The following is a 72,089-nucleotide window of genomic DNA, read 5'->3' as shown; positions in this document are numbered from 1 at the left end:
AGGTGTGTGTTACAGTACACCTAGACAAACTCACCTATATGAGTGTTGAAATGTGAGCCGTTTCTTATGAGAATTGGCAATTCTCTAGAGCACTCATGAATCCAGGAAAGCACAAGGCTCTAAATGTGCCAACATGAAATCCACACAATCGAACTTTTGGAAACCGATGTATGATTGAAAACTCCGTTAACAATATAAGGAGCTAAGTTCAAGGTAAGTCCACTTAGCACCTTGGTTAATTTAGGTTTTCTTTCTAATAGTGGGGGTTCAAGTCATGCAGACACTCTCACTAATGCATAGGTTTCTATGCAAGCCAAATATATTTTAAAACTAGTTGGGGATTGTTAGGAAAGTTTTAAATTATTAATGGTTACTATCAAAAGTGTTTTGAAAAGTTTAGTCCCATATCTAAGAGAGAAAAGCTTTTCAAGAGGTTTAAATAGAGAGTTTGTAATCTATTCTTTACTTTGGTAAGCCTTGAGTATTTAGGTGGATTGCGGACGTTGCTGCGCATCGTGCAGCAACGGACGCGCCGTTCGCGCACACGCGCGCGCGCGCGTGCGTGCGCAAGGGCGCTTGAGGCGCAATGTGGCGTTTTGATGGCGCACTTTGCACTTCGCACGCTCGCAGCGGTGCGAGGTGCATATGAGGCGCAAATATCCATTTTGATTTTTCGGTTTTGAGACATCTGGCCGTTTGAAAGGTTTTAATAGCATTTATATTGAGTTTAAGGCGCTTTGTGACTGTTGGACGGTTTTGGAGGCCTTTGATTGACAGTCAAAGGTGGATGACCGTTCAGGTACCTTTCATCCTATTTTCAAACTGTCAGATTTATGGCCTTTAATCTCATTTATCGCAAAACGTTTTGGCCTCTCTAAAAGGTTATAAATATCTTCTATCTTCGTCTTTTGGAAATCAGAATTTCTGACTCTCCAGTTTTCTCCTTTCTTTCTTCTCGGTTTGGCTTGCAGAGTTCATGTGTGGGAGAGGTCATCTGTTCTTGCGAAGCAGTGACTCTCTTGAGGTTCAAGCCTAGTTGTATCCTGGGAACTCAGTCGTAACAAAACCTTTTTTTCGCATCTTCGGAATTTCCGGAGTGGGGCGATTGAAGTTCTAAAGATAGCGATCTTAAGAACGTGCCTCTAGGCTTGAATTCTCTTTTCTGAAATCCTGTTTTCACTAGGTTGGTACAACAATTTTAGAACTTCAATCATGGCCTCTGGTTCGACATCCAACTCCATCAATCTGCTTAGCCGTGACCTTGAAAAACTTGATCGATTTGATGGGTCAAACTTCAAGCGGTGGCAATCAAAGGTATCTTTCTTGCTGTCCGAACTGCATATCGACTATGTCCTCAAAAAGTCTTGTCCCACTGTCGTTGCTGGAGAAGTTGAGACAGAAGAACAGAAGAAAGAGCGAGAGAAGTGGCATACTGACAACTACAGATGCAAAGGGCATATCCTGAACACTTTAGCCGATTCACTCTTTGACCTGTATTCACCATTGGAGTCGGCTGGAGAGTTGTGGAATGCTCTCGAGATCAAGTACAATGCAGAAGATGCTGGTAACAAAAGGTTTATAGTAGATCAGTATGTTAATTTTTCTATTGTTGATGATAAGCCTATACTTGCTCAAATTCATGAGATGCAAATACTGGCCTATAAGATCAAAGGAGAAGGTATGTATCTTGATGATGACTTTCAAGTTGCTGTCATCATTGGGAAGCTGCCGGATTCCTGGAAAGAATATAGGAATCACCTAAAACATAAAAATGAGAAAATCACTTTAGATGGCCTTCTTAAGGACATCAGAATTGAGGAAGAGACTCGTCTTCGTGACAAAAAGAATTCGAGTCCTAAAGAAGGTTATCCTAAAGTGAATTTTGTTAGTAACAAGGGTGGCAAAATCATGAAAACCCAGAAAATCAAAAAGAATTTTGTGAAAGGGAAAAAGCCAACTGATAAAAAGAAAATTAGTTGCTATGTTTGTGGCAAGTTTGGCCATTTTGCTAGAGAATGCAGAGAACGGAAGAGGACTGGTCCTAAGCCAAATGAGTCAGAGGAGAGGCTTGTTGCTGTAATCTCTGAAACCTTTATGGTGGCTGCAAATAAGGACTGGTACCTGGATACTGGAAGCACTGTTCATGTGGCAAACGACAGGAACTTGTTCAAGTCGTATGAAGTAGTGGGGGAGGGATGCAATCTCTTTATGGGAAACTCTTCCTCAACTAAAGTGCTGGGAAAAGGGAGTGTGGAAATTAAGTTCACCTCCGGGAAAGTCCTAACACTTGAGAATGTCCACTATGCTCCAGAAGTTCGGAAAAATTTAATCTCTGCAGATCTCCTGTCACGAAATGGTTTTAAGATTGTTATTGAGTCTGGGATTGTAACTGTGACCAAAGGGAAAATCTTTGTAGGAAAAGGGTTTGCCACTGGTGGTATGTTCAAGATGAGCATAAATGAAGCTACTACTTCTGTTTATATGGTTGACTCTTATTTTCTTTGGCATTCAAGATTAGGACATATAAATTCTCGTTGCATTCATAATATGAATAACTTTGGTCTTCTTCCGTGTCATGTGAAAATAGTACATAAACATAAGTGTGAGACATGCATTCAAACTAAGCTAACTAGACTCCTGTTTCCTAGTGTAGAAAAGAATTATAAATTGCTCGAATTAGTGCATTCTGATGTGTGTACGATGGATAATGTTTTGAGTCGTGGTGGCAATAGGTACTTTATTACCTTTATAGATGATTACTCAAAATTTTGTTATCTTTATTTGTTGAAACATAAATCTGAAGCATTTTCCAAATTTCTTCTTTATCTAGCTGAAGTACAAAATAGGTTTAAAACAAAGATTGTACATTTAAGAACAGATAGAGGAGGTGAATACTTAGGTGGAGAATTTGATAAATTCTGTGAAGATAATGGTATTATCCATCAAACGTCAGCTCCTAGAACTCCTGAACAGAATGGAGTAGCAGAAAGGAAAAACAGAACACTTGTAGAAATGATGAATGCTATGCTTCTTAATACGGGTTTGCATTCCAACTTATGGGGAGAAGCTATACTTTCTGCCTGTTATATTCTTAATCGAGTTCCTTATTCCAAATCTGATAAATCACCTTATGAATTGTGTTTTGGTAAGAAACCTAATCTTAGTTATTTTCGTGTTTGGGGTTGTTTAGCATATGTTAAAATTCCAGAAAATAAAAGGAAGAAGGTTGGACCTAAAGCATTTAAATGTGCATTTGTTGGGTATGCTGAATATAGTAAAGCATATAGATTTTTGGACATTGTTAATGATGTTATTGTAGAATCTAGAGATGCATCTTTCATAGAACATAAAAATGCATTTGATTCTCTTCTTGATGGCAGCCGGATTATAGTAGATGAACTTCCTGTAAATGACATGATTGAATATTCTAATGAATGTGTTGATGAACCAGAAACTGAAGTTAGACTCAGTAAACGTATTAGAAAACCAACTAATTTTGGTTCTGACTTTTATACATTTCTAATTGAGAATAATCCTGTGTCTTTTCAAGAGGCTATGTCTTCTCAAGATGCTGCCTTTTGGAGAGAAGCTATTAATGATGAAATAGAATCAATTATGTCTAATAATGTTTGGAAATTAGTGGATTTACCTGTTGGTTGCAAAACTATTGGCTGCAAATGGATTTTCAAAAAGAAATTAAAAGCTGATGGTACAATCGATAAATTTAAAGCACGTTTGGTTGCAAAAGGCTTTAAACAAAAAGAAGGTATTGATTATTTTGATACTTTTGCTCCTGTAACCAGAATATCTACTATTAGAATTCTGATTGCCATGGCTGCCATATATAAGCTTCAAATCCATCAAATGGACGTGAAAACGGCCTTTTTGAATGGAGAATTAGATGAAGAGATATATATGGAGCAACCTGAAGGTTTTGTAGTGCTAGGGCAAGAGCGCAAAGTTTGCAAACTTGAGAAATCCTTATATGGATTAAAGCAAGCCCCTAAGCAATGGCATGAAAAATTTGATAGTTCTCTGGTGCATAATGGTTTTAAAATTCATGATGCGGACAAATGTGTCTACAGTAAAGTAGATAGTGGCTCAATTATTATTATTTGTTTATATGTTGATGATATGCTTATTTTGGGTAACAATAGTGAATGCATAAATCAAACAAAAAGATTTTTATCTTCCTTGTTTTGTATGAAAGACTTGGGTGTTGCAGATGTTATTTTAGGAATCAAAATAATAAGAAATAAAAATGGCATCATATTATGTCAATCACACTATATTGAGAAAATTCTTACAAAGTATGGATATCTTTATAGTTCACCAGCATGCACCCCATATGATCCAAATATGAAATTGACTCCTAATGATGGTGCTAGTGTTCAACAATTAAAATATGCCAGTGTTGTAGGTAGCCTTATGTATGCAATGAACTGCACAAGGCCTGACATTGCCTATGCAATGAGTAAAGTGTGTAGATACACTAATAATCCTGGTCATCAACACTGGAATGCAGTGAACAGGATTCTTAGATATCTAAAGCATACTTTAGACTATGGAATTCACTATACCGAGTTTCCTGCTGTTATTGAAGGGTATAGTGATGCAAGTTGGAATACTGACTTTGAAGATTCCAAGTCTACGAGTGGTTGGGTTTTTACCCTTGGAGGAGGAGCAGTTGCATGGGGGTCTAAGAAACAGACCTGTATAACTCATTCTACAATGGAATCTGAGTTTATTGCTTTGGCATCTGCTTGTAGAGAAGCTGAATGGCTTAAGAATATGCTAGTGGATATTCCACTAGGTGAGAAGCCTATACCTGCTATTTCAATGTTTTGTGATAGCCAATCAGCTATATGTAAAGCAGGTAATATGAAATACAATGGGAAGTCTAGACATATTAGTCTAAGACACAGTTTTATAAGACAAATGATTGATGACAATATTATTTCATTGAAATATGTGAAGTCATGTCAAAATTTGGCAGACCCATTTACGAAAGGCCTTTCGAGAGATGTCATCAATAAAACATCGAGGGGAATGGGAATTAAGCCAATTAAGTCATCACCTAAGGATACCCAACCTAGAGCATTGGAGATCCCACATGCATAGGTTCAATGGGAAACGAATTGGTGAATGACAGATATTGAGCATATTTATGTAAGCCCATTACTGATGTGTGCTCATGAGCTGTAACTAATATGAGGGTTGAGCTAATAGCTCTTAATGAGTTTGTAGGCCTTAAGGCTAAGGTGTGTGTTACAGTACACCTAGACAAACTCACCTATATGAGTGTTGAAATGTGAGCCGTTTCTTATGAGAATTGGCAATTCTCTAGAGCACTCATGAATCCAGGAAAGCACAAGGCTCTAAATGTGCCAACATGAAATCCACACAATCGAACTTTTGGAAACCGATGTATGATTGAAAACTCCGTTAACAATATAAGGAGCTAAGTTCAAGGTAAGTCCACTTAGCACCTTGGTTAATTTAGGTTTTCTTTCTAATAGTGGGGGTTCAAGTCATGCAGACACTCTCACTAATGCATAGGTTTCTATGCAAGCCAAATATATTTTAAAACTAGTTGGGGATTGTTAGGAAAGTTTTAAATTATTAATGGTTACTATCAAAAGTGTTTTGAAAAGTTTAGTCCCATATCTAAGAGAGAAAAGCTTTTCAAGAGGTTTAAATAGAGAGTTTGTAATCTATTCTTTACTTTGGTAAGCCTTGAGTATTTAGGTGGATTGCGGACGTTGCTGCGCATCGTGCAGCAACGGACGCGCCGTTCGCGCACACGCGCGCGCGCGCGTGCGTGCGCAAGGGCGCTTGAGGCGCAATGTGGCGTTTTGATGGCGCACTTTGCACTTCGCACGCTCGCAGCGGTGCGAGGTGCATATGAGGCGCAAATATCCATTTTGATTTTTCGGTTTTGAGACATCTGGCCGTTTGAAAGGTTTTAATAGCATTTATATTGAGTTTAAGGCGCTTTGTGACTGTTGGACGGTTTTGGAGGCCTTTGATTGACAGTCAAAGGTGGATGACCGTTCAGGTACCTTTCATCCTATTTTCAAACTGTCAGATTTATGGCCTTTAATCTCATTTATCGCAAAACGTTTTGGCCTCTCTAAAAGGTTATAAATATCTTCTATCTTCGTCTTTTGGAAATCAGAATTTCTGACTCTCCAGTTTTCTCCTTTCTTTCTTCTCGGTTTGGCTTGCAGAGTTCATGTGTGGGAGAGGTCATCTGTTCTTGCGAAGCAGTGACTCTCTTGAGGTTCAAGCCTAGTTGTATCCTGGGAACTCAGTCGTAACAAAACCTTTTTTTCGCATCTTCGGAATTTCCGGAGTGGGGCGATTGAAGTTCTAAAGATAGCGATCTTAAGAACGTGCCTCTAGGCTTGAATTCTCTTTTCTGAAATCCTGTTTTCACTAGGTTGGTACAACAATTTTAGAACTTCAATCATGGCCTCTGGTTCGACATCCAACTCCATCAATCTGCTTAGCCGTGACCTTGAAAAACTTGATCGATTTGATGGGTCAAACTTCAAGCGGTGGCAATCAAAGGTATCTTTCTTGCTGTCCGAACTGCATATCGACTATGTCCTCAAAAAGTCTTGTCCCACTGTCGTTGCTGGAGAAGTTGAGACAGAAGAACAGAAGAAAGAGCGAGAGAAGTGGCATACTGACAACTACAGATACAAAGGGCATATCCTGAACACTTTAGCCGATTCACTCTTTGACCTGTATTCACCATTGGAGTCGGCTGGAGAGTTGTGGAATGCTCTCGAGATCAAGTACAATGCAGAAGATGCTGGTAACAAAAGGTTTATAGTAGATCAGTATGTTAATTTTTCTATTGTTGATGATAAGCCTATACTTGCTCAAATTCATGAGATGCAAATACTGGCCTATAAGATCAAAGGAGAAGGTATGTATCTTGATGATGACTTTCAAGTTGCTGTCATCATTGGGAAGCTGTCGGATTCCTGGAAAGAATATAGGAATCACCTAAAACATAAAAATGAGAAAATCACTTTAGATGGCCTTCTTAAGGACATCAGAATTGAGGAAGAGACTCGTCTTCGTGACAAAAAGAATTCGAGTCCTAAAGAAGGTTATCCTAAAGTGAATTTTGTTAGTAACAAGGGTGGCAAAATCATGAAAACCCAGAAAATCAAAAAGAATTTTGTGAAAGGTAAAAAGCCAACTGATAAAAAGAAAATTAGTTGCTATGTTTGTGGCAAGTTTGGCCATTTTGCTAGAGAATGCAGAGAACGGAAGAGGACTGGTCCTAAGCCAAATGAGTCAGAGGAGAGGCTTGTTGCTGTAATCTCTGAAACCTTTATGGTGGCTGCAAATAAGGACTGGTACCTGGATACTGGAAGCACTGTTCATGTGGCAAACGACAGAAACTTGTTCAAGTCGTATGAAGTAGTGGGGGAGGGATGCAATCTCTTTATGGGAAACTCTTCCTCAACTAAAGTGCTGGGAAAAGGGAGTGTGGAAATTAAGTTCACCTCCGGGAAAGTCCTAACACTTGAGAATGTCCACTATGCTCCAGAAGTTCGGAAAAATTTAATCTCTGCAGATCTCCTGTCACGAAATGGTTTTAAGATTGTTATTGAGTCTGGGATTGTAACTGTGACCAAAGGGAAAATCTTTGTAGGAAAAGGGTTTGCCACTGGTGGTATGTTCAAGATGAGCATAAATGAAGCTACTACTTCTGTTTATATGGTTGACTCTTATTTTCTTTGGCATTCAAGATTAGGACATATAAATTCTCGTTGCATTCATAATATGAATAACTTTGGTCTTCTTCCGTGTCATGTGAAAATAGTACATAAACATAAGTGTGAGACATGCATTCAAACTAAGCTAACTAGACTCCCGTTTCCTAGTGTAGAAAAGAATTATAAATTGCTCGAATTAGTGCATTCTGATGTGTGTACGATGGATAATGTTTTGAGTCGTGGTGGCAATAGGTACTTTATTACCTTTATAGATGATTACTCAAAATTTTGTTATCTTTATTTGTTGAAACATAAATCTGAAGCATTTTCCAAATTTCTTCTTTATCTAGCTGAAGTACAAAATAGGTTTAAAACAAAGATTGTACATTTAAGAACAGATAGAGGAGGTGAATACTTAGGTGGAGAATTTGATAAATTCTGTGAAGATAATGGTATTATCCATCAAACGTCAGCTCCTAGAACTCCTGAACAGAATGGAGTAGCAGAAAGGAAAAACAGAACACTTGTAGAAATGATGAATGCTATGCTTCTTAATACGGGTTTGCATTCCAACTTATGGGGAGAAGCTATACTTTCTGCCTGTTATATTCTTAATCGAGTTCCTTATTCCAAATCTGATAAATCACCTTATGAATTGTGTTTTGGTAAGAAACCTAATCTTAGTTATTTTCGTGTTTGGGGTTGTTTAGCATATGTTAAAATTCCAGAAAATAAAAGGAAGAAGGTTGGACCTAAAGCATTTAAATGTGCATTTGTTGGGTATGCTGAATATAGTAAAGCATATAGATTTTTGGACATTGTTAATGATGTTATTGTAGAATCTAGAGATGCATCTTTCATAGAACATAAAAATGCATTTGATTCTCTTCTTGATGGCAGCCGGATTATAGTAGATGAACTTCCTGTAAATGACATGATTGAATATTCTAATGAATGTGTTGATGAACCAGAAACTGAAGTTAGACTCAGTAAACGTATTAGAAAACCAACTAATTTTGGTTCTGACTTTTATACATTTCTAATTGAGAATAATCCTGTGTCTTTTCAAGAGGCTATGTCTTCTCAAGATGCTGCCTTTTGGAGAGAAGCTATTAATGATGAAATAGAATCAATTATGTCTAATAATGTTTGGAAATTAGTGGATTTACCTGTTGGTTGCAAAACTATTGGCTGCAAATGGATTTTCAAAAAGAAATTAAAAGCTGATGGTACAATCGATAAATTTAAAGCACGTTTGGTTGCAAAAGGCTTTAAACAAAAAGAAGGTATTGATTATTTTGATACTTTTGCTCCTGTAACCAGAATATCTACTATTAGAATTCTGATTGCCATGGCTGCCATATATAAGCTTCAAATCCATCAAATGGACGTGAAAACGGCCTTTTTGAATGGAGAATTAGATGAAGAGATATATATGGAGCAACCTGAAGGTTTTGTAGTGCTAGGGCAAGAGCGCAAAGTTTGCAAACTTGAGAAATCCTTATATGGATTAAAGCAAGCCCCTAAGCAATGGCATGAAAAATTTGATAGTTCTCTGGTGCATAATGGTTTTAAAATTCATGATGCGGACAAATGTGTCTACAGTAAAGTAGATAGTGGCTCAATTATTATTATTTGTTTATATGTTGATGATATGCTTATTTTGGGTAACAATAGTGAATGCATAAATCAAACAAAAAGATTTTTATCTTCCTTGTTTTGTATGAAAGACTTGGGTGTTGCAGATGTTATTTTAGGAATCAAAATAATAAGAAATAAAAATGGCATCATATTATGTCAATCACACTATATTGAGAAAATTCTTACAAAGTATGGATATCTTTATAGTTCACCAGCATGCACCCCATATGATCCAAATATGAAATTGACTCCTAATGATGGTGCTAGTGTTCAACAATTAAAATATGCCAGTGTTGTAGGTAGCCTTATGTATGCAATGAACTGCACAAGGCCTGACATTGCCTATGCAATGAGTAAAGTGTGTAGATACACTAATAATCCTGGTCATCAACACTGGAATGCAGTGAACAGGATTCTTAGATATCTAAAGCATACTTTAGACTATGGAATTCACTATACCGAGTTTCCTGCTGTTATTGAAGGGTATAGTGATGCAAGTTGGAATACTGACTTTGAAGATTCCAAGTCTACGAGTGGTTGGGTTTTTACCCTTGGAGGAGGAGCAGTTGCATGGGGGTCTAAGAAACAGACCTGTATAACTCATTCTACAATGGAATCTGAGTTTATTGCTTTGGCATCTGCTTGTAGAGAAGCTGAATGGCTTAAGAATATGCTAGTGGATATTCCACTAGGTGAGAAGCCTATACCTGCTATTTCAATGTTTTGTGATAGCCAATCAGCTATATGTAAAGCAGGTAATATGAAATACAATGGGAAGTCTAGACATATTAGTCTAAGACACAGTTTTATAAGACAAATGATTGATGACAATATTATTTCATTGAAATATGTGAAGTCATGTCAAAATTTGGCAGACCCATTTACGAAAGGCCTTTCGAGAGATGTCATCAATAAAACATCGAGGGGAATGGGAATTAAGCCAATTAAGTCATCACCTAAGGATACCCAACCTAGAGCATTGGAGATCCCACATGCATAGGTTCAATGGGAAACGAATTGGTGAATGACAGATATTGAGCATATTTATGTAAGCCCATTACTGATGTGTGCTCATGAGCTGTAACTAATATGAGGGTTGAGCTAATAGCTCTTAATGAGTTTGTAGGCCTTAAGGCTAAGGTGTGTGTTACAGTACACCTAGACAAACTCACCTATATGAGTGTTGAAATGTGAGCCGTTTCTTATGAGAATTGGCAATTCTCTAGAGCACTCATGAATCCAGGAAAGCACAAGGCTCTAAATGTGCCAACATGAAATCCACACAATCGAACTTTTGGAAACCGATGTATGATTGAAAACTCCGTTAACAATATAAGGAGCTAAGTTCAAGGTAAGTCCACTTAGCACCTTGGTTAATTTAGGTTTTCTTTCTAATAGTGGGGGTTCAAGTCATGCAGACACTCTCACTAATGCATAGGTTTCTATGCAAGCCAAATATATTTTAAAACTAGTTGGGGATTGTTAGGAAAGTTTTAAATTATTAATGGTTACTATCAAAAGTGTTTTGAAAAGTTTAGTCCCATATCTAAGAGAGAAAAGCTTTTCAAGAGGTTTAAATAGAGAGTTTGTAATCTATTCTTTACTTTGGTAAGCCTTGAGTATTTAGGTGGATTGCGGACGTTGCTGCGCATCGTGCAGCAACGGACGCGCCGTTCGCGCACATGCGCGCGCGCGCGTGCGTGCGCAAGGGCGCTTGAGGCGCAATGTGGCGTTTTGATGGCGCACTTTGCACTTCGCACGCTCGCAGCGGTGCGAGGTGCATATGAGGCGCAAATATCCATTTTGATTTTTCGGTTTTGAGACATCTGGCCGTTTGAAAGGTTTTAATAGCATTTATATTGAGTTTAAGGCGCTTTGTGACTGTTGGACGGTTTTGGAGGCCTTTGATTGACAGTCAAAGGTGGGTGACCGTTCAGGTACCTTTCATCCTATTTTCAAACTGTCAGATTTATGGCCTTTAATCTCATTTATCGCAAAACGTTTTGGCCTCTCTAAAAGGTTATAAATATCTTCTATCTTCGTCTTTTGGAAATCAGAATTTCTGACTCTCCAGTTTTCTCCTTTCTTTCTTCTCGGTTTGGCTTGCAGAGTTCATGTGTGGGAGAGGTCATCTGTTCTTGCGAAGCAGTGACTCTCTTGAGGTTCAAGCCTAGTTGTATCCTGGGAACTCAGTCGTAACAAAACCTTTTTTTCGCATCTTCGGAATTTCCGGAGTGGGGCGATTGAAGTTCTAAAGATAGCGATCTTAAGAACGTGCCTCTAGGCTTGAATTCTCTTTTCTGAAATCCTGTTTTCACTAGGTTGGTACAACAATTTTAGAACTTCAATCATGGCCTCTGGTTCGACATCCAACTCCATCAATCTGCTTAGCCGTGACCTTGAAAAACTTGATCGATTTGATGGGTCAAACTTCAAGCGGTGGCAATCAAAGGTATCTTTCTTGCTGTCCGAACTGCATATCGACTATGTCCTCAAAAAGTCTTGTCCCACTGTCGTTGCTGGAGAAGTTGAGACAGAAGAACAGAAGAAAGAGCGAGAGAAGTGGCATACTGACAACTACAGATGCAAAGGGCATATCCTGAACACTTTAGCCGATTCACTCTTTGACCTGTATTCACCATTGGAGTCGGCTGGAGAGTTGTGGAATGCTCTCGAGATCAAGTACAATGCAGAAGATGCTGGTAACAAAAGGTTTATAGTAGATCAGTATGTTAATTTTTCTATTGTTGATGATAAGCCTATACTTGCTCAAATTCATGAGATGCAAATACTGGCCTATAAGATCAAAGGAGAAGGTATGTATCTTGATGATGACTTTCAAGTTGCTGTCATCATTGGGAAGCTGCCGGATTCCTGGAAAGAATATAGGAATCACCTAAAACATAAAAATGAGAAAATCACTTTAGATGGCCTTCTTAAGGACATCAGAATTGAGGAAGAGACTCGTCTTCGTGACAAAAAGAATTCGAGTCCTAAAGAAGGTTATCCTAAAGTGAATTTTGTTAGTAACAAGGGTGGCAAAATCATGAAAACCCAGAAAATCAAAAAGAATTTTGTGAAAGGGAAAAAGCCAACTGATAAAAAGAAAATTAGTTGCTATGTTTGTGGCAAGTTTGGCCATTTTGCTAGAGAATGCAGAGAACGGAAGAGGACTGGTCCTAAGCCAAATGAGTCAGAGGAGAGGCTTGTTGCTGTAATCTCTGAAACCTTTATGGTGGCTGCAAATAAGGACTGGTACCTGGATACTGGAAGCACTGTTCATGTGGCAAACGACAGGAACTTGTTCAAGTCGTATGAAGTAGTGGGGGAGGGATGCAATCTCTTTATGGGAAACTCTTCCTCAACTAAAGTGCTGGGAAAAGGGAGTGTGGAAATTAAGTTCACCTCCGGGAAAGTCCTAACACTTGAGAATGTCCACTATGCTCCAGAAGTTCGGAAAAATTTAATCTCTGCAGATCTCCTGTCACGAAATGGTTTTAAGATTGTTATTGAGTCTGGGATTGTAACTGTGACCAAAGGGAAAATCTTTGTAGGAAAAGGGTTTGCCACTGGTGGTATGTTCAAGATGAGCATAAATGAAGCTACTACTTCTGTTTATATGGTTGACTCTTATTTTCTTTGGCATTCAAGATTAGGACATATAAATTCTCGTTGCATTCATAATATGAATAACTTTGGTCTTCTTCCGTGTCATGTGAAAATAGTACATAAACATAAGTGTGAGACATGCATTCAAACTAAGCTAACTAGACTCCCGTTTCCTAGTGTAGAAAAGAATTATAAATTGCTCGAATTAGTGCATTCTGATGTGTGTACGATGGATAATGTTTTGAGTCGTGGTGGCAATAGGTACTTTATTACCTTTATAGATGATTACTCAAAATTTTGTTATGTTTATTTGTTGAAACATAAATCTGAAGCATTTTCCAAATTTCTTCTTTATCTAGCTGAAGTACAAAATAGGTTTAAAACAAAGATTGTACATTTAAGAACAGATAGAGGAGGTGAATACTTAGGTGGAGAATTTGATAAATTCTGTGAAGATAATGGTATTATCCATCAAACGTCAGCTCCTAGAACTCCTGAACAGAATGGAGTAGCAGAAAGGAAAAACAGAACACTTGTAGAAATGATGAATGCTATGCTTCTTAATACGGGTTTGCATTCCAACTTATGGGGAGAAGCTATACTTTCTGCCTGTTATATTCTTAATCGAGTTCCTTATTCCAAATCTGATAAATCACCTTATGAATTGTGTTTTGGTAAGAAACCTAATCTTAGTTATTTTCGTGTTTGGGGTTGTTTAGCATATGTTAAAATTCCAGAAAATAAAAGGAAGAAGGTTGGACCTAAAGCATTTAAATGTGCATTTGTTGGGTATGCTGAATATAGTAAAGCATATAGATTTTTGGACATTGTTAATGATGTTATTGTAGAATCTAGAGATGCATCTTTCATAGAACATAAAAATGCATTTGATTCTCTTCTTGATGGCAGCCGGATTATAGTAGATGAACTTCCTGTAAATGACATGATTGAATATTCTAATGAATGTGTTGATGAACCAGAAACTGAAGTTAGACTCAGTAAACGTATTAGAAAACCAACTAATTTTGGTTCTGACTTTTATACATTTCTAATTGAGAATGATCCTGTGTCTTTTCAAGAGGCTATGTCTTCTCAAGATGCTGCCTTTTGGAGAGAAGCTATTAATGATGAAATAGAATCAATTATGTCTAATAATGTTTGGAAATTAGTGGATTTACCTGTTGGTTGCAAAACTATTGGCTGCAAATGGATTTTCAAAAAGAAATTAAAAGCTGATGGTACAATCGATAAATTTAAAGCACGTTTGGTTGCAAAAGGCTTTAAACAAAAAGAAGGTATTGATTATTTTGATACTTTTGCTCCTGTAACCAGAATATCTACTATTAGAATTCTGATTGCCATGGCTGCCATATATAAGCTTCAAATCCATCAAATGGACGTGAAAACGGCCTTTTTGAATGGAGAATTAGATGAAGAGATATATATGGAGCAACCTGAAGGTTTTGTAGTACTAGGGCAAGAGCGCAAAGTTTGCAAACTTGAGAAATCCTTATATGGATTAAAGCAAGCCCCTAAGCAATGGCATGAAAAATTTGATAGTTCTCTGGTGCATAATGGTTTTAAAATTCATGATGCGGACAAATGTGTCTACAGTAAAGTAGATAGTGGCTCAATTATTATTATTTGTTTATATGTTGATGATATGCTTATTTTGGGTAACAATAGTGAATGCATAAATCAAACAAAAAGATTTTTATCTTCCTTGTTTTGTATGAAAGACTTGGGTGTTGCAGATGTTATTTTAGGAATCAAAATAATAAGAAATAAAAATGGCATCATATTATGTCAATCACACTATATTGAGAAAATTCTTACAAAGTATGGATATCTTTATAGTTCACCAGCATGCACCCCATATGATCCAAATATGAAATTGACTCCTAATGATGGTGCTAGTGTTCAACAATTAAAATATGCCAGTGTTGTAGGTAGCCTTATGTATGCAATGAACTGCACAAGGCCTGACATTGCCTATGCAATGAGTAAAGTGTGTAGATACACTAATAATCCTGGTCATCAACACTGGAATGCAGTGAACAGGATTCTTAGATATCTAAAGCATACTTTAGACTATGGAATTCACTATACCGAGTTTCCTGCTGTTATTGAAGGGTATAGTGATGCAAGTTGGAATACTGACTTTGAAGATTCCAAGTCTACGAGTGGTTGGGTTTTTACCCTTGGAGGAGGAGCAGTTGCATGGGGGTCTAAGAAACAGACCTGTATAACTCATTCTACAATGGAATCTGAGTTTATTGCTTTGGCATCTGCTTGTAGAGAAGCTGAATGGCTTAAGAATATGCTAGTGGATATTCCACTAGGTGAGAAGCCTATACCTGCTATTTCAATGTTTTGTGATAGCCAATCAGCTATATGTAAAGCAGGTAATATGAAATACAATGGGAAGTCTAGACATATTAGTCTAAGACACAGTTTTATAAGACAAATGATTGATGACAATATTATTTCATTGAAATATGTGAAGTCATGTCAAAATTTGGCAGACCCATTTACGAAAGGCCTTTCGAGAGATGTCATCAATAAAACATCGAGGGGAATGGGAATTAAGCCAATTAAGTCATCACCTAAGGATACCCAACCTAGAGCATTGGAGATCCCACATGCATAGGTTCAATGGGAAACGAATTGGTGAATGACAGATATTGAGCATATTTATGTAAGCCCATTACTGATGTGTGCTCATGAGCTGTAACTAATATGAGGGTTGAGCTAATAGCTCTTAATGAGTTTGTAGGCCTTAAGGCTAAGGTGTGTGTTACAGTACACCTAGACAAACTCACCTATATGAGTGTTGAAATGTGAGCCGTTTCTTATGAGAATTGGCAATTCTCTAGAGCACTCATGAATCCAGGAAAGCACAAGGCTCTAAATGTGCCAACATGAAATCCACACAATCGAACTTTTGGAAACCGATGTATGATTGAAAACTCCGTTAACAATATAAGGAGCTAAGTTCAAGGTAAGTCCACTTAGCACCTTGGTTAATTTAGGTTTTCTTTCTAATAGTGGGGGTTCAAGTCATGCAGACACTCTCACTAATGCATAGGTTTCTATGCAAGCCAAATATATTTTAAAACTAGTTGGGGATTGTTAGGAAAGTTTTAAATTATTAATGGTTACTATCAAAAGTGTTTTGAAAAGTTTAGTCCCATATCTAAGAGAGAAAAGCTTTTCAAGAGGTTTAAATAGAGAGTTTGTAATCTATTCTTTACTTTGGTAAGCCTTGAGTATTTAGGTGGATTGCGGACGTTGCTGCGCATCGTGCAGCAACGGACGCGCCGTTCGCGCACACGCGCGCGCGCGCGTGCGTGCGCAAGGGCGCTTGAGGCGCAATGTGGCGTTTTGATGGCGCACTTTGCACTTCGCACGCTCGCAGCGGTGCGAGGTGCATATGAGGCGCAAATATCCATTTTGATTTTTCGGTTTTGAGACATCTGGCCGTTTGAAAGGTTTTAATAGCATTTATATTGAGTTTAAGGCGCTTTGTGACTGTTGGACGGTTTTGGAGGCCTTTGATTGACAGTCAAAGGTGGGTGACCGTTCAGGTACCTTTCATCCTATTTTCAAACTGTCAGATTTATGGCCTTTAATCTCATTTATCGCAAAACGTTTTGGCCTCTCTAAAAGGTTATAAATATCTTCTATCTTCGTCTTTTGGAAATCAGAATTTCTGACTCTCCAGTTTTCTCCTTTCTTTCTTCTCGGTTTGGCTTGCAGAGTTCATGTGTGGGAGAGGTCATCTGTTCTTGCGAAGCAGTGACTCTCTTGAGGTTCAAGCCTAGTTGTATCCTGGGAACTCAGTCGTAACAAAACCTTTTTTTCGCATCTTCGGAATTTCCGGAGTGGGGCGATTGAAGTTCTAAAGATAGCGATCTTAAGAACGTGCCTCTAGGCTTGAATTCTCTTTTCTGAAATCCTGTTTTCACTAGGTTGGTACAACAATTTTAGAACTTCAATCATGGCCTCTGGTTCGACATCCAACTCCATCAATCTGCTTAGCCGTGACCTTGAAAAACTTGATCGATTTGATGGGTCAAACTTCAAGCGGTGGCAATCAAAGGTATCTTTCTTGCTGTCCGAACTGCATATCGACTATGTCCTCAAAAAGTCTTGTCCCACTGTCGTTGCTAGAGAAGTTGAGACAGAAGAACAGAAGAAAGAGCGAGAGAAGTGGCATACTGACAACTACAGATGCAAAGGGCATATCCTGAACACTTTAGCCGATTCACTCTTTGACCTGTATTCACCATTGGAGTCGGCTGGAGAGTTGTGGAATGCTCTCGAGATCAAGTACAATGCAGAAGATGCTGGTAACAAAAGGTTTATAGTAGATCAGTATGTTAATTTTTCTATTGTTGATGATAAGCCTATACTTTCTCAAATTCATGAGATGCAAATACTGGCCTATAAGATCAAAGGAGAAGGTATGTATCTTGATGATGACTTTCAAGTTGCTGTCATCATTGGGAAGCTGCCGGATTCCTGGAAAGAATATAGGAATCACCTAAAACATAAAAATGAGAAAATCACTTTAGATGGCCTTCTTAAGGACATCAGAATTGAGGAAGAGACTCGTCTTCGTGACAAAAAGAATTCGAGTCCTAAAGAAGGTTATCCTAAAGTGAATTTTGTTAGTAACAAGGGTGGCAAAATCATGAAAACCCAGAAAATCAAAAAGAATTTTGTGAAAGGGAAAAAGCCAACTGATAAAAAGAAAATTAGTTGCTATGTTTGTGGCAAGTTTGGCCATTTTGCTAGAGAATGCAGAGAACGGAAGAGGACTGGTCCTAAGCCAAATGAGTCAGAGGAGAGGCTTGTTGCTGTAATCTCTGAAACCTTTATGGTGGCTGCAAATAAGGACTGGTACCTGGATACTGGAAGCACTGTTCATGTGGCAAACGACAGGAACTTGTTCAAGTCGTATGAAGTAGTGGGGGAGGGATGCAATCTCTTTATGGGAAACTCTTCCTCAACTAAAGTGCTGGGAAAAGGGAGTGTGGAAATTAAGTTCACCTCCGGGAAAGTCCTAACACTTGAGAATGTCCACTATGCTCCAGAAGTTCGGAAAAATTTAATCTCTGCAGATCTCCTGTCACGAAATGGTTTTAAGATTGTTATTGAGTCTGGGATTGTAACTGTGACCAAAGGGAAAATCTTTGTAGGAAAAGGGTTTGCCACTGGTGGTATGTTCAAGATGAGCATAAATGAAGCTACTACTTCTGTTTATATGGTTGACTCTTATTTTCTTTGGCATTCAAGATTAGGACATATAAATTCTCGTTGCATTCATAATATGAATAACTTTGGTCTTCTTCCGTGTCATGTGAAAATAGTACATAAACATAAGTGTGAGACATGCATTCAAACTAAGCTAACTAGACTCCCGTTTCCTAGTGTAGAAAAGAATTATAAATTGCTCGAATTAGTGCATTCTGATGTGTGTACGATGGATAATGTTTTGAGTCGTGGTGGCAATAGGTACTTTATTACCTTTATAGATGATTACTCAAAATTTTGTTATGTTTATTTGTTGAAACATAAATCTGAAGCATTTTCCAAATTTCTTCTTTATCTAGCTGAAGTACAAAATAGGTTTAAAACAAAGATTGTACATTTAAAAACAGATAGAGGAGGTGAATACTTAGGTGGAGAATTTGATAAATTCTGTGAAGATAATGGTATTATCCATCAAACGTCAGCTCCTAGAACTCCTGAACAGAATGGAGTAGCAGAAAGGAAAAACAGAACACTTGTAGAAATGATGAATGCTATGCTTCTTAATACGGGTTTGCATTCCAACTTATGGGGAGAAGCTATACTTTCTGCCTGTTATATTCTTAATCGAGTTCCTTATTCCAAATCTGATAAATCACCTTATGAATTGTGTTTTGGTAAGAAACCTAATCTTAGTTATTTTCGTGTTTGGGGTTGTTTAGCATATGTTAAAATTCCAGAAAATAAAAGGAAGAAGGTTGGACCTAAAGCATTTAAATGTGCATTTGTTGGGTATGCTGAATATAGTAAAGCATATAGATTTTTGGACATTGTTAATGATGTTATTGTAGAATCTAGAGATGCATCTTTCATAGAACATAAAAATGCATTTGATTCTCTTCTTGATGGCAGCCGGATTATAGTAGATGAACTTCCTGTAAATGACATGATTGAATATTCTAATGAATGTGTTGATGAACCAGAAACTGAAGTTAGACTCAGTAAACGTATTAGAAAACCAACTAATTTTGGTTCTGACTTTTATACATTTCTAATTGAGAATGATCCTGTGTCTTTTCAAGAGGCTATGTCTTCTCAAGATGCTGCCTTTTGGAGAGAAGCTATTAATGATGAAATAGAATCAATTATGTCTAATAATGTTTGGAAATTAGTGGATTTACCTGTTGGTTGCAAAACTATTGGCTGCAAATGGATTTTCAAAAAGAAATTAAAAGCTGATGGTACAATCGATAAATTTAAAGCACGTTTGGTTGCAAAAGGCTTTAAACAAAAAGAAGGTATTGATTATTTTGATACTTTTGCTCCTGTAACCAGAATATCTACTATTAGAATTCTGATTGCCATGGCTGCCATATATAAGCTTCAAATCCATCAAATGGACGTGAAAACGGCCTTTTTGAATGGAGAATTAGATGAAGAGATATATATGGAGCAACCTGAAGGTTTTGTAGTGCTAGGGCAAGAGCGCAAAGTTTGCAAACTTGAGAAATCCTTATATGGATTAAAGCAAGCCCCTAAGCAATGGCATGAAAAATTTGATAGTTCTCTGGTGCATAATGGTTTTAAAATTCATGATGCGGACAAATGTGTCTACAGTAAAGTAGATAGTGGCTCAATTATTATTATTTGTTTATATGTTGATGATATGCTTATTTTGGGTAACAATAGTGAATGCATAAATCAAACAAAAAGATTTTTATCTTCCTTGTTTTGTATGAAAGACTTGGGTGTTGCAGATGTTATTTTAGGAATCAAAATAATAAGAAATAAAAATGGCATCATATTATGTCAATCACACTATATTGAGAAAATTCTTACAAAGTATGGATATCTTTATAGTTCACCAGCATGCACCCCATATGATCCAAATATGAAATTGACTCCTAATGATGGTGCTAGTGTTCAACAATTAAAATATGCCAGTGTTGTAGGTAGCCTTATGTATGCAATGAACTGCACAAGGCCTGACATTGCCTATGCAATGAGTAAAGTGTGTAGATACACTAATAATCCTGGTCATCAACACTGGAATGCAGTGAACAGGATTCTTAGATATCTAAAGCATACTTTAGACTATGGAATTCACTATACCGAGTTTCCTGCTGTTATTGAAGGGTATAGTGATGCAAGTTGGAATACTGACTTTGAAGATTCCAAGTCTACGAGTGGTTGGGTTTTTACCCTTGGAGGAGGAGCAGTTGCATGGGGGTCTAAGAAACAGACCTGTATAACTCATTCTACAATGGAATCTGAGTTTATTGCTTTGGCATCTGCTTGTAGAGAAGCTGAATGGCTTAAGAATATGCTAGTGGATATTCCACTAGGTGAGAAGCCTATACCTGCTATTTCAATGTTTTGTGATAGCCAATCAGCTATATGTAAAGCAGGTAATATGAAATACAATGGGAAGTCTAGACATATTAGTCTAAGACACAGTTTTATAAGACAAATGATTGATGACAATATTATTTCATTGAAATATGTGAAGTCATGTCAAAATTTGGCAGACCCATTTACGAAAGGCCTTTCGAGAGATGTCATCAATAAAACATCGAGGGGAATGGGAATTAAGCCAATTAAGTCATCACCTAAGGATACCCAACCTAGAGCGTTGGAGATCCCACATGCATAGGTTCAATGGGAAACGAATTGGTGAATGACAGATATTGAGCATATTTATGTAAGCCCATTACTGATGTGTGCTCATGAGCTGTAACTAATATGAGGGTTGAGCTAATAGCTCTTAATGAGTTTGTAGGCCTTAAGGCTAAGGTGTGTGTTACAGTACACCTAGACAAACTCACCTATATGAGTGTTGAAATGTGAGTCGTTTCTTATGAGAATTGGCAATTCTCTAGAGCACTCATGAATCCAGGAAAGCACAAGGCTCTAAATGTGCCAACATGAAATCCACACAATCGAACTTTTGGAAACCGATGTATGATTGAAAACTCCGTTAACAATATAAGGAGCTAAGTTCAAGGTAAGTCCACTTAGCACCTTGGTTAATTTAGGTTTTCTTTCTAATAGTGGGGGTTCAAGTCATGCAGACACTCTCACTAATGCATAGGTTTTTATGCAAGCCAAATATATTTTAAAACTAGTGGGGGATTGTTAGGAAAGTTTTAAATTATTAATGGTTACTATCAAAAGTGTTTTGAAAAGTTTAGTCCCATATCTAAGAGAGAAAAGCTTTTCAAGAGGTTTAAATAGAGAGTTTGTAATCTATTCTTTACTTTGGTAAGCCTTGAGTATTTAGGTGGATTGCGGACGTTGCTGCGCATCGTGCAGCAACGGACGCGCCGTTCGCGCACACGCGCGCGCGCGCGTGCGTGCGCAAGGGCGCTTGAGGCGCAATGTGGCGTTTTGATGGCGCACTTTGCACTTCGCACGCTCGCAGCGGTGCGAGGTGCATATGAGGCGCAAATATCCATTTTGATTTTTCGGTTTTGAGACATCTGGCCGTTTGAAAGGTTTTAATAGCATTTATATTGAGTTTAAGGCGCTTTGTGACTGTTGGACGGTTTTGGAGGCCTTTGATTGACAGTCAAAGGTGGGTGACCGTTCAGGTACCTTTCATCCTATTTTCAAACTGTCAGATTTATGGCCTTTAATCTCATTTATCGCAAAACGTTTTGGCCTCTCTAAAAGGTTATAAATATCTTCTATCTTCGTCTTTTGGAAATCAGAATTTCTGACTCTCCAGTTTTCTCCTTTCTTTCTTCTCGGTTTGGCTTGCAGAGTTCATGTGTGGGAGAGGTCATCTGTTCTTGCGAAGCAGTGACTCTCTTGAGGTTCAAGCCTAGTTGTATCCTGGGAACTCAGTCGTAACAAAACCTTTTTTTCGCATCTTCGGAATTTCCGGAGTGGGGCGATTGAAGTTCTAAAGATAGCGATCTTAAGAACGTGCCTCTAGGCTTGAATTCTCTTTTCTGAAATCCTGTTTTCACTAGGTTGGTACAATAATTTTAGAACTTCAATCATGGCCTCTGGTTCGACATCCAACTCCATCAATCTGCTTAGCCGTGACCTTGAAAAACTTGATCGATTTGATGGGTCAAACTTCAAGCGGTGGCAATCAAAGGTATCTTTCTTGCTGTCCGAACTGCATATCGACTATGTCCTCAAAAAGTCTTGTCCCACTGTCGTTGCTAGAGAAGTTGAGACAGAAGAACAGAAGAAAGAGCGAGAGAAGTGGCATACTGACAACTACAGATGCAAAGGGCATATCCTGAACACTTTAGCCGATTCACTCTTTGACCTGTATTCACCATTGGAGTCGGCTGGAGAGTTGTGGAATGCTCTCGAGATCAAGTACAATGCAGAAGATGCTGGTAACAAAAGGTTTATAGTAGATCAGTATGTTAATTTTTCTATTGTTGATGATAAGCCTATACTTTCTCAAATTCATGAGATGCAAATACTGGCCTATAAGATCAAAGGAGAAGGTATGTATCTTGATGATGACTTTCAAGTTGCTGTCATCATTGGGAAGCTGCCGGATTCCTGGAAAGAATATAGGAATCACCTAAAACATAAAAATGAGAAAATCACTTTAGATGGCCTTCTTAAGGACATCAGAATTGAGGAAGAGACTCGTCTTCGTGACAAAAAGAATTCGAGTCCTAAAGAAGGTTATCCTAAAGTGAATTTTGTTAGTAACAAGGGTGGCAAAATCATGAAAACCCAGAAAATCAAAAAGAATTTTGTGAAAGGGAAAAAGCCAACTGATAAAAAGAAAATTAGTTGCTATGTTTGTGGCAAGTTTGGCCATTTTGCTAGAGAATGCAGAGAACGGAAGAGGACTGGTCCTAAGCCAAATGAGTCAGAGGAGAGGCTTGTTGCTGTAATCTCTGAAACCTTTATGGTGGCTGCAAATAAGGACTGGTACCTGGATACTGGAAGCACTGTTCATGTGGCAAACGACAGGAACTTGTTCAAGTCGTATGAAGTAGTGGGGGAGGGATGCAATCTCTTTATGGGAAACTCTTCCTCAACTAAAGTGCTGGGAAAAGGGAGTGTGGAAATTAAGTTCACCTCCGGGAAAGTCCTAACACTTGAGAATGTCCACTATGCTCCAGAAGTTCGGAAAAATTTAATCTCTGCAGATCTTCTGTCACGAAATGGTTTTAAGATTGTTATTGAGTCTGGGATTGTAACTGTGACCAAAGGGAAAATCTTTGTAGGAAAAGGGTTTGCCACTGGTGGTATGTTCAAGATGAGCATAAATGAAGCTACTACTTCTGTTTATATGGTTGACTCTTATTTTCTTTGGCATTCAAGATTAGGACATATAAATTCTCGTTGCATTCATAATATGAATAACTTTGGTCTTCTTCCGTGTCATGTGAAAATAGTACATAAACATAAGTGTGAGACATGCATTCAAACTAAGCTAACTAGACTCCCGTTTCCTAGTGTAGAAAAGAATTATAAATTGCTCGAATTAGTGCATTCTGATGTGTGTACGATGGATAATGTTTTGAGTCGTGGTGGCAATAGGTACTTTATTACCTTTATAGATGATTACTCAAAATTTTGTTATGTTTATTTGTTGAAACATAAATCTGAAGCATTTTCCAAATTTCTTCTTTATCTAGCTGAAGTACAAAATAGGTTTAAAACAAAGATTGTACATTTAAGAACAGATAGAGGAGGTGAATACTTAGGTGGAGAATTTGATAAATTCTGTGAAGATAATGGTATTATCCATCAAACGTCAGCTCCTAGAACTCCTGAACAGAATGGAGTAGCAGAAAGGAAAAACAGAACACTTGTAGAAATGATGAATGCTATGCTTCTTAATACGGGTTTGCATTCCAACTTATGGGGAGAAGCTATACTTTCTGCCTGTTATATTCTTAATCGAGTTCCTTATTCCAAATCTGATAAATCACCTTATGAATTGTGTTTTGGTAAGAAACCTAATCTTAGTTATTTTCGTGTTTGGGGTTGTTTAGCATATGTTAAAATTCCAGAAAATAAAAGGAAGAAGGTTGGACCTAAAGCATTTAAATGTGCATTTGTTGGGTATGCTGAATATAGTAAAGCATATAGATTTTTGGACATTGTTAATGATGTTATTGTAGAATCTAGAGATGCATCTTTCATAGAACATAAAAATGCATTTGATTCTCTTCTTGATGGCAGCCGGATTATAGTAGATGAACTTCCTGTAAATGACATGATTGAATATTCTAATGAATGTGTTGATGAACCAGAAACTGAAGTTAGACTCAGTAAACGTATTAGAAAACCAACTAATTTTGGTTCTGACTTTTATACATTTCTAATTGAGAATGATCCTGTGTCTTTTCAAGAGGCTATGTCTTCTCAAGATGCTGCCTTTTGGAGAGAAGCTATTAATGATGAAATAGAATCAATTATGTCTAATAATGTTTGAAAATTAGTGGATTTACCTGTTGGTTGCAAAACTATTGGCTGCAAATGGATTTTCAAAAAGAAATTAAAAGCTGATGGTACAATCGATAAATTTAAAGCACGTTTGGTTGCAAAAGGCTTTAAACAAAAAGAAGGTATTAATTATTTTGATACTTTTGCTTCTGTAACCAGAATATCTACTATTAGAATTCTGATTGCCATGGCTGCCATATATAAGCTTCAAATCCATCAAATGGACGTGAAAACGGCCTTTTTGAATGGAGAATTAGATGAAGAGATATATATGGAGCAACCTGAAGGTTTTGTAGTGCTAGGGCAAGAGCGCAAAGTTTGCAAACTTGAGAAATCCTTATATGGATTAAAGCAAGCCCCTAAGCAATGGCATGAAAAATTTGATAGTTCTCTGGTGCATAATGGTTTTAAAATTCATGATGCGGACAAATGTGTCTACAGTAAAGTAGATAGTGGCTCAATTATTATTATTTGTTTATATGTTGATGATATGCTTATTTTGGGTAACAATAGTGAATGCATAAATCAAACAAAAAGATTTTTATCTTCCTTGTTTTGTATGAAAGACTTGGGTGTTGCAGATGTTATTTTAGGAATCAAAATAATAAGAAATAAAAATGGCATCATATTATGTCAATCACACTATATTGAGAAAATTCTTACAAAGTATGGATATCTTTATAGTTCACCAGCATGCACCCCATATGATCCAAATATGAAATTGACTCCTAATGATGGTGCTAGTGTTCAACAATTAAAATATGCCAGTGTTGTAGGTAGCCTTATGTATGCAATGAACTGCACAAGGCCTGACATTGCCTATGCAATGAGTAAAGTGTGTAGATACACTAATAATCCTGGTCATCAACACTGGAATGCAGTGAACAGGATTCTTAGATATCTAAAGCATACTTTAGACTATGGAATTCACTATACCGAGTTTCCTGCTGTTATTGAAGGGTATAGTGATGCAAGTTGGAATACTGACTTTGAAGATTCCAAGTCTACGAGTGGTTGGGTTTTTACCCTTGGAGGAGGAGCAGTTGCATGGGGGTCTAAGAAACAGACCTGTATAACTCATTCTACAATGGAATCTGAGTTTATTGCTTTGGCATCTGCTTGTAGAGAAGCTGAATGGCTTAAGAATATGCTAGTGGATATTCCACTAGGTGAGAAGCCTATACCTGCTATTTCAATGTTTTGTGATAGCCAATCGGCTATATGTAAAGCAGGTAATATGAAATACAATGGGAAGTCTAGACATATTAGTCTAAGACACAGTTTTATAAGACAAATGATTGATGACAATATTATTTCATTGAAATATGTGAAGTCATGTCAAAATTTGGCAGACCCATTTACGAAAGGCCTTTCGAGAGATGTCATCAATAAAACATCGAGGGGAATGGGAATTAAGCCAATTAAGTCATCACCTAAGGATACCCAACCTAGAGCGTTGGAGATCCCACATGCATAGGTTCAATGGGAAACGAATTGGTGAATGACAGATATTGAGCATATTTATGTAAGCCCATTACTGATGTGTGCTCATGAGCTGTAACTAATATGAGGGTTGAGCTAATAGCTCTTAATGAGTTTGTAGGCCTTAAGGCTAAGGTGTGTGTTACAGTACACCTAGACAAACTCACCTATATGAGTGTTGAAATGTGAGCCGTTTCTTATGAGAATTGGCAATTCTCTAGAGCACTCATGAATCCAGGAAAGCACAAGGCTCTAAATGTGCCAACATGAAATCCACACAATCGAACTTTTGGAAACCGATGTATGATTGAAAACTCCGTTAACAATATAAGGAGCTAAGTTCAAGGTAAGTCCACTTAGCACCTTGGTTAATTTAGGTTTTCTTTCTAATAGTGGGGGTTCAAGTCATGCAGACACTCTCACTAATGCATAGGTTTCTATGCAAGCCAAATATATTTTAAAACTAGTGGGGGATTGTTAGGAAAGTTTTAAATTATTAATGGTTACTATCAAAAGTGTTTTGAAAAGTTTAGTCCCATATCTAAGAGAGAAAAGCTTTTCAAGAGGTTTAAATAGAGAGTTTGTAATCTATTCTTTACTTTGGTAAGCCTTGAGTATTTAGGTGGATTGCGGACGTTGCTGCGCATCGTGCAGCAACGGACGCGCCGTTCGCGCACACGCGCGCGCGCGCGTGCGTGCGCAAGGGCGCTTGAGGCGCAATGTGGCGTTTTGATGGCGCACTTTGCACTTCGCACGCTCGCAGCGGTGCGAGGTGCATATGAGGCGCAAATATCCATTTTGATTTTTCGGTTTTGAGACATCTGGCCGTTTGAAAGGTTTTAATAGCATTTATATTGAGTTTAAGGCACTTTGTGACTGTTGGACGGTTTTCGAGGCCTTTGATTGACAGTCAAAGGTGGGTGACCGTTCAGGTACCTTTCATCCTATTTTCAAACTGTCAGATTTATGGCCTTTAATCTCATTTATCGCAAAACGTTTTGGCCTCTCTAAAAGGTTATAAATATCTTCTATCTTCGTCTTTTGGAAATCAGAATTTCTGACTCTCCAGTTTTCTCCTTTCTTTCTTCTCGGTTTGGCTTGCAGAGTTCATGTGTGGGAGAGGTCATCTGTTCTTGCGAAGCAGTGACTCTCTTGAGGTTCAAGCCTAGTTGTATCCTGGGAACTCAGTCGTAACAAAACCCTTTTTCGCATCTTCGGAATTTCCGGAGTGGGGCGATTGAAGTTCTAAAGATAGCGATCTTAAGAACGTGCCTCTAGGCTTGAATTCTCTTTTCTGAAATCCTGTTTTCACTAGGTTGGTACAACAATTTTAGAACTTCAATCATGGCCTCTGGTTCGACATCCAACTCCATCAATCTGCTTAGCCGTGACCTTGAAAAACTTGATCGATTTGATGGGTCAAACTTCAAGCGGTGGCAATCAAAGGTATCTTTCTTGCTGTCCGAACTGCATATCGACTATGTCCTCAAAAAGTCTTGTCCCACTGTCGTTGCTGGAGAAGTTGAGACAGAAGAACAGAAGAAAGAGCGAGAGAAGTGGCATACTGACAACTACAGATGCAAAGGGCATATCCTGAACACTTTAGCCGATTCACTCTTTGACCTGTATTCACCATTGGAGTCAGCTGGAGAGTTGTGGAATGCTCTCGAGATCAAGTACAATGCAGAAGATGCTGGTAACAAAAGGTTTATAGTAGATCAGTATGTTAATTTTTCTATTGTTGATGATAAGCCTATACTTGCTCAAATTCATGAGATGCAAATACTGGCCTATAAGATCAAAGGAGAAGGTATGTATCTTGATGATGACTTTCAAGTTGCTGTCATCATTGGGAAGCTGCCGGATTCCTGGAAAGAATATAGGAATCACCTAAAACATAAAAATGAGAAAATCACTTTAGATGGCCTTCTTAAGGACATCAGAATTGAGGAAGAGACTCGTCTTCGTGACAAAAAGAATTCGAGTCCTAAAGAAGGTTATCCTAAAGTGAATTTTGTTAGTAACAAGGGTGGCAAAATCATGAAAACCCAGAAAATCAAAAAGAATTTTGTGAAAGGGAAAAAGCCAACTGATAAAAAGAAAATTAGTTGCTATGTTTGTGGCAAGTTTGGCCATTTTGCTAGAGAATGCAGAGAACGGAAGAGGACTGGTCCTAAGCCAAATGAGTCAGAGGAGAGGCTTGTTGCTGTAATCTCTGAAACCTTTATGGTGGCTGCAAATAAGGACTGGTACCTGGATACTGGAAGCACTGTTCATGTGGCAAACGACAGGAACTTGTTCAAGTCGTATGAAGTAGTGGGGGAGGGATGCAATCTCTTTATGGGAAACTCTTCCTCAACTAAAGTGCTGGGAAAAGGGAGTGTGGAAATTAAGTTCACCTCCGGGAAAGTCCTAACACTTGAGAATGTCCACTATGCTCCAGAAGTTCGGAAAAATTTAATCTCTGCAGATCTCCTGTCACGAAATGGTTTTAAGATTGTTATTGAGTCTGGGATTGTAACTGTGACCAAAGGGAAAATCTTTGTAGGAAAAGGGTTTGCCACTGGTGGTATGTTCAAGATGAGCATAAATGAAGCTACTACTTCTCTTTATATGGTTGACTCTTATTTTCTTTGGCATTCAAGATTAGGACATATAAATTCTCGTTGCATTCATAATATGAATAACTTTGGTCTTCTTCCGTGTCATGTGAAAATAGTACATAAACATAAGTGTGAGACATGCATTCAAACTAAGCTAACTAGACTCCCGTTTCCTAGTGTAGAAAAGAATTATAAATTGCTCGAATTAGTGCATTCTGATGTGTGTACGATGGATAATGTTTTGAGTCGTGGTGGCAATAGGTACTTTATTACCTTTATAGATGATTACTCAAAATTTTGTTATGTTTATTTGTTGAAACATAAATCTGAAGCATTTTCCAAATTTCTTCTTTATCTAGCTGAAGTACAAAATAGGTTTAAAACAAAGATTGTACATTTAAGAACAGATAGAGGAGGTGAATACTTAGGTGGAGAATTTGATAAATTCTGTGAAGATAATGGTATTATCCATCAAACGTCAGCTCCTAGAACTCCTGAACAGAATGGAGTAGCAGAAAGGAAAAACAGAACACTTGTAGAAATGATGAATGCTATGCTTCTTAATACGGGTTTGCATTCCAACTTATGGGGAGAAGCTATACTTTCTGCCTGTTATATTCTTAATCGAGTTCCTTATTCCAAATCTGATAAATCACCTTATGAATTGTGTTTTGGTAAGAAACCTAATCTTAGTTATTTTCGTGTTTGGGGTTGTTTAGCATATGTTAAAATTCCAGAAAATAAAAGGAAGAAGGTTGGACCTAAAGCATTTAAATGTGCATTTGTTGGGTATGCTGAATATAGTAAAGCATATAGATTTTTGGACATTGTTAATGATGTTATTGTAGAATCTAGAGATGCATCTTTCATAGAACATAAAAATGCATTTGATTCTCTTCTTGATGGCAGCCGGATTATAGTAGATGAACTTCCTGTAAATGACATGATTGAATATTCTAATGAATGTGTTGATGAACCAGAAACTGAAGTTAGACTCAGTAAACGTATTAGAAAACCAACTAATTTTGGTTCTGACTTTTATACATTTCTAATTGAGAATGATCCTGTGTCTTTTCAAGAGGCTATGTCTTCTCAAGATGCTGCCTTTTGGAGAGAAGCTATTAATGATGAAATAGAATCAATTATGTCTAATAATGTTTGGAAATTAGTGGATTTACCTGTTGGTTGCAAAACTATTGGCTGCAAATGGATTTTCAAAAAGAAATTAAAAGCTGATGGTACAATCGATAAATTTAAAGCACGTTTGGTTGCAAAAGGCTTTAAACAAAAAGAAGGTATTAATTATTTTGATACTTTTGCTTCTGTAACCAGAATATCTACTATTAGAATTCTGATTGCCATGGCTGCCATATATAAGCTTCAAATCCATCAAATGGACGTGAAAACGGCCTTTTTGAATGGAGAATTAGATGAAGAGATATATATGGAGCAACCTGAAGGTTTTGTAGTGCTAGGGCAAGAGCGCAAAGTTTGCAAACTTGAGAAATCCTTATATGGATTAAAGCAAGCCCCTAAGCAATGGCATGAAAAATTTGATAGTTCTCTGGTGCATAATGGTTTTAAAATTCATGATGCGGACAAATGTGTCTACAGTAAAGTAGATAGTGGCTCAATTATTATTATTTGTTTATATGTTGATGATATGCTTATTTTGGGTAACAATAGTGAATGCATAAATCAAACAAAAAGATTTTTATCTTCCTTGTTTTGTATGAAAGACTTGGGTGTTGCAGATGTTATTTTAGGAATCAAAATAATAAGAAATAAAAATGGCATCATATTATGTCAATCACACTATATTGAGAAAATTCTTACAAAGTATGGATATCTTTATAGTTCACCAGCATGCACCCCATATGATCCAAATATGAAATTGACTCCTAATGATGGTGCTAGTGTTCAACAATTAAAATATGCCAGTGTTGTAGGTAGCCTTATGTATGCAATGAACTGCACAAGGCCTGACATTGCCTATGCAATGAGTAAAGTGTGTAGATACACTAATAATCCTGGTCATCAACACTGGAATGCAGTGAACAGGATTCTTAGATATCTAAAGCATACTTTAGACTATGGAATTCACTATACCGAGTTTCCTGCTGTTATTGAAGGGTATAGTGATGCAAGTTGGAATACTGACTTTGAAGATTCCAAGTCTACGAGTGGTTGGGTTTTTACCCTTGGAGGAGGAGCAGTTGCATGGGGGTCTAAGAAACAGACCTGTATAACTCATTCTACAATGGAATCTGAGTTTATTGCTTTGGCATCTGCTTGTAGAGAAGCTGAATGGCTTAAGAATATGCTAGTGGATATTCCACTAGGTGAGAAGCCTATACCTGCTATTTCAATGTTTTGTGATAGCCAATCGGCTATATGTAAAGCAGGTAATATGAAATACAATGGGAAGTCTAGACATATTAGTCTAAGACACAGTTTTATAAGACAAATGATTGATGACAATATTATTTCATTGAAATATGTGAAGTCATGTCAAAATTTGGCAGACCCATTTACGAAAGGCCTTTCGAGAGATGTCATCAATAAAACATCGAGGGGAATGGGAATTAAGCCAATTAAGTCATCACCTAAGGATACCCAACCTAGAGCGTTGGAGATCCCACATGCATAGGTTCAATGGGAAACGAATTGGTGAATGACAGATATTGAGCATATTTATGTAAGCCCATTACTGATGTGTGCTCATGAGCTGTAACTAATATGAGGGTTGAGCTAATAGCTCTTAATGAGTTTGTAGGCCTTAAGGCTAAGGTGTGTGTTACAGTACACCTAGACAAACTCACCTATATGAGTGTTGAAATGTGAGCCGTTTCTTATGAGAATTGGCAATTCTCTAGAGCACTCATGAATCCAGGAAAGCACAAGGCTCTAAATGTGCCAACATGAAATCCACACAATCGAACTTTTGGAAACCGATGTATGATTGAAAACTCCGTTAACAATATAAGGAGCTAAGTTCAAGGTAAGTCCACTTAGCACCTTGGTTAATTTAGGTTTTCTTTCTAATAGTGGGGGTTCAAGTCATGCAGACACTCTCACTAATGCATAGGTTTCTATGCAAGCCAAATATATTTTAAAACTAGTGGGGGATTGTTAGGAAAGTTTTAAATTATTAATGGTTACTATCAAAAGTGTTTTGAAAAGTTTAGTCCCATATCTAAGAGAGAAAAGCTTTTCAAGAGGTTTAAATAGAGAGTTTGTAATCTATTCTTTACTTTGGTAAGCCTTGAGTATTTAGGTGGATTGCGGACGTTGCTGCGCATCGTGCAGCAACGGACGCGCCGTTCGCGCACACGCGCGCGCGCGCGTGCGTGCGCAAGGGCGCTTGAGGCGCAATGTGGCATTTTGATGGCGCACTTCGCATGCTCGCAGCGGTGCGAGGTGCATATGAGGCGCAAATATCCATTTTGATTTTTCGGTTTTGAGACATCTGGCCGTTTGAAAGGTTTTAATAGCATTTATATTGAGTTTAAGGCGCTTTGTGACTGTTGGACGGTTTTGGAGGCCTTTGATTGACAGTCAAAGGTGGGTGACCGTTCAGGTACCTTTCATCCTATTTTCAAACTGTCAGATTTATGGCCTTTAATCTCATTTATCGCAAAACGTTTTGGCCTCTCTAAAAGGTTATAAATATCTTCTATCTTCGTCTTTTGGAAATCAGAATTTCTGACTCTCCAGTTTTCTCCTTTCTTTCTTCTCGGTTTGGCTTGCAGAGTTCATGTGTGGGAGAGGTCATCTGTTCTTGCGAAGCAGTGACTCTCTTGAGGTTCAAGCCTAGTTGTATCCTGGGAACTCAGTCGTAACAAAACCCTTTTTCGCATCTTCGGAATTTCCGGAGTGGGGCGATTGAAGTTCTAAAGATAGCGATCTTAAGAACGTGCCTCTAGGCTTGAATTCTCTTTTCTGAAATCCTGTTTTCACTAGGTTGGTACAACAATTTTAGAACTTCAATCATGGCCTCTGGTTCGACATCCAACTCCATCAATCTGCTTAGCCGTGACCTTGAAAAACTTGATCGATTTGATGGGTCAAACTTCAAGCGGTGGCAATCAAAGGTATCTTTCTTGCTGTCCGAACTGCATATCGACTATGTCCTCAAAAAGTCTTGTCCCACTGTCGTTGCTGGAGAAGTTGAGACAGAAGAACAGAAGAAAGAGCGAGAGAAGTGGCATACTGACAACTACAGATGCAAAGGGCATATCCTGAACACTTTAGCCGATTCACTCTTTGACCTGTATTCACCATTGGAGTCGGCTGGAGAGTTGTGGAATGCTCTCGAGATCAAGTACAATGCAGAAGATGCTGGTAACAAAAGGTTTATAGTAGATCAGTATGTTAATTTTTCTATTGTTGATGATAAGCCTATACTTTCTCAAATTCATGAGATGCAAATACTGGCCTATAAGATCAAAGGAGAAGGTATGTATCTTGATGATGACTTTCAAGTTGCTGTCATCATTGGGAAGCTGCCGGATTCCTGGAAAGAATATAGGAATCACCTAAAACATAAAAATGAGAAAATCACTTTAGATGGCCTTCTTAAGGACATCAGAATTGAGGAAGAGACTCGTCTTCGTGACAAAAAGAATTCGAGTCCTAAAGAAGGTTATCCTAAAGTGAATTTTGTTAGTAACAAGGGTGGCAAAATCATGAAAACCCAGAAAATCAAAAAGAATTTTGTGAAAGGGAAAAAGCCAACTGATAAAAAGAAAATTAGTTGCTATGTTTGTGGCAAGTTTGGCCATTTTGCTAGAGAATGCAGAGAACGGAAGAGGACTGGTCCTAAGCCAAATGAGTCAGAGGAGAGGCTTGTTGCTGTAATCTCTGAAACCTTTATGGTGGCTGCAAATAAGGACTGGTACCTGGATACTGGAAGCACTGTTCATGTGGCAAACGACAGGAACTTGTTCAAGTCGTATGAAGTAGTGGGGGAGGGATGCAATCTCTTTATGGGAAACTCTTCCTCAACTAAAGTGCTGGGAAAAGGGAGTGTGGAAATTAAGTTCACCTCCGGGAAAGTCCTAACACTTGAGAATGTCCACTATGCTCCAGAAGTTCGGAAAAATTTAATCTCTGCAGATCTCCTGTCACGAAATGGTTTTAAGATTGTTATTGAGTCTGGGATTGTAACTGTGACCAAAGGGAAAATCTTTGTAGGAAAAGGGTTTGCCACTGGTGGTATGTTCAAGATGAGCATAAATGAAGCTACTACTTCTGTTTATATGGTTGACTCTTATTTTCTTTGGCATTCAAGATTAGGACATATAAATTCTCGTTGCATTCATAATATGAATAACTTTGGTCTTCTTCCGTGTCATGTGAAAATAGTACATAAACATAAGTGTGAGACATGCATTCAAACTAAGCTAACTAGACTCCCGTTTCCTAGTGTAGAAAAGAATTATAAATTGCTCGAATTAGTGCATTCTGATGTGTGTACGATGGATAATGTTTTGAGTCGTGGTGGCAATAGGTACTTTATTACCTTTATAGATGATTACTCAAAATTTTGTTATGTTTATTTGTTGAAACATAAATCTGAAGCATTTTCCAAATTTCTTCTTTATCTAGCTGAAGTACAAAATAGGTTTAAAACAAAGATTGTACATTTAAGAACAGATAGAGGAGGTGAATACTTAGGTGGAGAATTTGATAAATTCTGTGAAGATAATGGTATTATCCATCAAACGTCAGCTCCTAGAACTCCTGAACAGAATGGAGTAGCAGAAAGGAAAAACAGAACACTTGTAGAAATGATGAATGCTATGCTTCTTAATACGGGTTTGCATTCCAACTTATGGGGAGAAGCTATACTTTCTGCCTGTTATATTCTTAATCGAGTTCCTTATTCCAAATCTGATAAATCACCTTATGAATTGTGTTTTGGTAAGAAACCTAATCTTAGTTATTTTCGTGTTTGGGGTTGTTTAGCATATGTTAAAATTCCAGAAAATAAAAGGAAGAAGGTTGGACCTAAAGCATTTAAATGTGCATTTGTTGGGTATGCTGAATATAGTAAAGCATATAGATTTTTTGACATTGTTAATGATGTTATTGTAGAATCTAGAGATGCATCTTTCATAGAACATAAAAATGCATTTGATTCTCTTCTTGATGGCAGCCGGATTATAGTAGATGAACTTCCTGTAAATGACATGATTGAATATTCTAATGAATGTGTTGATGAACCAGAAACTGAAGTTAGACTCAGTAAACGTATTAGAAAACCAACTAATTTTGGTTCTGACTTTTATACATTTCTAATTGAGAATGATCCTGTGTCTTTTCAAGAGGCTATGTCTTCTCAAGATGCTGCCTTTTGGAGAGAAGCTATTAATGATGAAATAGAATCAATTATGTCTAATAATGTTTGGAAGTTAGTGGATTTACCTGTTGGTTGCAAAACTATTGGCTGCAAATGGATTTTCAAAAAGAAATTAAAAGCTGATGGTACAATCGATAAATTTAAAGCACGTTTGGTTGCAAAAGGCTTTAAACAAAAAGAAGGTATTGATTATTTTGATACTTTTGCTCCTGTAACCAGAATATCTACTATTAGAATTCTGATTGCCATGGCTGCCATATATAAGCTTCAAATCCATCAAATGGATGTGAAAACGGCCTTTTTGAATGGAGAATTAGATGAAGAGATATATATGGAGCAACCTGAAGGTTTTGTAGTGCTAGGGCAAGAGCGCAAAGTTTGCAAACTTGAGAAATCCTTATATGGATTAAAGCAAGCCCCTAAGCAATGGCATGAAAAATTTGATAGTTCTCTGGTGCATAATGGTTTTAAAATTCATGATGCGGACAAATGTGTCTACAGTAAAGTAGATAGTGGCTCAATTATTATTATTTGTTTATATGTTGATGATATGCTTATTTTGGGTAACAATAGTGAATGCATAAATCAAACAAAAAGATTTTTATCTTCCTTGTTTTGTATGAAAGACTTGGGTGTTGCAGATGTTATTTTAGGAATCAAAATAATAAGAAATAAAAATGGCATCATATTATGTCAATCACACTATATTGAGAAAATTCTTACAAAGTATGGATATCTTTATAGTTCACCAGCATGCACCCCATATGATCCAAATATGAAATTGACTCCTAATGATGGTGCTAGTGTTCAACAATTAAAATATGCCAGTGTTGTAGGTAGCCTTATGTATGCAATGAACTGCACAAGGCCTGACATTGCCTATGCAATGAGTAAAGTGTGTAGATACACTAATAATCCTGGTCATCAACACTGGAATGCAGTGAACAGGATTCTTAGATATCTAAAGCATACTTTAGACTATGGAATTCACTATACCGAGTTTCCTGCTGTTATTGAAGGGTATAGTGATGCAAGTTGGAATACTGACTTTGAAGATTCCAAGTCTACGAGTGGTTGGGTTTTTACCCTTGGAGGAGGAGCAGTTGCATGGGGGTCTAAGAAACAGACCTGTATAACTCATTCTACAATGGAATCTGAGTTTATTGCTTTGGCATCTGCTTGTAGAGAAGCTGAATGGCTTAAGAATATGCTAGTGGATATTCCACTAGGTGAGAAGCCTATACCTGCTATTTCAATGTTTTGTGATAGCCAATCAGCTATATGTAAAGCAGGTAATATGAAATACAATGGGAAGTCTAGACATATTAGTCTAAGACACAGTTTTATAAGACAAATGATTGATGACAATATTATTTCATTGAAATATGTGAAGTCATGTCAAAATTTGGCAGACCCATTTACGAAAGGCCTTTCGAGAGATGTCATCAGTAAAACATCGAGGGGAATTAAGCCAATTAAGTCATCACCTAAGGATACCCAACCTAGAGCGTTGGAGATCCCACATGCATAGGTTCAATGGGAAACGAATTGGTGAATGACAGATATTGAGCATATTTATGTAAGCCCATTACTGATGTGTGCTCAGGAGCTGTAACTAATATGAGGGTTGAGCTAATAGCTCTTAATGAGTTTGTAGGCCTTAAGGCTAAGGTGTGTGTTACAGTACACCTAGACAAACTCACCTATATGAGTGTTGAAATGTGAGCCGTTTCTTATGAGAATTGGCAATTCTCTAGAGCACTCATGAATCCAGGAAAGCACAAGGCTCTAAATGTGCCAACATGAAATCCACACAATCGAACTTTTGGAAACCGATGTATGATTGAAAACTCCGTTAACAATATAAGGAGCTAAGTTCAAGGTAAGTCCACTTAGCACCTTGGTTAATTTAGGTTTTCTTTCTAATAGTGGGGGTTCAAGTCATGCAGACACTCTCACTAATGCATAGGTTTCTATGCAAGCCAAATATATTTTAAAACTAGTGGGGGATTGTTAGGAAAGTTTTAAATTATTAATGGTTACTATCAAAAGTGTTTTGAAAAGTTTAGTCCCATATCTAAGAGAGAAAAGCTTTTCAAGAGGTTTAAATAGAGAGTTTGTAATCTATTCTTTACTTTGGTAAGCCTTGAGTATTTAGGTGGATTGCGGACGTTGCTGCGCATCGTGCAGCAACGGACGCGCCGTTCGCGCACACGCGCGCGCGCGTGCGTGCGCAAGGGCGCTTGAGGCGCAATGTGGCGTTTTGATGGCGCACTTTGCACTTCGCACGCTCGCAGCGGTGCGAGGTGCATATGAGGCGCAAATATCCATTTTGATTTTTCGGTTTTGAGACATCTGGCCGTTTGAAAGGTTTTAATAGCATTTATATTGAGTTTAAGGCGCTTTGTGACTGTTGGACGGTTTTGGAGGCCTTTGATTGACAGTCAAAGGTGGGTGACCGTTCAGGTACCTTTCATCCTATTTTCAAACTGTCAGATTTATGGCCTTTAATCTCATTTATCGCAAAACGTTTTGGCCTCTCTAAAAGGTTATAAATATCTTCTATCGTCGTCTTTTGGAAATCAGAATTTCTGACTCTCCAGTTTTCTCCTTTCTTTCTTCTCGGTTTGGCTTGCAGAGTTCATGTGTGGGAGAGGTCATCTGTTCTTGCGAAGCAGTGACTGTCTTGAGGTTCAAGCCTAGTTGTATCCTGGGAACTCAGTCATAACAAAACCCTTTTTCGCATCTTCGGAATTTCCGGAGTGGGGCGATTGAAGTTCTAAAGATAGCGATCTTAAGAACGTGCCTCTAGGCTTGAATTCTCTTTTCTGAAATCCTGTTTTCACTAGGTTGGTACAACAATTTTAGAACTTCAATCATGGCCTCTGGTTCGACATCCAACTCCATCAATCTGCTTAGCCGTGACCTTGAAAAACTTGATCGATTTGATGGGTCAAACTTCAAGCGATGGCAATCAAAGGTATCTTTCTTGCTGTCCGAACTGCATATCGACTATGTCCTCAAAAAGTCTTGTCCCACTGTCGTTGCTGGAGAAGTTGAGACAGAAGAACAGAAGAAAGAGCGAGAGAAGTGGCATACTGACAACTACAGATGCAAAGGGCATATCCTGAACACTTTAGCCGATTCACTCTTTGACCTGTATTCACCATTGGAGTCGGCTGGAGAGTTGTGGAATGCTCTCGAGATCAAGTACAATGCAGAAGATGCTGGTAACAAAAGGTTTATAGTAGATCAGTATGTTAATTTTTCTATTGTTGATGATAAGGCTATACTTTCTCAAATTCATGAGATGCAAATACTGGCCTATAAGATCAAAGGAGAAGGTATGTATCTTGATGATGACTTTCAAGTTGCTGTCATCATTGGGAAGCTGCCGGATTCCTGGAAAGAATATAGGAATCACCTAAAACATAAAAATGAGAAAATTACTTTAGATGGCCTTCTTAAGGACATCAGAATTGAGGAAGAGACTCGTCTTCGTGACAAAAAGAATTCGAGTCCTAAAGAAGGTTATCCTAAAGTGAATTTTGTTAGTAACAAGGGTGGCAAAATCATGAAAACCCAGAAAATCAAAAAGAATTTTGTGAAAGGGAAAAAGCCAACTGATAAAAAGAAAATTAGTTGCTATGTTTGTGGCAAGTTTGGCCATTTTGCTAGAGAATGCAGAGAACGGAAGAGGACTGGTCCTAAGCCAAATGAGTCAGAGGAGAGGCTTGTTGCTGTAATCTTTGAAACCTTTATGGTGGCTGCAAATAAGGACTGGTACCTGGATACTGGAAGCACTGTTCATGTGGCAAACGACAGGAACTTGTTCAAGTCGTATGAAGTAGTGGGGGAGGGATGCAATCTCTTTATGGGAAACTCTTCCTCAACTAAAGTGCTGGGAAAAGGGAGTGTGGAAATTAAGTTCACCTCCGGGAAAGTCCTAACACTTGAGAATGTCCACTATGCTCCAGAAGTTCGGAAAAATTTAATCTCTGCAGATCTCCTGTCACGAAATGGTTTTAAGATTGTTATTGAGTCTGGGATTGTAACTGTGACCAAAGGGAAAATCTTTGTAGGAAAAGGGTTTGCCACTGGTGGTATGTTCAAGATGAGCATAAATGAAGCTACTACTTCTGTTTATATGGTTGACTCTTATTTTCTTTGGCATTCAAGATTAGGACATATAAATTCTCGTTGCATTCATAATATGAATAACTTTGGTCTTCTTCCGTGTCATGTGAAAATAGTACATAAACATAAGTGTGAGACATGCATTCAAACTAAGCTAACTAGACTCCCGTTTCCTAGTGTAGAAAAGAATTATAAATTGCTCGAATTAGTGCATTCTGATGTGTGTACGATGGATAATGTTTTGAGTCGTGGTGGCAATAGGTACTTTATTACCTTTATAGATGATTACTCAAAATTTTGTTATGTTTATTTGTTGAAACATAAATCTGAAGCATTTTCCAAATTTCTTCTTTATCTAGCTGAAGTACAAAATAGGTTTAAAACAAAGATTGTACATTTAAGAACAGATAGAGGAGGTGAATACTTAGGTGGAGAATTTGATAAATTCTGTGAAGATAATGGTATTATCCATCAAACGTCAGCTCCTAGAACTCCTGAACAGAATGGAGTAGTAGAAAGGAAAAACAGAACACTTGTAGAAATGATGAATGCTATGCTTCTTAATACGGGTTTGCATTCCAACTTATGGGGAGAAGCTATACTTTCTGCCTGTTATATTCTTAATCGAGTTCCTTATTCCAAATCTGATAAATCACCTTATGAATTGTGTTTTGGTAAGAAACCTAATCTTAGTTATTTTCGTGTTTGGGGTTGTTTAGCATATGTTAAAATTCCAGAAAATAAAAGGAAGAAGGTTGGACCTAAAGCATTTAAATGTGCATTTGTTGGGTATGCTGAATATAGTAAAGCATATAGATTTTTTGACATTGTTAATGATGTTATTGTAGAATCTAGAGATGCATCTTTCATAGAACATAAAAATGCATTTGATTCTCTTCTTGATGGCAGCCGGATTATAGTAGATGAACTTCCTGTAAATGACATGATTGAATATTCTAATGAATGTGTTGATGAACCAGAAACTGAAGTTAGACTCAGTAAACGTATTAGAAAACCAACTAATTTTGGTTCTGACTTTTATACATTTCTAATTGAGAATGATCCTGTGTCTTTTCAAGAGGCTATGTCTTCTCAAGATGCTGCCTTTTGGAGAGAAGCTATTAATGATGAAATAGAATCAATTATGTCTAATAATGTTTGGAAATTAGTGGATTTACCTGTTGGTTGCAAAACTATTGGCTGCAAATGGATTTTCAAAAAGAAATTAAAAGCTGATGGTACAATCGATAAATTTAAAGCACGTTTGGTTGCAAAAGGCTTTAAACAAAAAGAAGGTATTGATTATTTTGATACTTTTGCTCCTGTAACCAGAATATCTACTATTAGAATTCTGATTGCCATGGCTGCCATATATAAGCTTCAAATCCATCAAATGGACGTGAAAACGGCCTTTTTGAATGGAGAATTAGATGAAGAGATATATATGGAGCAATCTGAAGGTTTTGTAGTGCTAGGGCAAGAGCGCAAAGTTTGCAAACTTGAGAAATCCTTATATGGATTAAAGCAAGCCCCTAAGCAATGGCATGAAAAATTTGATAGTTCTCTGGTGCATAATGGTTTTAAAATTCATGATGCGGACAAATGTGTCTACAGTAAAGTAGATAGTGGCTCAATTATTATTATTTGTTTATATGTTGATGATAAGCTTATTTTGGGTAACAATAGTGAATGCATAAATCAAACAAAAAGATTTTTATCTTCCTTGTTTTGTATGAAAGACTTGGGTGTTGCAGATGTTATTTTAGGAATCAAAATAATAAGAAATAAAAATGGCATCATATTATGTCAACCACACTATATTGAGAAAATTCTTACAAAGTATGGATATCTTTATAGTTCACCAGCATGCACCCCATATGATCCAAATATGAAATTGACTCCTAATGATGGTGCTAGTGTTCAACAATTAAAATATGCCAGTGTTGTAGGTAGCCTTATGTATGCAATGAACTGCACAAGGCCTGACATTGCCTATGCAATGAGTAAAGTGTGTAGATACACTAATAATCCTGGTCATCAACACTGGAATGCAGTGAACAGGATTCTTAGATATCTAAAGCATACTTTAGACTATGGAATTCACTATACCGAGTTTCCTGCTGTTATTGAAGGGTATAGTGATGCAAGTTGGAATACTGACTTTGAAGATTCCAAGTCTACGAGTGGTTGGGTTTTTACCCTTGGAGGAGGAGCAGTTGCATGGGGGTCTAAGAAACAGACCTGTATAACTCATTCTACAATGGAATCTGAGTTTATTGCTTTGGCATCTGCTTGTAGAGAAGCTGAATGGCTTAAGAATATGCTAGTGGATATTTCACTAGGTGAGAAGCCTATACCTGCTATTTCAATGTTTTGTGATAGCCAATCGGCTATATGTAAAGCAGGTAATATGAAATACAATGGGAAGTCTAGACATATTAGTCTAAGACACAGTTTTATAAGACAAATGATTGATGACAATATTATTTCATTGAAATATGTGAAGTCATGTCAAAATTTGGCAGACCCATTTACGAAAGGCCTTTCGAGAGATGTCATCAATAAAACATCGAGGGGAATGGGAATTAAGCCAATTAAGTCATCACCTAAGGATACCCAACCTAGAGCGTTGGAGATCCCACATGCATAGGTTCAATGGGAAACGAATTGGTGAATGACAGATATTGAGCATATTTATGTAAGCCCATTACTGATGTGTGCTCATGAGCTGTAACTAATATGAGGGTTGAGCTAATAGCTCTTAATGAGTTTGTAGGCCTTAAGGCTAAGGTGTGTGTTACAGTACACCTAGACAAACTCACCTATATGAGTGTTGAAATGTGAGCCGTTTCTTATGAGAATTGGCAATTCTCTAGAGCACTCATGAATCCAGGAAAGCACAAGGCTCTAAATGTGCCAACATGAAATCCACACAATCAAACTTTTGGAAACCGATGTATGATTGAAAACTCCGTTAACAATATAAGGAGCTAAGTTCAAGGTAAGTCCACTTAGCACCTTGGTTAATTTAGGTTTTCTTTCTAATAGTGGGGGTTCAAGTCATGCAGACACTCTCACTAATGCATAGGTTTCTATGCAAGCCAAATATATTTTAAAACTAGTGGGGGATTGTTAGGAAAGTTTTAAATTATTAATGGTTACTATCAAAAGTGTTTTGAAAAGTTTAGTCCCATATCTAAGAGAGAAAAGCTTTTCAAGAGGTTTAAATAGAGAGTTTGTAATCTATTCTTTACTTTGGTAAGCCTTGAGTATTTAGGTGGATTGCGGACGTTGCTGCGCATCGTGCAGCAACGGACGCGCCGTTCGCGCACACGCGCGCGCGCGCGTGCGTGCGCAAGGGCGCTTGAGGCGCAATGTGGCGTTTTGATGGCGCACTTTGCACTTCGCATGCTCGCAGCGGTGCGAGGTGCATATGAGGCGCAAATATCCATTTTGATTTTTCGGTTTTGAGACATCTGGCCGTTTGAAAGGTTTTAATAGCATTTATATTGAGTTTAAGGCGCTTTGTGACTGTTGGACGGTTTTGGAGGCCTTTGATTGACAGTCAAAGGTGGGTGACCGTTCAGGTACCTTTCATCCTATTTTCAAACTGTCAGATTTATGGCCTTTAATCTCATTTATCGCAAAACGTTTTGGCCTCTCTAAAAGGTTATAAATATCTTCTATCTTCGTCTTTTGGAAATCAGAATTTCTGACTCTCCAGTTTTCTCCTTTCTTTCTTCTCGGTTTGGCTTGCAGAGTTCATGTGTGGGAGAGGTCATCTGTTCTTGCGAAGCAGTGACTCTCTTGAGGTTCAAGCCTAGTTGTATCCTGGGAACTCAGTCGTAACAAAACCCTTTTTCGCATCTTCGGAATTTCCGGAGTGGGGCGATTGAAGTTCTAAAGATAGCGATCTTAAGAACGTGCCTCTAGGCTTGAATTCTCTTTTCTGAAATCCTGTTTTCACTAGGTTGGTACAACAATTTTAGAACTTCAATCATGGCCTCTGGTTCGACATCCAACTCCATCAATCTGCTTAGCCGTGACCTTGAAAAACTTGATCGATTTGATGGGTCAAACTTCAAGCGGTGGCAATCAAAGGTATCTTTCTTGCTGTCCGAACTGCATATCGACTATGTCCTCAAAAAGTCTTATCCCACTGTCGTTGCTGGAGAAGTTGAGACAGAAGAACAGAAGAAAGAGCGAGAGAAGTGGCATACTGACAACTACAGATGCAAAGGGCATATCCTGAACACTTTAGCCGATTCACTCTTTGACCTGTATTCACCATTGGAGTCGGCTGGAGAGTTGTGGAATGCTCTCGAGATCAAGTACAATGCAGAAGATGCTGGTAACAAAAGGTTTATAGTAGATCAGTATGTTAATTTTTCTATTGTTGATGATAAGCCTATACTTGCTCAAATTCATGAGATGCAAATACTGGCCTATAAGATCAAAGGAGAAGGTATGTATCTTGATGATGACTTTCAAGTTGCTGTCATCATTGGGAAGCTGCCGGATTCCTGGAAAGAATATAGGAATCACCTAAAACATAAAAATGAGAAAATCACTTTAGATGGCCTTCTTAAGGACATCAGAATTGAGGAAGAGACTCGTCTTCGTGACAAAAAGAATTCGAGTCCTAAAGAAGGTTATCCTAAAGTGAATTTTGTTAGTAACAAGGGTGGCAAAATCATGAAAACCCAGAAAATCAAAAAGAATTTTGTGAAAGGGAAAAAGCCAACTGATAAAAAGAAAATTAGTTGCTATGTTTGTGGCAAGTTTGGCCATTTTGCTAGAGAATGCAGAGAACGGAAGAGGACTGGTCCTAAGCCAAATGAGTCAGAGGAGAGGCTTGTTGCTGTAATCTCTGAAACCTTTATGGTGGCTGCAAATAAGGACTGGTACCTGGATACTGGAAGCACTGTTCATGTGGCAAACGACAGGAACTTGTTCAAGTCGTATGAAGTAGTGGGGGAGGGATGCAATCTCTTTATGGGAAACTCTTCCTCAACTAAAGTGCTGGGAAAAGGGAGTGTGGAAATTAAGTTCACCTCCGGGAAAGTCCTAACACTTGAGAATGTCCACTATGCTCCAGAAGTTCGGAAAAATTTAATCTCTGCAGATCTCCTGTCACGAAATGGTTTTAAGATTGTTATTGAGTCTGGGATTGTAACTGTGACCAAAGGGAAAATCTTTGTAGGAAAAGGGTTTGCCACTGGTGGTATGTTCAAGATGAGCATAAATGAAGCTACTACTTCTGTTTATATGGTTGACTCTTATTTTCTTTGGCATTCAAGATTAGGACATATAAATTCTCGTTGCATTCATAATATGAATAACTTTGGTCTTCTTCCGTGTCATGTGAAAATAGTACATAAACATAAGTGTGAGACATGCATTCAAACTAAGCTAACTAGACTCCCGTTTCCTAGTGTAGAAAAGAATTATAAATTGCTCGAATTAGTGCATTCTGATGTGTGTACGATGGATAATGTTTTGAGTCGTGGTGGCAATAGGTACTTTATTACCTTTATAGATGATTACTCAAAATTTTGTTATGTTTATTTGTTGAAACATAAATCTGAAGCATTTTCCAAATTTCTTCTTTATCTAGCTGAAGTACAAAATAGGTTTAAAACAAAGATTGTACATTTAAGAACAGATAGAGGAGGTGAATACTTAGGTGGAGAATTTGATAAATTCTGTGAAGATAATGGTATTATCCATCAAACGTCAGCTCCTAGAACTCCTGAACAGAATGGAGTAGCAGAAAGGAAAAACAGAACACTTGTAGAAATGATGAATGCTATGCTTCTTAATACGGGTTTGCATTCCAACTTATGGGGAGAAGCTATACTTTCTGCCTGTTATATTCTTAATCGAGTTCCTTATTCCAAATCTGATAAATCACCTTATGAATTGTGTTTTGGTAAGAAACCTAATCTTAGTTATTTTCGTGTTTGGGGTTGTTTAGCATATGTTAAAATTCCAGAAAATAAAAGGAAGAAGGTTGGACCTAAAGCATTTAAATGTGCATTTGTTGGGTATGCTGAATATAGTAAAGCATATAGATTTTTTGACATTGTTAATGATGTTATTGTAGAATCTAGAGATGCATCTTTCATAGAACATAAAAATGCATTTGATTCTCTTCTTGATGGCAGCCGGATTATAGTAGATGAACTTCCTGTAAATGACATGATTGAATATTCTAATGAATGTGTTGATGAACCAGAAACTGAAGTTAGACTCAGTAAACGTATTAGAAAACCAACTAATTTTGGTTCTGACTTTTATACATTTCTAATTGAGAATGATCATGTGTCTTTTCAAGAGGCTATGTCTTCTCAAGATGCTGCCTTTTGGAGAGAAGCTATTAATGATGAAATAGAATCAATTATGTCTAATAATGTTTGGAAATTAGTGGATTTACCTGTTGGTTGCAAAACTATTGGCTGCAAATGGATTTTCAAAAAGAAATTAAAAGCTGATGGTACAATAGATAAATTTAAAGCACGTTTGGTTGCAAAAGGCTTTAAACAAAAAGAAGGTATTGATTATTTTGATACTTTTGCTCCTGTAACCAGAATATCTACTATTAGAATTCTGATTGCCATGGCTGCCATATATAAGCTTCAAATCCATCAAATGGACGTGAAAACGGCCTTTTTGAATGGAGAATTAGATGAAGAGATATATATGGAGCAACCTGAAGGTTTTGTAGTGCTAGGGCAAGAGCGCAAAGTTTGCAAACTTGAGAAATCCTTATATGGATTAAAGCAAGCCCCTAAGCAATGGCATGAAAAATTTGATAGTTCTCTGGTGCATAATGGTTTTAAAATTCATGATGCGGACAAATGTGTCTACAGTAAAGTAGATAGTGGCTCAATTATTATTATTTGTTTATATGTTGATGATATGCTTATTTTGGGTAACAATAGTGAATGCATAAATCAAACAAAAAGATTTTTATCTTCCTTGTTTTGTATGAAAGACTTGGGTGTTGCAGATGTTATTTTAGGAATCAAAATAATAAGAAATAAAAATGGCATCATATTATGTCAATCACACTATATTGAGAAAATTCTTACAAAGTATGGATATCTTTATAGTTCACCAGCATGCACCCCATATGATCCAAATATGAAATTGACTCCTAATGATGGTGCTAGTGTTCAACAATTAAAATATGCCAGTGTTGTAGGTAGCCTTATGTATGCAATGAACTGCACAAGGCCTGACATTGTCTATGCAATGAGTAAAGTGTGTAGATACACTAATAATCCTTGTCATCAACACTGGAATGCAGTGAACAGGATTCTTAGATATCTAAAGCATACTTTAGACTATGGAATTCACTATACCGAGTTTCCTGCTATTATTGAAGGGTATAGTGATGCAAGTTGGAATACTGACTTTGAAGATTCCAAGTCTACGAGTGGTTGGGTTTTTACCCTTGGAGGAGGAGCAGTTGCATGGGGGTCTAAGAAACAGACCTGTATAACTCATTCTACAATGGAATCTGAGTTTATTGCTTTGGCATCTGCTTGTAGAGAAGCTGAATGGCTTAAGAATATGCTAGTGGATATTCCACTAGGTGAGAAGCCTATACCTGCTATTTCAATGTTTTGTGATAGCCAATCAGCTATATGTAAAGCAGGTAATATGAAATACAATGGGAAGTCTAGACATATTAGTCTAAGACACAGTTTTATAAGACAAATGATTGATGACAATATTATTTCATTGAAATATGTGAAGTCATGTCAAAATTTGGCAGACCCATTTACGAAAGGCCTTTCGAGAGATGTCATCAATAAAACATCGAGGGGAATGGGAATTAAGCCAATTAAGTCATCACCTAAGGATACCCAACCTAGAGCGTTTGAGATCCCACATGCATAGGTTCAATGGGAAACAAATTGGTGAATGACAAATATTGAGCATATTTATGTAAGCCCATTACTGATGTGTGCTCATGAGCTGTAACTAATATGAGGGTTGAGCTAATAGCTCTTAATGAGTTTGTAGGCCTTAAGGCTAAGGTGTGTGTTACAGTACACCTAGACAAACTCACCTATATGAGTGTTGAAATGTGAGCCGTTTCTTATGAGAATTGGCAATTCTCTAGAGCACTCATGAATCCAGGAAAGCACAAGGCTCTAAATGTGCCAACATGAAATCCACACAATCGAACTTTTGGAAACCGATGTATGATTGAAAACTCCGTTAACAATATAAGGAGCTAAGTTCAAGGTAAGTCCACTTAGCACCTTGGTTAATTTAGGTTTTCTTTCTAATAGTTGGGGTTCAAGTCATGCAGACACTCTCACTAATGCATAGGTTTCTATGCAAGCCAAATATATTTTAAAACTAGTGGGGGATTGTTAGGAAAGTTTTAAATTATTAATGGTTACTATCAAAAGTGTTTTGAAAAGTTTAGTCCCATATCTAAGAGAGAAAAGCTTTTCAAGAGGTTTAAATAGAGAGTTTGTAATCTATTCTTTACTTTGGTAAGCCTTGAGTATTTAGGTGGATTGCGGATGTTGCTGCGCATCGTGCAGCAACGGACGCGCTGTTCGCGCACACGCGCACGCGCGCGTGCGTGCGCAAGGGCGCTTGAGGCGCAATGTGGCGTTTTGATGGCGCACTTTGCACGCTCGCAGCGGTGCGAGGTGCATATGAGGCGCAAATATCCATTTTGATTTTTCGGTTTTGAGACATCTGGCCGTTTGAAAGGTTTTAATAGCATTTATATTGAGTTTAAGGCGCTTTGTGACTGTTGGACGGTTTTGGAGGCCTTTGATTGACAGTCAAAGGTGGGTGACCGTTCAGGTACCTTTCATCCTATTTTCAAACTGTCAGATTTATGGCCTTTAATCTCATTTATCGCAAAACGTTTTGGCCTCTCTAAAAGGTTATAAATATCTTCTATCTTCGTCTTTTGGAAATCAGAATTTCTGACTCTCCAGTTTTCTCCTTTCTTTCTTCTCGGTTTGGCTTGCAGAGTTCATGTGTGGGAGAGGTCATCTGTTCTTGCGAAGCAGTGACTCTCTTGAGGTTCAAGCCTAGTTGTATCCTGGGAACTCAGTCGTAACAAAACCCTTTTTCGCATCTTCGGAATTTCCGGAGTGGGGCGATTGAAGTTCTAAAGATAGCGATCTTAAGAACGTGCCTCTAGGCTTGAATTCTCTTTTCTGAAATCCTGTTTTCACTAGGTTGGTATAACATCTTATAGTATATTTCTTACATGACAAGGAAATTAACCATTGGAACATGGTGAATTTCTATGGGTATCCTCAAATTGGAAGAGAAAAGAATCCTCTTATTTGAGAATTTAAGACTTTATGAGTTCACCCATACACAAACACTTTTTGACTTTAGGGTAGGCATCTATAGGAATATGCCTGCTAAAGAATTCCTTAAAGGCTGTTTTGATCCCCTACAGAAGAAAGAAAACTCCTTTGCCCAGTTCACACAAACATTAAAAAAGTTCTGGTGACCTGTAAAAGTTGATGGCTGGTAAAGCAATTTAGAGAACAGGTCACTATAATATTAATGAATGACACATATCAGGCAAGGGAATAGGAACCGCTGCCTAGACTTAGACCAAAGTTGCCAGAAGCTTCTTAAAACCTGGGACTCTCTTCTCAGCTTCAGAAGCTTGAAACCTTATGAATATCTACACTTGCAGAGCTTTATGAGAAGCTCGTGTCCAGAGAATAGAAAGTCTGCTTCTATCAATATGAAAATGAACTTTTTTGATATTAGAAGTGTCTTTATTGTCAACAGAATTGTATTTTCTTTTTAAGAACTTGGTTTTATTACAAAGTTTGCATACAGGACGAATATTTTTTAGAGAAAAAGCTTAAATTTCATTTTTGAATAAAAGTGCAGGTTTTAACTGCATTTTGCCTTGTATCCTGCTTATGTTTGTTATTTTTCACCGGCTTCCCCTTATGTTACTTGAACACTTTGCACTTCACACACTCATTTCTTGCTTCACGCACGCAACATGTGTCGCTTCTCGCACTCGCTTAGAGAGCATACAAATTCAGCATTTCATGCTATGGATTTCAAGAGGTCGGGGTAGGCCTAGGAAGACATGGATGGAGGTGATAGGAAAGGATATGAATGCTTTGAACCTCACCGAGGACATGGCATTGGATAGAAATGAATGGAGGAGAAGGATTCATGTGGAAGACCAGAATGATTTTCTTTGTTGGTTCATATCGCCGACCCCAATTGTTTTGGGATGAAGGCGTAGTTGTTGTTGTATGCTATGGATTTCAAAATTTGTAAAGATTCTCAAGAAACTCGGGTCCCATGGTAGTAATTGTTGTTGGAAGGATAAGCCACCTCTTTGCCATTGTATTGTAGTGTGCTCATGAATTAAGCGAAATTATAATTGGTGGAGCAGCTTTTCTTTTATATTTACACATAAACCGCCCCCAGGATAAGAGACCTAGCCAGGATAAGAGATCTTTATCCCTTGCCCCAAGGGAGTTGCCACACTTCGGCTTATTCAAGGAGTGATGCCTATGGGATTTGAACCTAGACCGACTACCTAGCGACCTAGGCCCCATCCCGCTGCTCCAAACCCCTTTAGGGCAACTGATTGGGCAGCTTGCTCATCTAAAAAAAAAATCCCAAGAAAGTGGTAAAATTTTATATTACTCAATTGATGTCAAAAACCAAACACAGCCTAAACATCAAACAAGCATATCCTTTAGAGTTTAGGGCTTCTAGATTAGCTAAGGATTTGGATTACAAACTTTAAAGTTTTCTATCAGATTGGGTGCTGTTGCTGTCTGGACAATTTCAAATTGGGTAGGGGCCACTTGAATTATTTATCTTACTTTTTGGTAGGCCCTTCTTGGCTTTACCATAAAGTCTCGTACCACTTGTGTTGCTGGTAGGGCACCTTCTTAGCCCCACCTCCTTTTTTTTCAGTTTCGCCTTTTGACCTTTTTTGGCATAGCTAGAAAAGCTATATTTTTAAAGTGACCAACATGTCCTCTTTTTTTTGGGGGGAAATATTAGTATATTTAAATTGTAAAAATATATGAAAAATGTAAAATATAAACATATATATATATATATATATCACGGACGGTGACGAATTTACAAATCATGATTCTACAGCATCGCATAGCCTCATGTTGAACATAGAATAGATGGGTTGACGCTGAGGGCCCGATTTAATCTAGTCCGTCAATTTGGAGAAATTGGAAGATTTCTCCTTTTCAAGCTTGGCCACTCCCTGAGGTCGAGGGGTAAGCCCTTTGGAGTTTTGCGCTGACAGGACAGCGATCGTAAGTATGGCAGGCTGAGCCAGGGGGCAGTTTCTCCAAGTAAAATGTCAAAATGGTTTCACCTTTTTCATATTTTTACACTTCAATCCATATTGAAATGGAGTAGGACTTGCATATTTCATGTCTGCCATTTAATCTTGGGCCCAAATTGATCTGGAAAAATGGATGGTGTAGATTTTGTGTGGGGACCCACATTTAGATGGATTTTGTGCACTGTCCCTTACTCTCTTGTGAAGAACTTCTTGTCATGCACATTTGAAGTGTCTTCATGAGCAGTACTCGTTTGATAAATATTGGTCAAAATTGAAATTCTAGATACAACAATTTCTAAACTAAAAACGAAGCTTAAGAAAAGGTTCTTTTCTTTTTTTTTCTTGATTACAACAGCATTTATTTCAATTGTAGATGCTTTTCAGTTGACAGCAATTCTCCATTAAATCTCTAAAAAAGATCATTTATAATCATAGGCAGACACATATGGTCTGGGGTGGGCACTTTCCCTGAAATCTCTAGGAAGGGGGTTTGGGTCAGGGTGGGTAGCAGTGCGCACCCTGACATGAATGCCCCCACCCCTCTCACACCCAAAATCTCTCTCTCTCTCTCTCTCTCAAGGTGGTAGCGGCTAACTACTTTGCTAGCCAATTGCAGTGTTAATCGGGCTTTTAAAGGAGTTTTTCATGTTTTCCTTAAATCTGACTGTACAAATGGGTTTTGCATGCTTGATTTTATAGGAATCGATTCTTGAATCATCCAATTCCGATACGCAATTTGGCTTTTATAAAGTTAAAAAAAATAGTTTAAGATTTTCGTAAATATTCAAAGCTTCAAAGCTTAAAAAATCATGTTTTTCATCCCAAAAAATATGATCCAAATATCGTTTTCTAGTAAATCGATCATATTGAGCACATCTGTATAGTCAGATTTAAGTAATACATGATAAGACCCTTTGAAATTCCGGTTAGCACGGCGGTTTGTTAGAAACGTGGTTTGCAGCTATCATACAACAACAACTACGCCTTCATCCCAAAACAATTGGGGTCGGCGATATGAACCAAAAAAGAAAATCATTCTGGGCTTCTCACATTTTGTTTTGAAGAAAGTTGGACTGTGGCCCTAGAATTCTAGAGACCTATATATCAACTACAATAGTGAAGCCTTTTACCAATTATGCTATTCGCATTGCCCTACAAAGGAAGGGCCTCAAGGCATCCAACTGCATCAGTTTGTAATAACCAGCCAATCATTTGCTTCTTTGGTAAGTAAGAATGAATATCATGAATGTACTGAACTTCCCATAAAATTATATGAAATTGACTATTTCCCAATAAGTTTCTACTGCAGTAAAATCAGACATTTGACACTTTTTATTGAAAAGCCCTTACAGTCAAGGACAACTGTTGGACCAGTTCCACGTCCAAGCTCACCAAAATGACAAAATTATGCTGTTTCCATATGACACACTTTCACAGTGCAATCGTTTGTATGTGCAAACGACTAAGCAAAAATCTTTTTTCCTTAAGTAAATCTGACCGATATGTTCTATATGGTTGGCTTTGTGAGGACTGACATTTGCATCACTAGATTCTGACATGTGAAAAAGGTTTTTCCAACGATCCAAAAATTGATGGGCATAAATGCTTCAAAAATTCTTGCCTTACAAAAACCTTATTTTTCGTAGGAAAAACACAATCCAAGGATCAATTCTTACGAAATCAGGCATTTATAACACGTGTATGATGCTAGATTAAGTCAAAATGACTTGCACTGTAAGATCCCAACTAAATTGTACATACAAAAGACTGTAGAAGAGTCATTGTTATTTTAAAAGGACACATCAGGTTGCCTAAGTATTGAAAAAAGAAGACTCTCTCTTGTTTGTGGGTACAGGAAAAGTTGGTGAATGTTGACACTGAATTCCACCTACGTTCTTATAAGAGAGAGATCTATAGAGAGAGAGAGAGAGAGAGAGAGAGAGTTTTATACATAAAAATAAAAGAAAGCTTATTATAAAACTATGTTTTCTTGTAGAGCTTAGAAATATGAAGCAAACAAACATCAAGGACATGGTACATCGATCAGATCCCACAGTTTAGGATTTGTCTACACTTTTTCAAGCAGTCTATATTCATAATGAACAAACAAAACCCACTTACATCAAGTTCTAGACTAGAAAATCACTTGGGGCACCAAAAGAGAACAAGTGAAGACCCCTCATCCTGGTATTCCATCTCTTCAGTGGGGAGGGGGAAAAATGCCTTAAGACAAATAAAAAATTGAAGCGACAAAACTCAACCTGAGCTCAAGCTATCAGCATGAAAATAACAAGAAGGTCAATTCTAATCCTAGCAAAAATAAACAATGCATAAGGTCAGCGTCCCAAAATGAGATATTGGGCAGTCAAGAAAAGTCAATTTCTGGCCTTGACCTTTGGTGGGTCACAGTCAACAACCTCAAATCTTGCACATGATAGGAGTCATTGTTGTTACAAGATTCAGTGGAATCACCAAGCAAAAGCATGTGACTATGATGGTCATTCTTTATCAATCACAACTAAAATGCACGCCTTACGAAATGAACATGTCATGTGCACAGGTGTGGGTATGTATGTCTTGCAACTGAGCAATAAAGCTAAGCTCCCAGTATCTGCGCCACTGGATCTTCTATTTAGTGCTGAGGCATCATTGATGCGGATGTCTATTAGTAGAAAACCAGTAAACGTTATGAAAATCATATATTTATATTCACAATCATAGCGTTTTTCGAGTGTTAGAAAAAGAAAACAATCTCTCTCTCTCATGATCCAGGGTGATGCTCGCCGACAAACTGGAGTTGTTCCGTGCTTTTCTGTTAACTTTTTTTTTTCATTTTTCTCATTTTTCATTTCTCTTCTTTTTTTTCCTTTGTTTTGGGGCTCCTTGGCATGTCTTGGGCCTGGTGGGTTATCTGGTAGGTTCAATGTTGGTTGAACCTGTTTCGTAATGTTGATGGTTATAGTTTGTCTCTCTCTCTCTCTCTCTCTCTCTATATATATATATATATATATATATATATATATATATATATATATATCAGAAAAGTGGTAGCTACCTGCCATCAGCCTACCATGAGCGGACAGTGTTTTCCGGTTGTTTTTGCAAATCTATCCCCGTAGAAGTGTTTGACATGGTCGATTTGCTATAAAAATTATACTTTGATAATGTTTTTTGATAAAAAAAAACATTATTTTTAAACCTTGAATATTAATAAAAATCTTAGACCGTTGATTTTTAAACCTTATAAAAACCTACCTACCTATCAGAATCAGATTATCTAAGAGCCAATTCCTATAAAATCGAGCATGAAGAAAACACATGCATAGTCAGACTAAAGAAAAAACATAGAAAACCCCTTTCAAAAGGTCAGTAGGCTGGCCGTATGCCAGAAAAACAACAAAAAATATCAGTATAGGGCAATCTTGTCATTTAAGATTGCAAAATGTTTGGATTTTTTCTCCAAATTCCATTGAACAAGTATTGCTATGAGCTAACGGTCCAAAAAAAGGGCCCCACGGCCGGCATGACCATCCATACAGTGAACCCAGCTGAGCTCATGTTGGGCCAGCCTTTGGTGTCATTACTCCTTTATGCAATTTGTGCAACCAATAATGCCGAGTCGAGTTGCACAAGTAGGCAAAAAGAGAGCAATATGGGTCACATGATGTGGTTGAAGCACAAAAAAGCAGAAAGATGAAAAGGAACGTATAGGATCTTAAAAGATAAAAGACAGGCCTTGATCATTATTGTCCTAATGGTGGATAAGATTCTCCCACGCCATTCTCTCTCTCTCTCTCTCTCTCTCTCTCTCATAAAATACATACATACAACATATTGGTTGCACTTTACAGTATCATACTCTCTAGCTAAAAGTCATAGGTGTGAATTTTATTTCATCACTTTGAGTACTCTTTGACCCCACTGATGCATTTAACATAGTCCTTTTACTAAGGAATACACTTTGGCTCTAGTCGCTTTTACCTAGAAACAAGATTTTTCTCCATCTTGAAGTTTTGACACATTGTCCACCGTTGAATTTTGAAGTTCTTAAAAGTTCTGCTTATACAATGTGATTGGATAATCTAAAATATGTTTTTAACTAAACAAACTGTATAGGTCATATTGTTGGGGCTTGATCCACACAAAAAAATAATGAAACAAAGGTGTTTCTAGTAGAGGGTACGATACAATCAAGCGGTAGCCAAAAAGATTCAGAAAAATCGGCCTGAATTACATCAAATTAAATTGTCTTGAATCTGTCTATTTAAAAAAACTGAGTTTTTAGTGAAGTTCAAAAAATAAAATACATAAAAAAGTCAAGAAAGATGATCTAAAACAAGAAAATACATAAATGAAGTAAATGTTGGCTTATAAGTTCCAATCAAATTCTAAAATATGCATTTAATAGCAAACAACTATCATAGTTACCATAAAATTTAAAAAAAAAAAAAACTGATGGATTTGCAATTAAGGTAAGGTGCCAATTCGATTCAAATGGGCTGATTCCAATTAGGGATGCATGGCAGTGGGGCGGGGCGGGGCGGGGGACAAGGTTTCCACCCCCGCCCCGCCTCAAAATTTTATCCTCCAACCCCGCCCCGCCTCCGCGGCGGGGATGGATTTTATCCTCCACCCCCGCCTCCATCCCCGTTTCATACCCTTCATCCCGGGTCCAAACGGGGATGGGGCGGGGAGGGGATATTGCGGGGAAAAGTGGTCGGGGCGGGGATCGTGGCGGGGACGGGGCGGGGCGGGGAAAAGTGCACGTCCACCCCCCGCCCCGCCTCCGCGGCGGGGATGGATTTTATCCTCCACCCCCGCCTCCATCCCCGTTTCATACCCTTCATCCCCGGTCCAAACGGGGCGAGGCGGGGCCCCGCTTTCCCCCGGTCCACTGCCATCCCTAATTCCAATCAATTCTGATAACATTTGATCATCAAAGTACTGTCTAATTAGTTACTACTTTTGCAAGGCAATATTTCATGGCTGCCAGTCAAACACACATGCTGGTGCATAATGCAATGTATTAATTCCACTTGCCCTACCAAGTACATGTAAAATTTATGTCATTAAGACTACATGGCAAAGATTGTTCTTACTAAACAATTAGCCATAGTTCCACAGTGAAAAAGAAAAACACATATTCAGTAGAGCTAAATATAGTTTCCATTGACCTGCTTGTATATTGTATTACTATTTTGGATTTGAAAGGGTAGGCCAATTTCTAGTCCTAGTGCAAGCATAGATGACCATGACCAACTTTAGCTCTCACCATACCTTCCAAAGATGGTAGGTCTACATCAGCTAATCCTATATGTATAGGTTGGTCCCATGTGCTTTTCCGCCTCAATATAGTTATCCTACCTCTTGAATGAACACACCTAAGTCCAATCCTTGTGATGTAGTGTGTCTTTTCTTGACCTAGTCAAGATAGCCATCTTAAGGACAAGACTTGCATTGTTGGCTCAATGACCAAATGCCCTAAGTTCTAAGCTTCTATCTTATCTCATAGTTTTTTTTTCTCTTTTTCCATTTTTTCTTATTCTAAAGTGGTAGACTAGCTATCCATGTCCAAGTCCATTGTGTTATTTGGGTGGTCTACGTTTCTACAACATATTAATTCGAGCTAGTCCCCGATCAATAAGTTTTGAGACCATGGAGATGGATCTTAAACCTCTTTTATCCAAGACCCAATTATCCTACGAGTGTTACACCAAGTGCTTTTCCATAGTATCTTGTGGCATTCTCTTCCCAAAACTTTCGCACTAATTTGGATCTGTCCATTCGGATCAAACTACATGTAGTCATATCATTCTTAAAGAAAATTAGGTTTATGAGTCTTGAATAAAAAATTTGCCTTTTGAAACATAAATATGCTAAAAAAAGCCAAAAATACATTAAGAATTCTTTATAGGGCCCATTTGGATGCCACTAAAAACTAGATTATAAACTTGGTTCTCATGAAAACCAGGTTTAATTCCAGGTTAAATCCTGGTTTGTGTTTGCTTGGGTGACACAAAACCATGGTTTTACAAACCTGATTTTGTACCAAAACCAAGTTTATGAAAAACTGCTCACCCCAGCTTTTTCACTTAACCAAGTTTTCAAAAACTTGGTTTATCGAGTTGTGGTGCTGTCTAACCCACCACCACCCATATTTTCCTCCACCCCCTTCGTCATTATATACCGGCCATCTAGGTGGTACCAGCTTGACTATTATCCTGCCGGTGGTCGGTCAGAAAATGGTAGAATGTCCTTTCTCTCTATTTAACACCCAACCATTTTCCGGGCCAATCGCTGGTTAAAAAATGGCCAGGCTGGTATCGTCAGGCAATGGTAGTACTAACCGGAACATTTTCCGATTTGTTGCTTGCCAGAAAACAATCGGATGTGTCACTCCCATTTTTTTCCTTTTTTTCTAAAAAAATGCCATTCCTTGTCTTTCTGGCCACCTACCCAAATCAGTTATTCTCTGGCCAATAGATCGCCAGAAAATAGCTAGATTTTCTTATTTATTATTTTCAGTTTTTGGTATGAAAACTTCAGTTTTCTTGGTTATCATCCTAACAGTTTGAAATTGAGTTTAGGATAAAACCAGGTTTTCCAAATACCTGTTTTTAACGTTTGTCATCCAAACATGGCCATGGGCAAAAATACATCACATCTTTTTAAAAAAAATGAAAAAACAAAAAAAAAATTGTCAGTTGTTTTAATATATCACATATAACCCTTTTTATACGCATTGTATAAATTTTAAGAATGGCCTTCTCACAAACTATTTCAGTTTATTTTATTATTTAATTATTTTTACAAATCAAGAAAATTTTCCTCTGTCGTCTTGAGAGAGAGAGAGAGGGGGCTTTCCATTGCGTGTTGGGAGAGGATAACAATAATACGAAGATTACGGGCAGTTCGGTCAGCTGCCTAACACGTGTCCTGACCGCTGCCCGGAACGGTCGGGCAGCCTCAGGCCCCAACTACCAAGAAAAAAGAAAAGCCCTCTCTCTCTCTTCCCTAATTGGTTGGCGTATTGACTTGTGGAGAGGCTCAGGGTGGGGCCCGCAAACCCATACACCGACACCCACATGACAGGCGTTCATTGGATGACAATGCCATGTGGTGGCCCATCACTCGTTGCAGCCAGAATCTCCGGGGCCTACCAGTAATGGGCGAAAGGTGGGGTTTGAGTGCCCGGTGACGTTGCTCCATCGATCTTACGACACGTGTCTCGTTCGGGGTCGTGGAGACCGTCGGATGCTGAAACAAAAAAGTCCAACTGAACCATGCCCGGCTGCCTGGAACTTTACGTTAGCTGGCAAGTTGGTTTGTACTGCTATTGAGGTGGGCCCAACCGGCCTACCCCCATTTAGTGCTTGTCCACGTGGCGTTATCACCTTGGGCCCCACCTGGCTAAAGGGGGACGAAATACCCACCCTTTCATCGCAATCTCTTGGCTACCATCTCTTTCTTTCTCACTCTATCTCTCTAAATTGATACGAGTTAACCACAACATTTTTCACATGGGTTGTGAAAAAAAAAAGCAGTACATGTTTCAAAAGAAATTAACACAAATAAAATACCCTTTGACAGTCACATGCCACATAAATTCTTGGAATATCTTCTAATTTTCCAGAATTTCCTGCTATCTGTAATAGCCAGAAGAATTTTATAATAGCTATAAAATTTTGAAAAGGAGTTGCATTTCCAGTGGTCAAGACTCTAATTGCTGTGGAAAAAATATAGGAATTATTTTCTCATGTTTCATGGCTGAGAGAAATTTGATCTAGCTTCATCAATAGCATCCAAACGCATACAATTTAGGTGTGAGCTCAATTTGTCGTGAGGAAGGGATATTACAAAAATTAAAGAACATACTAGACTATATCTTAATTAATAAGTAGCTAACTAGGGTACTAGCATGTTGGGTGATGGTTACTTATCAAGTTATCAATGGCTTAATTAACCACACGATAATAATGGGGTGGTACCCACGGTGTGACCCACATGATGGTGTGCATGTCGGCCCGCTGATGCATGTGATGCATCATGTTGATCGCGAATCTTTGATCCAACGGTTGGAAATTGATTTGCAAAAATTGGGTGTCAATGTGATGACACTTGGCAGCCCGGTGCCCTAACCAAGATGGTGTCGGTATGGTGCAAATTGAATAGGCCCAGGTAGGGTTCGAGAAATGAAGGGTTTGTGCCGGGACCATAATTGAGAAAAAATAAAGATAAGAAAAGGTGGATTAGGATTAGGGATGGAAATGAGAAAGCATTTTTGGTAGAGGTCCAAGATGATAAACAATTGCGTGTTGAAATAGGGTTTCTAGAAATGGAAAGAAGGAAAGGAGGAGGGGGGGGGGGGGGGGGAGAGGGAGGGGGCATTATAGAGAAAAAGCGTGCTCTCATAACTACACACATTTATTACTATTTTCTTTATTCAAATGTATAATGTTAATATACCAACAATTTCTAACAAATGAAGTTGTCATAGTGAGTTGTGGGACCTCTCTCTCTCTAATACAAACTAACTAAAAAACTTTAAATAAAAAAATGAAGAATTTATTCGTCGGTGTTAGTCAGGAAATATATACCTCTTCTACGCAATATAAATGGGTTATGCCAATTTTTTATGTAAAGAAAATGTTTAAGCTAGCAAGAATCTATCTACCAACACATTCTAACAAACCTCGTTAGATGCTCTCTCTCTCTCTCTCTCTCTCTCTCTCTCTCTCTCTCTCTCTCATATTAAACAACAATTCAAAACTCACAATGGCCTAAATAATAATTTTCGAATGGGAACACAAGCTTGAAAGAAAAATAATTGGTGAATTTGTACTCTCTCTCTCTCTCTCTCATATATCCAAAACAACAATTTAAAATTCACAATAACCTATAATAATTTTCGAATGGGAACAAAAGCTTGAAAGAAAAATAATTGGTGAATTTGTTCTCTCTGTCTCTCTCATATTTCAAACCATAGATGAATTATTGAAGAATAAAACTTCGAATGCAAACAAAAACTGAAAAGACAAATTAGAGAATTTGTCCACCACTTACTAATTTCCACACACCAGCACATCCATTTGGCCCACCACCAAAGAGCAACCCTCTCTCTCTCTCTCTCTCTCTTTATCGTCATCTTCTGGCAAAGGTTGCATGTAAAGGTATGGCAGGAGATAATTAGGACGACGGTTCTTACTTTTTTATATTTTCCAATTTCTCTCTCTAATTTCAGTGAAGCGTTCAGCAGTGAGGACGAAATCTCGACGGTCTTCCATCCATGGTCTCTTTCACGTGATAGCAAAGTAGAGAGAGAGAGTACAAAATTTGAGGTATTGCAGAGTTGTGTCATCCATAAAATTTGGACTGTTATTCATGTTAAAAACACTAAAAAGAAACACAAATCTTTTTTTGTTTTGCGTTAGATCAAGATTAATTTTTTTTTAACTTTCTGTTCTTACACGATATAAAGTTATAAATACTCACCACTGACTACTGTTTGTTTGGTATAGTGGTGGTGGGTGAGAGTGTTTCCTTCAATTTCAATTCATCCCACCAGAAAATAGTATATAAAAAAAACCATATTTTATACATAATTAGACAAAATAAAAGCATGATTTTAATGTCAAGGAAAATATGGGTTTTCTTATTTTCTAAAGTTCACCTAATTTCTTGTATAGAAATAGACGTTTCCTCGTCCTTGAGATCCTTCTGACACAAAGAGTGGTCTTTTGTGTTTTAAATTTCAACCTTGTTGCTTCCTTCCCTTTCCATTTTTTTTTCTCATTTCTTTTGTTGATCCATCCTCTTCTATGAACCGACGTGCGTGCCTGCATCTATTGATGGGAGAGAGGGTCAAATCATAGAAATTCAATCAGCAGGTTGGATCTTGATCCCTTCTTTGATCCTTGTGCTCCATCAATTGGAAAAGGACCAAAGTGGGTTACGTTAAACTCAAACAACACCAACATGGTAATTGATGAAAAATTATTATTATTTTATTCATTTTGTTAGTATAATAGGAAGCCTTTTTAATTCCACAAGTCATCATCTTGCTCTTTTTGTTTCTGGCTGTAGGTATCCCTTCTGACATCCCCTTGGTGTGTCAGTCAGGAACTTGTATAATTTTTTTCATATTTTTCTTTTTCAATCTCGGGTCGCTATAACTCCGCAACCCTTCAAATGGAAGAGCATGTGTACAAGGACATGTTATAAAGTCCATGAAGAAAAAATCAAGCAAAACGAAAGAATCATGTTTTGCCATATCCTTGTCTTTGTTCCTTGTCATTGAGTATTTGAAGCCTTTTCCCCTCTTCTTTTCAGGTTTCTTGAGACAAAAATGGTGGAGATGGAAATTTGCTCCATGTTATGATTGGACATGAGATTGTCTAATGTTTTGGTACTTTTCTAGTTTCGAGAACCTGTTCTGCCTCGAACACTGGATCTGCTTTCTTCATCGCGACGCCTGATGGGGTTCCTGCTTTCATTATCAATTGGGTGATTGATTTGCTTCGTGATAATAACTGTTTTTGGTCTTGTCAATTTCGGAGGTCATGGCAGCATACTTCTCTGGCAACGCTGCAGACATTCAGTCTGCAGATAGTATGCAGACGCTGTACCTGATGAACCCGGGATATGTTGGATTCCAGGAGGCAGCAGCACAGGGAAACGTGGTTTTGATAAACCAACATGCCGGAAATTCATTGCAGGGGAACCAACAGCAATTCATTGGCATCCCACTCCCGCAGACGGCTCAAACCTTCATGGGCAACCAGGCTAGTGAGATCAATTCAGCCTTCATGGCCTCCAGTCTCAGGCAACAAAATCTATGGAGGAACAACACAAGCGAATTGTCGTTCGTTCAGTCGATCGATCAGACCAGCGGGACAGCCGCAGGTTCTTCCGGGAACCCATTTCAGATTCCGGCGATCACCAACAATTCCGGCCACCAATCGATTGGGGATATCCCTTCGCAACTCGGGCTAAACCGGGAGCAGCAGGGCGGGTTGTCGCTGAGCCTGTCCTCATCACCGGTGCAATTCATGGCGACGTTGAATTCTTTCCAGTCCGATGCAGCGGCCGCGATGGTGCCACCGGCTGCTCCCGGAGGGGGAGATGAGGAGGGAAGAGGTGAGGAGAGGAGGGTGAAGTGGGAAGATGGGTTGCAGAGTATTCTGTTGGGGTCCAAGTACTTGAAAGCTGCACAGGAATTGCTGGATGAGGTGGTGAACATGGGGAGGGGGCTGAAGAGCGAGGGGGGCGGGAAATCGACGGCGAAGGAGGGGAAGATCAAGAAGGATCCGACGGCTGTGGATGCAGAGGAGGCTGGAGGCAAGAAAGGGAGTGAAATGACAGCAGCAGAAAGGCAGGACCTTCAGATGAAGAAGGCTAAGCTGGTCACCATGCTAGAGGAGGTAAGAACGCAACATGGTTTTCTTCTTTTCTCTTCTTTTTTTGGTTATTTATTTATTTATTTACTTGTAAAAAAGAAATTTGTCTTTATTTTTAATTTTTCGTTTTTCATGACAAAAAAAATGGAAGCAGTGGGTTTTCTATTTCTTTTCTTTATTGTGGAAGCTAGATTAAAAATTAAAAATTAAAAATTAAAAATTAAAAATTAAAAATTAAAAATTAAAAATAAATTTTCAATAGAAAAGATTGATTTAGACAATTAATGGGCATTGTTAATGATTACTTCTTTCCTATTTTGACGAAATGATTTGAGGATTGGTTTGTTTGAGTTAGAAAATATCTGAAATGATTTTAGATATATCTTTGCTACTATTGAGAATTCAATGACCTATCGACTTCAAAACAGAAGAAAAAATAATTTCAGAATGGTACCAAAGCAAACGAAGGTGGCAATTAAAACTTGAAACAACTATTTTTTCTTTTTTTCTCAACAGATAAAGCTGGGGTTAGGCAGACCCCTACCAATTATACAACCATACCATTTGGGGTTCGAACTTGCAACGTCCCAACACAAGGTGGCGTGCACTAACTGCTCCTGCCAGACAAGCGGAGCCCCCGTTGGTTACTTTTTCTTTTTTTTTCTTAATACAGAAAATCGAGGATTGGATACTTTGAGGATAAATATCGACGGACACAATAAATCTCTTTCCTCTTTTTGTTTTTTTTTCTCGTGTGAATGGTTGAAATTCAATGATTTAAGTTGGAAAAAAAATTATGAGAAAATGTATTTGAAAGAGTAAACTTCACCACTTTGCAAGATATGTTGCAGAGTTTAATTTTCTGAAAAATGGTGGAACTCTCAATATACAAAAAGGCAGAGGATGAGTAACATTTCCTATGTTCTTTCTTTTTCTTCCCTTAAGATAAATGGGTTCGATTCCTGCAAAATCTAACCTATAAAGAACTCAGGCGATAAGTTTTGAGTTCTGTTTTTTCAGGACACATAGCTGTGGCTCAAACTAGAACATAAATGTCTGCTCTGTTCTCAAAATCTTTTGAAACTTGGTTTCTTTTTATATTTGCCTGATAAAAATTATCCAAATTTGTTATCTTTTCATATTTCCATGATTCTTGAAATAAATTTGTCAAAGTATTTCGTGTTTTCTGGTGGAAATAACTGAGCCCAGTTCGTGTTCACAATTTTTTCTCAAAAGGACCCAATAGATACAATCACCAAAAAATATTCGGCTAGCTTGTAACATTCAAGTTTACATAAAGATTCCAAGGATTCCAATTTGACCGAATTTATGGTTTATTTCTGCCATTTTAGGTGAAAATTAAGTCAACCCAGATTCTCATTTTATTTTTGTTTCTTGGTGCAATACAATCTCTAACATCCCATTATTTCCCACTTTGCAACTAAATTTTCTCCACGCAGTACTAATTTTCACTATTCTTATTTTATGATTAAGGCTAGTTAGTCTAAAACAAACCCCAAATATTTCACATCTATGACTAATCTCTCATGGATTTCATAGTTTTGTTTTTTTTTATTCTACTTTAATGAATGTAACTTCCAAATTATATAATGGTTGATCTTTTTCACCTTCATGCTCTTATCCACACAATCTCTTTTGATGGTATTGAATATGTCAGGTGGATCAGAGGTACAAACAGTACCACCATCAGATGCAGATGGTAGTATCATCCTTTGAGGCTACAGCTGGACCTGGAGCTGCAAGGACATACACTGCTCTTGCACTGCAGACAATCTCCAAGCAGTTCAGATGCCTACGTGATGCCATCGCCACGCAGATCAGGATAACCAGCAAGAGCTTGGGGGAAGAAGACTGTTTGGGCAGTGGCAAGGCCGAAGGATCGCAGCTCAAGTATGTTGATCAGCAGCTCAGACAGCAGAGGGCTCTTCAGCAGCTGGGCATGATGCAGCACAATGCTTGGAGGCCACAGAGGGGGCTTCCGGAGAGATCTGTTTCGGTTCTTAGAGCTTGGCTCTTTGAGCACTTCCTTCATCCGTGAGCGCTCTATTCTCTTAGTGACAGTTTTTTGTTTAGTTTTTTATTTTTACTATTTCGAAGAATGGGGACAATCTGAGCTTTTCGCTTGGAACAATTTGCCAATCTAAGAATACAATAGTTTTGATAAGTTTTCTCATTTGTGAAAATTTTGAATCACACCTTTTATATCAACAACACCAGAGTTCATCTGTTTAAATAACCAAAACAAATTTAAAAGCAATGATATTTTCTAAGATATATAGCTATTTTTTTGAGGTCAGAAAAGTCGACTTCACTTTTCAAATTCCAATTACTATAGTACATGGTGTTACTTTTTAAAGATATGTTTTTGTTTTTTCTGTAAAACAAAATCTGTTCTACCCTTGGCAAAAAATATATATCTTAAAAATGCTATTAGTTTTAGAGTATTTTGATTATTTCAATCTGTTGAATGTTGCTGATATATATGTATATATATAGTCACTAAAATATGAGAACTACCATGTGAACTGTGCATTTTCAACATTTCTTTTGCAAATCCAACCATGTAGATGCTTTTAACGCAGTGAATTTGCTAGGAATCAACTGTTGGATCATGTATTTTTTGATAAAAAATATAATTTTTAGATGCATGAATATTTATGAGATTATGAACCATTGATTTTAAAGTCTTAAAAGATCATGTCAGATGATTCAAAAGCTGGTCCTTATAGAAGCATACAGATCACATCCACACAGTTAGATTTAAGAGAAAAGAACAAAAAAATCATGAAAATTGCAGTTCACATGGTAGTTCTCATATTCTAGTGACTCTCTCTCTCTCTCTCTCTCTCTCTCTCTCTCTCTCTCTCTCTATATATATATATATATATATATATATATATATATATATATATATATATATATATATATATACTGGAGTATGAATCGAGATTTTCATGGTTTTGTTCTTTGTGTTTTTCTTAAATCACACAGTTCGAATGCGGTCTACATGCTTGGTTTTATGGGGACCGGCTCTTGGACATAAGCAGGAACTTTTAAGGCTTGAAAGTTGACGGTTAAAATTCTCTTAATTAAATGTTTATCAAAAACTTCATATTTTTTTGTTAAAAATACAGGATTCGACAGTCGATTCCCAATTGCCTTTCAAAAAAAAAAACAGACAATTTGCAAAAGAAATGTCAAAAATACCTAGTTCACACTCCGTACACCGATAAACTTATTTCCAGTAAACATATTTTAGTGACTCTCTCTCTCTCTCTCTATATATATATATATAGAGAGAGAGAGAGAGAGATTTTGGCATGTGGATATTTTTTTGGCAGATCTGATCATACGGATGTTATCCCAGCGATAGAAATCCTACAAATAGACTCTTGGATCAAACCCTTGGATGTGCGATCTGTATGCTTCATTTGATAGAGATTGACCATTGATTCATGATTCCAATGGGTAACTTTTATAAAGCTTCAAAAAGAACAGCCTAAAACTTTCATAAAAATTTAAGCCCCAAAAAGTCATTTTTTCATAAAAAAAAAGATACAATCCAAGTATATCAGTTCTAGCAAATTAATAGGCCGTGTCGAATACATTTATAGATTTGAATTTTTGAAAATACCAAAAATACCCATCCAGATGCAGTTTGCATAGTGCGTAGCATTAGATAGCCTGAAAATCCGTTCTGCTTTTGTCTTTTTGTTGTATGAGAGTAATGTTAGATTTTCCGGTGATAGGTAGAGTTTCTTAAAAAAATAAATACGTGCAATTTACAGATGTTTCATATCGTAATTGTTATTACCCATCTGACTTTTTCTTTAACTTTTCTTGTGAGCAGATATCCAAAAGACGCAGATAAGCACATGCTTGCCAAGCAAGCGGGCTTAACAAGAAGCCAGGTTCTCTCTCTCTCAACATTTCATATTTTTTCAACTTTTTAATGGGTGAGACCTAAGGCACTGCAGATTATGTTATCTTGTCATGTAAGCAGGCGTGGCCACACAAAACACAGAAAATCGCTGAGTGCGATAGAGAAAATCACTACATAAGCACCAATTTTCAGCGTTTTCTGTGTTGCCCAAGTACTTTACAATCACTGGATCTGTTCCATTTTTTAAGAGCTTCAAAAATCAACAACCTACAATATACCAAAATTGCATACTCAAAAAACTCATATTTTTACAGGAAGAGAACCTGACACAAGATGTGATCCTAGCAAACAAACCATGCTCATCTATGAAACCAGATTGAGTCGATACAGTTTGCACCTATTATTTTTAGTTAAATAGTCATGTTGACGTGACCCTATATATATATATATATATATATATATATATATATATATATATATATATATATATATATATGTGTGTGTGTGTGTGTGTGTGTGTGTGTGTGTGTCTTCGGGAAAGATAAACCAATGCTAATGAGCACCAAATACTTTCATGTTTTCTTATGTGCAGGTCTCAAACTGGTTCATTAATGCGCGCGTGAGGCTTTGGAAACCAATGGTTGAAGAAATGTACATGGAAGAGATCAAGGAACACGAAAACGAGAATAACTCGGAGGAAAAAACCAGCAACAGTGAGATCAATGAGGAGTCGGCTACCGTGAAATCTACAACCACAGAGAGCCTCACTGTTGCATCCCAAAAGATGAACATCAAAAGCACTAACAACAAAAACCAAGACACTACCACTGAGACCAGAGCTTCACCTTCATTCATTTCCACTACAGCCACTGCCATAGCAAGCCTTGGGAACCTTAAACCCCCAGCCGGGTTCAGCCTAATTGGGCCCTCCTCTTCATCAAATGCACAGACTCTCCTTGACAATGAGTCAAGGTTCAAGCAGTCCACACCAAAAAGGATCACAAACAATGGGCTCCAAGATTTAAATCCTATTCCCTCCATAAATGTTGATGTAGATGTCAAGGCCGAGGGACCGAACATCGGCGGGTTCCGCATAAATGATCGGCAGAACAGAGATGGTTATGCTCTTGCTGCAGCAGCTGCCACTGACCATGGAGGGAGCTTTGGCACATACCAACTTGGTGATATTGGGAGGTACAGCCAAGAGACATTTGCACAAAGGATCACTAGCAATGGGATATCACTCACTCTAGGCCTTCCTCACTGTGACTCAGTACTCTCATTATCTGGGTCACAAGCAGCCTATCTTGCTAGTCAAAATATGGCAATGGAGAGGAGGCATGAGCTAGCTAGTGAACCTTCTGGTGATTTTTGCAGTTTGAACTCTATAGCAGCAGCACACCCAACTAATGCCTATGACAATATCAACATCCAAAGCAGGAAGCGCTTCGCTGCTCAGTTGTTTCCAGACTTTGTGACCTAAAACCTACCACTACATAAAAGCCTATATCTGTAACAATAGTAGCCTAGCTTAGCAGTATGAGGATATATGTAAAGATTACAATTCAAAAGCCATAGTTAGTTGCAAAATGTAAAAGCAAAAAAGACCAAAAAATAGAAGTAAACAAGAGTAGGTAGAGGTTATAGTATCATCAAGGGCTGTATATTATTGTCTTCATTGCAGAGAGCTATCCATCAATAACGTGGAAATATTATTATTCTAAAGAAATAAGTGAACATCAATATATTATGTATGGGTGACTCGTGATTATTGACTTGATTATTGTTTTTTTTTTGCAGTTGTGATGAAATTGGGCTATCCTTTATTATTTTATTTGTCATGATTGAAGTTTCATTTATTTTTATTTTATTTTTTTGTGAAAGTAGTCGCAGGGATATTTTAATTTTTTTAAATGAGTTGTTGGCAGCTGATAGATTCCAAAGCTATCCTTCAAAAGAGATTAATACTCCACTTACTCACCAGGATTGATTCCAAGATTATTCCTTCATTAACAGCTTGGGTTATTTTATACATTATTTAGTCTCTCTCTCTCTCTCTCTCTCTCTCTCTCTCTCTCTGTGTGTGTGTGCCAACACCACCACCAAACAATAATATAACATCATCAATATAGTTATTCATCATCATCATTACTGACAAGATGGATATATGCTGGGCATTTGCTTGTGCAGAGAAAAAATATAGCACAAAACAGCTATATTTGCTTGGACAAATATAGATATATGTGTGTGTGTGACAAGATGGCATTTGCTTGTGTAATATAACATCATCAATATAGCACAAAACAGCAAGGTTAGGACCTCTGCCTCGGGGGCCTATATATGCTGGGCATTCGCTTGTGCAGAGAGGTGACACCCATGAGAATCGAACTTTAACCGTTTGTCCAGCGACCAAGGCCTCACCCCTTGGCTGCTCTCTGGATCCCTGCTCATTACGCCAACACCCCTTGGGCACTTTAATGTAGTTAGTTATATTAGCACAATTAACGTTAATATGAGTTCAACTTTATTTTTGTCCATGGATCGAGTGCTAGCCAACTCGATTCAGGGGTTGTTCACCGAAGAAGAAATTGTCTTGGCGGTGCGGGAGTCATCTGGGTGGAAAGCTCCAGGATTTGATAGGTATCCTATGGATTTCTTTTGCATATTCTGGCAATGCGTTAAGAGTGACATTCTTAGTGTCTTCGCCGAGTTTCATCGAAATGGCCGATTGCCGGTTCATTCTCACCTAGCAATTGTGTCTCTTATTCCTAAGGAGGAAGCTGCATCGGATATCTCGCGGTTTAGACCTATATCAGTGTTAAGGAGTTTATATTGCATTATCGCCAAGGTCTTAGCTAACAGGATGCGGTCAATTGCTCCTAGGATTTTTTCAGAAGCTCAGTTCGCCTTCATTCCTAACAGAAGACTTCAACATTCCTTCATTTTGGCCACAGAAGTGTTGCACTCTCTCAAGATCAGCGGAGGGCCTTTTTCACTCTGAAGCTTGACTTTCATAAAGCCTACGACTCGGTTCATTGGCCGTTCCTCTTCAACATGTTGGCAAACTTGGGCTTCGGTAGGCGTTTCTCTAGCTGGGTGCATGAGCTGGTAACCAATGCCAATCACAGTTTCAAATCAATGGGGTCAATGGAAAATAGTTCAAACTTGGTCGTGGTCTTCGACAAGGATGTCCTCTGTCTCCGTTACTCTTTAACGTCGTCTCTGAAGGCCTGGTGGTCTTGGTTAAGAGGGCAGTGGAGGGTGATCTAATTGAATCTCTCGGTATTCAAGAGTGTCGTAGTCAAATCCTGACATACGCTGATGACATAATTATCTTCGGAAGGGCCTCCATCCAACAAAGGTTAAGATTCAAGCTTGTCCTTTTTTTTTCCAATCGATGTCAGGTCTATCATTGAACTACGAGAAGTGTTGTCTATCCATGGTCAACGCCCCTGCATCAATGTTGGACTTGGGCCAGCGGATATTCGGATGCTTGGTTTCGGATAACTCTTTCTCTTATCTGGGTTTGCCGCTTCAAATCAGTCGTGTATCAACGGCAGCCTGGAGCACCACTATCCAAAGGGTTCAGAAAAAAAATTTGGGTTGGCAAGCGTCCTACCTTTCTATCGCGGGTAGACTAACTCTCATCAAGCACGTTCTTTCTGCTATGTCAGAATTTTTTATGTCTATGTTCCTGATGCCCATGGGGGTTAGTAAGAAGATAGCTCAGGTAGTGACGCACTTCCTGTGGTCTGGGCGAGGTCCCAAAAACAAGTGCCACCTAATAGGGTGGGACACTCTTTGCCTACCCCAAAATAGGGGGGGTTTGGGAATCAAGGACCCCCGGCTGAGGAGTATGATTCTTGTCGTGAAGCAGAGCTGGCTTGCACACCAACCCGGGTCTCTGTGTGCAAGCGTGCTTCTAGCTAAATACGGTGGTATGGAATCATTGGTGGGGGCTACAAGCGTGCATCGGCGATCTATGTCAAAGCTTCGGCTATCATGGATCCAAGCATGGTCTGCAGTTCTGTCTCATAATGGCAATGTTGACTCGCAGTCTCAGTTCTTTGGTCGTAACCTTGCTCCGAACGGATCTTTCCGCTCTAAAGAAGGCTACCTCGCTCTCCTTCCGTCGGGGGTGGACCGGTTCCCGACGAACCTGATCTGGGGCAAGGGTCCCACTCCGAGATCATGTTTCCTGGCTTGGCTAATCTTACACGATCGGGTGCAGACTGACAACTTCCTCAAATCCATCGGATTTCATCTGCCGAGTAAATGTGTGTTGTGTGAGGCGGCTGAAGAATCTGGCTTTCACCTTTTTTGGGAGTGCTCTGTTTTCCAAAACATCTTTAAGGTGACTTGGAATAAGCCGGGGGTCAGCGTGCGCCAGGAATCGTTCGCCAATGATTTGTTGTGGGGTCCTCAACCAGTTCGTCATTGCAACAAATGGCGTATTATTTGGCGAACTTGGCTTCTCTCGTCATGGTGGGCCGTATGGATGACTCGCAACAACGCTATTTTTCGGCATATTCCGGCAGTGTTCAACAAAATGGTGAACCTTATTTTGGCGGACGTATACGCCATTCTCCGCATCAACATCCCTGATCTGCAACACCATCTGCCTCCAGGGACCATTCATGATCCAGGGTGATGCTCGTCGCCTAGCTGTATTTGCTTCTTGTTTCTTTCTTCATTTTCTCCTTGCATCTCTACTTTTCTTTTTTTCCTTTTTTGGGGCTCCTTGGCATGTCTTGGGCCCGTGTTTGGTTACCCGGTAGGTTCAATGTCGGTTGAACCTGTTTTCGTATCGTAATGTTGATGGTTATAGTTCGTCTCTCTCTCTCTCCACCCACAGAGGTTAAACTAACTTTGAAACATTTATATTAGCATTAGCAAATAATTTAACTAAGACGTCCTCAAAAGCAATGACAATTGCAGTTACTTTTAGATGTGAGCGAGTCTTTTGTTGTGAAGAGTAAATAAAAAGTGTATTTTAATCACTTGAATTTGAAAAGTAAAAATATCATTTTTACGAGCTCAAAAACTAATTAACTAGATGTTTTTAGAAATGCCATTGTTTTTTAGGGCGTTATAATCATTTTAATCAGTTGAACACTGCTAATATTAATATAAAAGGTTTTGTATTTATGTGCGCACCTCCACGCAGGGGTGGGCATCGGCCCGGCCCACTAGCTAATGGACTCAGGCTGGGCTTATTATATAATATATAATATAATATATAATATAATATATATTATTTATATAATGTATTATATTATATATTATGTATATTATGTTATATATATATAATGTTATGTATATAATATATACAATAACGGGCTGAACCGGGCTGGTCCGCAGCCCAGCACTTGTCCGCCCGCTTCAGGCCAAGCCAGGGCCAATTTTACTGGCCCAGGCCCCAGGCCGGCCCACGGGCTGCCAGGCCTAGTGCCTACCTCTACGTGCACGTGGGTAATGGCATTTGTGTTTGAAATAATATTTATGGTTGACAGGTTGCTTTCATTAGTGTAATCAAGCTAATAAAAAGCCTAGAACTTTGGATGGATGTAAACATGAGGTATACTCCCTTCCACATTTTTCTTTACTACTGCTGTTCAAGATAATCGATCATGGATTTGATGGTAGCTTTTAAAATTCCAATCCGAACCCAATTCAGTCATGTCCACATTATGTAAGATTCAATAATGCCTACATCCGAATCAAATCAAATCAAATCCATTTACATCCCCACATGTCTCCATGCTCCATTTTTCAAGTATAACATGATTACTCTCTACTCTATATTTCACTATGCATTTATATAATTTCCAAATGTGGTCATCATGGGAGCCATGAACTCTTTTGTCTTTGTAAGGAAAAGAAGAAACACACATAGGACTTGATAGAGAGATGAACGGACTTCTATTGAGGTTGCAATCCATGTAATCAATCTCTAAACACATACAAGCATTTTAAGTATACATTTTTTATAACAACGCAAATGGAGTTGAACCTGACAATTCACCACTATACTAAAGTTTTTTTTTTGCTAACTAACTTGAGTAATTGTGATCATAGCAGCCTACCTAGCTCCTTCTCATCAATTTCTCTGGAGATCTTATAATCGTCAAATCAAATCGAGATTAATTAGGAAAAAATATGTCAATATCATC

At 38.0% G+C, this 72,089-nt stretch overlaps 1 protein-coding gene across 1 annotated transcript; it reads left to right on the top strand.

Annotated features, from left to right (window-relative positions):
• The first annotated feature begins 60,332 nt into the window (after positions 1 to 60,332).
• Positions 60,333 to 67,668, top strand: LOC149848645 (BEL1-like homeodomain protein 1). The gene is made up of 5 exons (XM_089996650.1): positions 60,333 to 60,594; positions 60,946 to 62,036; positions 63,691 to 64,067; positions 65,884 to 65,944; positions 66,509 to 67,668. The coding sequence occupies exons 2-5, from the start codon at positions 61,176 to 61,178 to the stop codon at positions 67,397 to 67,399; spliced, it is 2,190 nt and encodes a 729-aa protein (XP_089852776.1). The 5' UTR covers positions 60,333 to 60,594; positions 60,946 to 61,175; the 3' UTR covers positions 67,400 to 67,668.
• Positions 67,669 to 72,089: the final 4,421 nt, after the last annotated feature.

Source organism: Nuphar pumila, chromosome 1 (genome assembly GCF_984573655.1).
Source record: "Nuphar pumila chromosome 1, dmNupPumi1.hap1.1, whole genome shotgun sequence".
Classification (NCBI taxonomy): Eukaryota; Viridiplantae; Streptophyta; class Magnoliopsida; order Nymphaeales; family Nymphaeaceae; genus Nuphar; species Nuphar pumila.
This window is presented reverse-complemented; position numbering and strand designations above follow the sequence as displayed.

Coding starts and splice junctions, on each gene's coding strand:
- LOC149848645 (XM_089996650.1), top strand. CDS start 61,176: ATGGCAGCATACTTCTCTGGCAACGCTGCAGACATTCAGTCTGCAGAT. Junction 64,068..65,883: donor TTTGAGCACTTCCTTCATCC/GTGAGCGCTCTA, acceptor TCTTGTGAGCAG/ATATCCAAAAGACGCAGATA. Junction 65,945..66,508: donor CGGGCTTAACAAGAAGCCAG/GTTCTCTCTCTC, acceptor TCTTATGTGCAG/GTCTCAAACTGGTTCATTAA.